The 72089-nt window shown below is 43.2% G+C and overlaps 1 protein-coding gene across 1 annotated transcript; it reads right to left on the reverse strand.

The window, feature by feature from the left end:
• Positions 1-30770: 30770 nt before the first annotated feature.
• MLYCD (malonyl-CoA decarboxylase) lies at positions 30771-46751 on the reverse strand. The gene is made up of 5 exons (XM_066194697.1): positions 46231-46751; positions 40725-40837; positions 39610-39766; positions 38988-39137; positions 30771-32071 (listed from the first exon to the last, which is right to left on the reverse strand). The coding sequence occupies exons 1-5, from the start codon at positions 46732-46734 to the stop codon at positions 31538-31540; spliced, it is 1458 nt and encodes a 485-aa protein (XP_066050794.1). The 5' UTR covers positions 46735-46751; the 3' UTR covers positions 30771-31537.
• Between the last annotated feature and the right edge of the window lie 25338 nt (positions 46752-72089).

Here is a 72089-nt window from a genome sequence, read left to right on the forward strand (position 1 = left end):
TGTGGCATAACCACAATTTGTCACAAGAGAGTTATCAAAGGCACTGCAGTGAATTTAACAGAGCCATCTTTACAGACAGGAGTTCTCCATGGTGGAGGCAAATGCTGAAAACACAAGATCTGAGTTCTGTCCTGTCCTGGGTTGTAATGCAAGATGTATTCTATTGCCATCTGTTAAAACTGTTTGGGGAAGTGTTTTCTTTGTCTCTTCTGTGATCCATTCCTCACAACTCCAGAGGGATCTTCTGTAAATGGGCCAGCTGTTAAAACCAGCTGAGGCAGTGTTCTTTATCTCTTGCAGGATCCATCCTCCCTCCAGGGGATATCTGCTGTTCATGGGCCATGGAGGCTCACTGCATGGCCGATACAATTACATCATCCCATTGGGAGATGCTCCACCCAGGGGGAGGAGCCCAGCATTCCTACCTGGATCAAACCTGAGATTCAGAACAGCAGCACAGCCTGTTTGCACTGGATTCCCAGAAGAAGACCAGTCCCACTGACTCTGATAGTGTTTTTCATTCCAGTAGGTTTTTTGGGGTTTTGGTTTGGGGTTTTTTTGGTATTGCAATATTTTTATTTTTAATATCCCTAGTAAAGAACTGTTATTCCTATTCCCGTATCTTCACCTGAAAGCCCCCTTAAGTGCAAAATTGTAATAATTCAGAATGAGGGGGTTTACCTTCCCCATTCCAAGGGAAGCTCTGTCTTTCCCTGGCAGACATCTGTCTTTTCCAAGCTACGACATGTTCTTTACAGACACAAGGGCTCTCCATGGTGGGAGCAAATGCTGAAAACACAAGATCTGAGTTCTGTTCGGACTCGTATGCGAGTCCACAAAGACCAGTTCAACCCCTTTGTGTGATGGCTGAGTTTGAGTGCCAGGTTTTGTCATATTTCCTTTAAAAACAGCTCAGGTGAGCCTGGGAGTGGAGGGGCACAGCAGGACACTGCTGGGAGCTGGGAATGCTCTGAGGGTTTAAGGATGGCAGGCAGCCAAAATCTGTGGTTCCTAAGGATGTGAAGAACAGATAGTGAGGCCACAGGCAAAAGGGAAAAAACATTTCTGGAGCCTTAGGAAACTGGGTTTCCAACTCAGGGTATGGACCAAAGCTAAGCTTGGAGGTGAGAACCCACCTGCCTGGACAGAGTGGAATCCTATTTTCCCTTCATTTTGAAAAAGGAGACAAACTGCGTTTAAATACATACGAGCTTGAAAGAGCTGCAATTTGTGAAGCACATCTACATGCTCAGAAGAGAAAAGTTACATCCTAGGGAGGAAGCAAAGCCACAAATGAAATTGAAATGGTAGGAATAAATGAACGAATGACACAACGTTCTCACACAGCTATTTCCTAAGAACACTCTCAGACAATACACAAGATGTGGTTAGTGAAAATCAAAATGATTTTCTCAGCCCAGGACATTTCCTTGTGCTTCATCTCCACCAACCTTTTTGCAACCAGAACCAAACATTCCCTTTAGTTTATGATGCACAGAGCAGAACCAGATGAGCAGAACAGAAACCCAAACTTCTGTCAATAAGGGAAGAAACTGAATTCCAAGTTTTCACTCGGACAGCCACAGCTTGGCCTGTCAGCAATTACCCAGCCTGGCCTCAAAGAACATTTATTTACTCCCCACTGTACCGTGCAGGGGGCCTCAAAAGGAAGAAAAAGGGTTTGGGGAGGCCTCTGCCGTGAGGGCTGGGAAAGGGAAAGAAAGCAAAAAGCAAAGGTGGAAAGCTCTGTGAGTTCCATCAGAGGTCTGCTGGGCACAGGGGCAGCTGGGAATGCAAAGAGAGAGTGGGAGAAGTGAGTTCTTCCTCCTTGTTTCTCCTATGCCAAGAAATAGGTTGTTTTTTGGCTGTAGAACTGCATGTTAAAGACATGTTAAAGGCTCTTAATTTTTAAACAGGAGGCATGATTTTTCCTTCTCATTTCTGTCCTATAATGAGGCCGAATTTTCGCAGAAATTTTCCTTTCTTCAGCAGGAAAATAAATAATTTCTTATGAAAGTTGCCATGGAATATAAAAAAATTATCCCTATTATTATGTAATCTTAGTTAATATTTTTTGCATTACTTTTATCCTGCCTTCCTCACAAAAGGCAGAACTCCACCGTTTATCTTGTTATATCTAAATTAGCAGCCTCCCCAAGCAGGTGTTACACTTGGAAGACAACACGTTGCAAGCAATTAGAGGATTGTATGTAAATACACAATTTGTCAGAGGAAAAGAATGCTCCTTGGTGTGATTAAGTATCATTTAAAAATTTTTGTGCTGAAGAAAAGCTAACAACTCCCCAAGTGGGTGATGCAGAGTTGGAAAATGTGGTTCTCCGGGAGAGCAGCCCGAGGAGCACGTGGCGTGAAAGGTCTGGGTGTGCTGCCTCATTTTGCAATCTTTGTGCCTAAGAGACTTTGCTCTTGGAGGAATTGATGATTCAGAATGTGATCTCTTCTCCATCGGCGACTCCTTCATAAAAGAATGGATTTGTGGTGCAAATCTTGGATGCTCTCACTGGCTGGGAGGGAATGCACAAGCAAAGGTGGACAGGGATGCTCTGAGAAAAGGCCACAGGGGTGAAAACCGAGCCCATGGGGAGGAGCTTTTCCAGCAGATTTTACCTGAAGTTTTGTCATCACCTTCACAGCAGCCCAAAGGGGAGGACAGCCAAACCCTGGTACAGAGCTGCAAGCACACAACCGCACCCATGGATCCATAGCTTGGCTTATAAACCGTGGAAAACTCTGCAGGAAATCTGTGAAGGGCCCTGGAAAGCTCCTGCACTCCACAGAACTCCCACGAGAATGCAGCTGGAATTATCTCTATTTTACTGCTGGATAAACCCTTGTGAAAGACAGAAAATGAGTGAGTGTTCTCTCTGCCCAGTTTTGGGTGTCCACTGCTTTCCAAATGAATGAAAATGCCCACCCTGATGCCTCTTCTCCTGTCTATGGACACATTTTAACAGGAAGACAATGAAAAGGGAGTGATTTTTATTCCTATTTCTGCCACTAAGTATTGCAACATCACAGGCTCTGTGGAGACTTGTCACTTTAATTAGACCCTTGAGGCTCTGAGTGGCTGAAATCACTTCTCAATAATCCCACAGCAATAAGTAGCAAAAGCGGAATTCTTTGTGTTTTCCACCCCAGTGTGTACTGGTATTGACTGTATTATTGTCTGTGTACTGGCATTGTCTATTAAGCACTCTGAGGTACTTGTAGAAATAGCACTTGTAGAAATACAAATAGCAGCAAATGTACTTCTTAATAGCAGAACAAAAAAATCCCACCAGACCTGACCTTTCCCTGCCCCTCAAGTCAGAGATCTGCAAACCCAGTGACCACAGCAAAACCCCAAAGAAGTGTGACCACAGCACAACCATAACCACAGCAGCAGAAAGCAGCTGTGCATTAAAATCCTCCCCACCCAACCAACGCTGCCCAGCACAGGAGAAAATCCCCCAAATCAGTTCCTTTCATTTGCAGGGTGTATGAAATAAATCACTTTTCCCTCCTGCACACCTGCCTTAGGTACCAATTGCCTCTCTCATAGGACAGGGAAGGGATGAAGGCCAAGGAGTGAAGTTTTCCTAGAGGGAAAGCACGAGGAAGCACCGCAGATCCATTTTAAATAGACCATTTCAGGAGTCAGTGTTAAATACTTGGTTTTTTGTGGTTTTTTTCATACAGTCTATGAGGCAGGGTTATTGTACAGAGCTGATAAATAAATATCACTAAATACCTTCAGTGTCTGACCTCCCTCAGCTGGGTTTAGCTGGGGCTAAATCTCCAATCTGGGGCACTTTGCAAACACACCCTGATCAGAGGAGCTGTTCTGCAGAGATATTCCCTGATCCCTCCTCCAACATGAGCTGCACTTCTTCCAAAAGTCAAAACTCCACCCCTGAGCATTTCTCTGGGAGTGCTGCAGTGATTCAGGAGCACAGGGATAAACCTTTGGGACATTCACACCTCCTGCTCCCACCTGCACCCCAGAAAGGGACATAAGGATGTCACCTCAGCCTTTCCAACCTCAGAAGGGGACACAGGGATGTCACCTCAGCCTTTCCCCTGCCAGCAAACAGGCTCTGGGAGCTGGGTCAGGTCCATGGATGGCAGGAACAGGGGCACATGCCAGCCCGAAGAATGACAAACTCTGCACCTTGGCTGAAAAGAAATCCTCTCTCTCCTTTTGGAGCCTTGATTTTGCCTTGCCTTCACTGTTGCACATGATGAATAGCATCCAGCAAATTAATATTTAAGAATTCATCACTGAGAGGTGATTACTCAGCTAGAGCAGACTCATGTTATTGATGCTTGGCTCCCTAAGTGGGGTTTTTGGTTTTGTTTTGGGTTTTGGTTTTTTGGGTTTTTTTGGATTTTTTGGGGGTTTTGGGGTTGTTTTGTTTCGTTTTGGTTTTTTTTGGAGTGCCTATAAACTAAATTAAGACATTTAAAGCATTGTAGCATTACACATCATTAGTTTTCCTGATCTGCATATTTTAGCAATTGTTCATGTTGTGCAGCCTTATGAAGAGGCATTTCTTACAAGTCGTTTCTGAGAAAAGCTGGGTGGTTTGGCTGCTCATGTGTAATCAGAGGTTTTAAAATCAGAATGATCAAAGAGCCTCAAAAATATCAGGGGCCAGAGTGGATAAATAGTGCCACACAATGACACTCAGGAATACAGAATTTTAAAGCATCGAACACAAAGGAGGAACTCCTGAAGAACTGGAGATGTGGCCAATTTTTGGGGAACGCCACTGGCACTGGAAAAAGGTTTGGATTTCCCTGCACATACCAGTCAACGCTGAACCAAAACCACACAGACACTGGTCAGAGTCAGTTGAATGAGAGAATTAGGATCCTGAGGGCCTGATGTGGAGTGCTCTTGGGTTAGAGCCAGGTGGAGCTGGAATCACATTTGGATCCCTGCCACAGGGCAAGAGGACTACACAAAAATAATTATACCAACAATATTTTGCACTGTTGAGCAACAAAGGCATGATTTTCAGTGTGTAATGCCTATTCACTTGTAATTGATCCAAATGGGACCTCATTCTTCACGAGAAGGGCTTGGAAAAGGGCCTGACAAATTGTCAGCTTTGTGCTGTACCTACATATGTTCCACAGCGTACAGGGGTATAATCTTGAATTAATGCATTTTATAACTCGAGCAAAACTCATCTGGTTCTGCGGCGTAGAACTGAATGGCTGCACTTGGCAGGCTTCTGTAAGCATTTAAGACCTCTCTTTATAGGCAAAATAACAAGAGTCATCAATCCCATATTGTCCTCTTTGTAAAAAAATAAAAAAATAAAAACCAAACAACAAAACAACAACAACAAAAAATTCTGAATCTGGGAATAGCATTGGTGAAGTGTCCTTGTGTAACTCTGAAGGACTGAATTGTTAAATTTAATCTGGTCAGAGGTGCAGCCAGTTATTGAGTAGGGATGAATCAGCTGTTGGTCCCCACTCAGCCCAGGGCTGGATCACTCCCTGCCCTGGGATTCCACCGTGGAAGTTGCTGGTGTTGTGATCAGAGGGAAAAGCAGTAATCATAAAAAAAAAAAAACCAACCCCAAAAAGACACCTCAGCGTGACACCGGTGCCTGACTGCAAAGGCAAAGCTTGGTGCATCTGTTTGGAGTTAAAGGTCTGATGGAGACCAAGCCAGGTCTGGAATACCACGGAGCCATCTACTGGGAAGTGCTGCTCTGTGCTCCTGCCTCCTCCTCCTGCTGCTTCTCTCAGCTCCCAAAATTAACCCCTCCTTCGTGCCTAGGATTTTAGCTTGTATAATTTTCATATTTGTAATCCTGCAGTTCTTTAGTGTGTAACTCTAAACTCCACACCCAGTGTGAGCTGCTGCTTTCCCATCTTGATCAGACACAGCAATTCCTCTCCAGGCCTGGGAACCTCACTGCCTCAGGCCCTGAGAGATGTAAAATGAGTTTGGGGGGAGAAAACTTGGGGTGAATGACTTCATTACCCGAAGCTGTAACTGGAAGATTGTACCCCAATATGCAAATGGACCAAACTGATCGAAGTGTGAAAACCCGTGACCCATCATCCATGTTTGGGTGTAGCCCCTGGGGGGACTTCATCTGCCCTAAATGTCCCTGAGGGCCCTTCAATAAATACAGCAGCTTTTTATCCCCGTAACTCTGTGTGGCCTCTGTTTTTAGGCAGCCCCAGAGAAGGCATCATCCTCATCTGCCTCCCCTGGCTGTCCCTCCTGGCGCTGCTGGTGAATTCTAAACCCTCCTTGGCCCTTCCCACCTTCCTGTTCCAGGGAAAAGGGAGAAATCCCTGTGTCCCAGCTGGATCCACAGAGGAATTAGACCCCCTGAACACCCCCGTGTTTTGTGAGCAGGGAGGTGAGGCCACTTTCCAGGGAGGTTTGAGGAAAATGAATCAGATCAGGAGGAATCTGCTCTGCGTTTCTGCAGGGAACTGGAAAAGTTGATCTGCTTTTCCAACACAGTAAAAACATCTTTTATGATGGTTTGAGTCAACAGTGCTGGGAATCATTCCTCCTGCTTTGTTGGAAGAAATATTGGGTAATATTTCTGAGGTGCCAGGATTTTTATAATTCTTCCTTTTTAGTGGAGTTTTTTTTTCTGGTTTTCTCCTCTTTTTTTCTGTTTTTGAAAGCTGTTTGTCTAACCAGGCAAACAGCTTTGTCCACGCAGCACATGCTGCTTTTTCCCCAGCAACTATTCCATTTCCTGTAGTCATTTGAAATGAGGCCTCAGATTAAAAGAATCATGATCAGCCACCATTTTAAACACAGCCAGAGCTGCATCTGCATCTCTCTTAATCAAGCTGCTTGCTGAGTGAAACTGCCCTCCTAAAACGAAGCTGATTGCTCTTCACGTCCTGCAAAACGACTTGGAGAGACAACAGCTGAGCAAATCCTCCCATTTCTGCTTGGATATTTAATTTAATAATCTATATTTGAGCTTAGCACTGCGTTGGAGTTTCCGTGCCACAGGATTTCATCCCTGGGAGAGGGGGAGTTGAAGAGTTCAGGTGGTGCCGCAGGGGATCAGTGTAAACACACAATTCCTAATGGTGCAGAAGGGCTCTGGGCTCCAGGAGGCTGAGGGGAAGAGCAAAACCCTCATTTAAACATGGCCAGTTCCACACAGCTCATAAAACTTTAATTTTACTAAATGTTATGTATAATTTACGTATGCGTAAATAATAAATATATTAACCTTTATCTTCAGTGCTCAGAGCCATTATTTTTTAAGAGTTTTATGGAGCCCAGTGGAACAAAGACCTTCTCTGTGCTCAGCCCAAACCCTCGTGGGCTGTAAGGGCAGCTGTGCCAGAATAAGGGCAAAGAACTTCAGGGTTTGGATCAATGCAAACAGAAAACAACATGGAAGTTTCTATGGATGCAACAAAAATCTTCTGCTGCTTGGACCCCACAGCAGGCACAGGGACTTTGTGGGAGTGCAGGAGCCTAAATGGCATGAGCTGAGACTGAACTGATGGTCCTGCTGCTCTCAGTTCTGCTGCCAGGGATAAGAAATAAGAAAATCAGAATAAGAAAACACACGCTACCAGTGAAATGTTGATTAGTTGTCCCTATTTTCGAACGTGTGGTCTTCGGCTGCCAGGTTTTGGGCAGGGTTTGTCTCTAAGTGCAGCAACAGATGGGTTGAAACCAAGGACAATGAGCAGCAAAGATTAATTGTAGGACAAACTGTAGGGCTGTGAGAAGTGGGAGCTGAGCCCTCACGGGAGTTTACATGGCTGGGTAGAGCTGACTGTCAAATTTAAGGAAATAGCAACTATAGATTACTGTCTTTTATAGATTACTGTCTTTCCTCTCCTCCACTGAAGCAATGTGTCTCCCCTGCCTTTTTTTTTTCCCATCCCAAGTTTGCTCTTCCCACAGATAACACAGTCAGAGCAAAGCTGTCAAATTAGGGGAAAAATTGTTTCCACCAAATCATTTCATCTTTACAAAAACCCCATCCTTACCTTCACTTCGTGGAAGGCTTTTCTTAGAACCATTTTACAACCACTAAGAAAAGGCATTTTATCTTTTTTTTTTTTCCTTCATCCCTTAAACATCTAAATCCTAATGCACTTCTAATTAACCACAGTGTGTAGGGGTTTTGTGAAGCCATTATGCTGTGCTAGGAGGACACACACTTTATCAAGGCTTGAGCAGGCTCTAATTAATAGAGATCACATGCAGCCTATTAATTAACTCAAACTGGTAATCAAACAGGCAGAAGTTCTGCTTAACCAACCCCTGGTGGCCCCAAGGGCAGTGCATTCCCCGAGAGGTGGTGTCACAGTGCCCCAGGAACACCAGTGGCACCCCAGGGTGGGCTGCAGGGGGGTTCATTTGACAGAAGACGCGAGAGCAGAGGATGTGTTTGCATGGGAATTCCTGTGCCTGTGATAAAAAGGATAAATCAGCCTCAATGGGAAGTTAAAGATCTCCTGAGCAGCAAGACCTGCCTGCTCACCTTGCTGTGATTACTGCCCACCCTCTGCTGAACTTCCATCCCAGCCCTGGAGCAGAGGTGAGGGCAGGGATTGTCCCACAGCTCCACAAAATGCTGGGTGGGAATGAGAACCCACAGGCAGAGGGACAGGGCTGCCCACACCAGCTCTGGACAGTTCTTCTGCCGGGGTCTCAGAGCCGGGCAGCAGAATGCACATCATTATTTGTAGCAGCACAGATATTTATTTCTAGGAGTTGTGTCAACCCACCTTCCTCAGGAACCCACGACAGCAGAATCACCTTTGGAGATGGTTCATTCCCTCCTCTGGACTCTCTGCAGAACCTGCATTCCTAAATCAGCCCAGTTTTTACCTCATACGTGGGAAAATTAGGTGACGTAAATTCCCACTTGAGTAATTAAACGTGACTCAACAGCGGCTACTAATCAAGAGTAGCTATTATCATCTTCATGGGAATCAGGAAAAGAACACATTCCATGTTCATATTTAGGTCATATTTAGATCCCTTAGACCTTCTCTGTCCCCTTGGCACATTGCTGTTCCACCAGTGTTATATTTGGGTGAATCATAACTCAAAAAACCCCACTATTCCTGTTTTCCAGGAGCCCGTACAGTCTGATGAAGGTCACAATAAAGACAGAACAAAACAAAAATAACCCAGCTAACGAAAAAACGACTTCTCAAGCACTTTCCCCTGCTTTGATTCAGTGTGCTTAAATTGCTAAGTAAATCAAACTCTAATAAAGCATTGTCCTCTGACATGAAATCACCAGGCTATAATTCTGCTTCTAATAATTGGTGGTGCTAGGAGACAGTGAGCACTGTCATTACAGGCTGTGATCTCATTCTACCTCAAGGAATTTTTATACCAGAAGGAAAAACTACTTTAATCTATGTGACTTCCAGTAGAATCCAGGTCAAAATGCATCACTTGGTGAGTCCTGCATCCTGAGCATGTTTTGTGGTAGGAGCTAGGACAGGTTTTAAGATTATAAAATGAAGTCATGAAAACTCTTCTATCGGTCTGTGTGTGAAATTTTAGCACCTGAAGCCAGACTGGAATTTCTGCTGGCTCCAGTTTTCTGCCACAGGTCCCATCCTGCCCTCAGTCCCTGAGTTACTGTTTTGGCTCAGAGTCAACACAGGGAAGTTATTTTTCCACTGACCTCCAGGCCCATAACTTTAATTGGAATGAGTCATTATGGTTTAAGCAAAATTAACTGGATCTCATCCTGCCTTGGCTTGTTAAATTAGGGAAATGTCTGCTGTGCCTCACACAAGTTGTTCCCTCACATGGGCTTTAGTCAAAGCGCATCAGGACCTTCATTCCAACTGGATAACACCGTGATTACCCCGAGTTTTCCACATCAGCAGGTTGTTGTGAAGATTTTCAGAAAGGAAGTAGTGGAGGGTTGGCCTTGAGCCACTCCCTCAGTGTTCTGCCTCAGCAGGACTGGGGGAGAAAAGGAGATGGAAAAAGTTCCTGGGTCAAGATGAAGAGAGATAAAAACTTCAATAATTGAAACAAAGCAAAGCGTGCTCCCACTACTGATTACATTGTCGTAAAAAGGTGAGGGAGAAAGAGAGATAAGCCCCTACAAAACCAAGTGATGCCCAGTAGAGTTGACCACAAACCTCTGAGCGATGCCCAGCCTGTCCTAGAACCAGTTCCCGTACTGGTCAGGACATTCTGTGGTGTGGGATGTCCCCTTTTGGCCCTGCTGTCCCAGAACAATTCCCCCAGTTCCCGTACTGGTCAGGATGTTCTATGGTGTGTGATGTCCCCTTTTGGCCCAGCTGTCCCAGAACAATTCCCCCAGTTCCCATACTGGTCAGGATGTTCTACGGTGTGGGACGTCCCCTTTTGGCCCAGCTGTCCCAGAACAATTCCCCCAGTTCCCATACTGGTCAGGATGTCCTGTGCTGTGGGATGGCCCAGTCTGGCCCAGCTGTCCCAGCCATGCTCCCTCCTGGCCCCCCCTGCACCTCCTCCCTGCAGAGCCTCAGGGAATTTAGGATGCTGGATTTAGGGTCAGCACCAACCAACCCCCTCAGCGTGCTGCCCCCACCATCCTCACACTGAATTCCAAACAGGAAAACAAGCTCCATCCCAGCCCAACCCAGAACAGCAAAACTTCACTGGAGTTCCTGTGCCCAACGCTCTGAGACCCCAGAGGGAACTGGAAACCTCCCCCGACTGCTGATTCCAGACCTGGAGCTCCCCTCTGCCAGCTGCCACGCAGGCACATTGGGAGTGTTTAATTCCATACGAGCCACGCCGATTCTGTGCGGCGATAATTGTTTTTAATCAGAATGTTGTGCAGAGCTGAGTCAAACACATTACACAAGTCTAAATATATTGTGTCAACACGGCTCCCTTGCACAGAGCAGAGGTAGGCCCAGCTCACGAGCTCCGTGGAATACTGGGGTTTATTAGGAAGAAATGTTGATTTAGAGGTGCCTTGTCCCAGAAGAACCATTATCCTAATAAGGGTTCTTGGAATGGAAATGGTGGAAGGGAAAGAGAGGAGGTTTAGGGGCTGTGGTTCCTCTGTTCCCTGAGTGATGTGGGCTCTGTTCTGTCTGATCCCATGTGGGATGGGGCAGGATGGGGATGAATCTCAGCTCCTGCCCTGGCCCTGCTCTCACTGCCATCTCTGCACTGCCGTCAGCCCAGGAGTCTGCAGGAATTAAACATCAAGGCACCTTTTCTAAATTTAACAATGATATTGGGGGCTGAGGGACAGTCTTAAGAGCCGTCCAGGCATTAGTTGTGTACATATATTGCCTTCCAAACAAAAAAAAAATAAAAATAAAAATAAAAAAAAAAAATTCAAAGATGTTGGAACCCTGGTCACTGAGAATTTCAGACTCTCTGTGCTGAGAGGCACTGATCCCCAAGCAAACACTGCATTGGACCTGTGGCCATGGAAAAGGCTTCCAAAATTGAGTGACAGCACTGGGATTGTGGGTGTGTGGTTTGAATAGAAGTGTGTGATATCACAGGGTGCAAAACTTAGAGTATAAGGGTTTAGAACGTAGTAATATATATATATAAAGCGAGATGGAGGATTTAGGGCAGAGGCTGAGTCCTTCTTTTTCACCTTCTTCTTCATGGATCTGGGTGGGATTTTGTAATTGGATAGAAAAGTCCACATTGTGGGGTACGGATGGTTGGTTATTGGGTTGGAAGTAAAAATAATTTAGGTGTGATCTCTTAATTGGACAGTATATCCTTAAAAGGCCTTGGAAAGAGAGATGGGGCTCCATTTTTGGTTTGTTAGCTAGAAGTGCTGTGGAACTCACAGCTTGTGAGACTGTAACATCCATAAGAATTAAAAAACATCTGAGTCCAAACACGAAATACCATCTCAAGCATTTAATCCTAACTCTGACAGAAAAGAAGATAAAAAGCAACACAAAGAAACATTTCATATAGACAATAATGGTCATTTCATACAGACAACACAGACAATTTGTGGAAGGTGCTGGGCAATGGGGGGATCCCCAGAGCAGGAGAAACTCAGCAACAAAAGGAAAGGGCAACCAAGCCCTCATCGCAGAACAGAGCTCACGGCTCGTGCATTCCTCTGGCACTGGTTTGAAATCAGTTTAAATGGGCAGTGAGAAGCTCTGGGCAGAAAACAGCCGGGGATGATGGAAAGGGGATCTGGCTGAGGAGCCAGGCTCCTGTCTCCGGCCATTCCCTCTCAGAACGCCTCCTGTGGCCTCGTCCAGGGGGAAAAAAAAAAGGAAAAGAAAACCATTTGCTTCAGCTGGCAGGGGGAATCAGGAACAAATCGTCCTTAAGCACCGCTCTAAGTGGATTAAAGTAACAAACTCACCTTAATGATCCCCTTGGAACAGACAGAGCCTCTCGGTATTTTACTGCTCCTTCAATTCTCCACGGAGGAACAAGCAGCTCCTGCTTTTCCCCGGCTCCATCCTGTTCATTCTTTAGACCACAACTCTCACAAGGCTTTATTTTAGCCCTCAGCTCCCATTGGCGCTCAGAGTCCATCACAGTCTCCTCATATTAAAGGCACCATTTTCATTCCTGAGTATCTTAAGAGCTTTATAATTTTTTTTCCCCTTTACAAAACCACCTTCCCCCCAGCAAAATATACAGTGTATTGTTCGACAAAATGGAGCAAATACAGGCATTTTTCAGACCGTTCGGAATAATGGAAAAGAACAAAAGGAAACATGAAAAAAAGGGCAGCTTAAAAGCAATTCCCAGAAATTTTTTTTATGCATTCAATAAAAAACTTCTCTTAGGCTGGGGAGCCTGATGATATGGGAAATAAATAGATTTGTTAGGGTGAAAAAATGTGCAGCTTGGCTCTAGAACAGAATATTCACTTGTCATTATCATCGATCTTCCTGAGCCAGCATCCCAGGAAGGAGCAGGAGCTCTCCCTTCCCACAGCGACCCTGGTGGCCCAAGAAGCCAAATGCAGAATTTGGTAAATAAATGTAAATTTATTTAAATGTAAATAAATGTAAATAAGTAAATTCCATGCTATCCTGCACATAATTCCCTCTTTCACAAGCCCATGCCCACATGGCACTGCTGGGCAATGAAGGACAGGAGTAGCCTATCAGGGGCTGCCACACAAAGAAATGATCCACCCCATCGTGGAAATGATCTTTCCTTTAAGCCCAAGAGAAATTCTCCTTGCAGAACAATCTGCAACAAAACCACTTAACAGCACTGTGGTTATGGGTTTCATTGACATAATTGTATTTCTTTTATTCAGAAAAAACCTCCACATTTTTCTCTGTGCTGGGCCTTCCAGATCAGTGAATAAAAGAGAAGAACAGGGTTTTCCTGCTCTGCACACCAAGTGAGGCTTCAGCTGGAGCCACTGAAGGAACTCACCATCACATCCTCCCCACCCTCTGTTACCTTTTCCAGCCTTTTCCTCTCCCAGCCTCCTGTTTTTGGACACCACCCAAGGTGCACCATGTGTGCAGCACCAGGCTCAGGCTATTTTCAACAGCGAAGTAGAACCACCCACCACCCTGGCTAAAATTCAGATTAATTAGGACCCCTCCAGTCTCTGCTTTGTGATGATTAAAGGCTTGAAGGAGCCTGCAGAGATGACACCTGTCAGCGTGAGTGATCAAAAGACATTAACCACACATTTAGGAGGGGGTTGGCTTGGTTTTTAACTAAAGGAAGCATTCTGATTAGTTCAAGCAGTGCTCAGTGCCACCAGCATAGTTCCTCAGCATAAAAAGTTCTTACAAAGCCACAACCCATTTTGAAAAGGGGAGAGAGCAAAGCCGAATTAACCTGGCAGATCTGGAAATTTAAACTCAGTGGCAGTTCAAGTTATACACTGCATACTGCATTCGGGTAAAAAAAAAAAAAAAAAAAAAAAAAAAACAAAAAAAAAACACAACAACAACAAAAAAACAACCCCAAACTGAAACCCCTAATTCTATTTGAAGGGCTCATTTCCCACAAATGGCTGAGCTGTTTAAGTTAAAGTGAATAAATACCTAATGAGCCATAAAAGTCTATAAGGTTCTATGGCCTCCAGGCTCTGGTACCTGGATTCAGCCAATTATAATTCCATAAGATAAGATGAAGACATCAGGCTGTTACTGGAATATATAAAGGTTGAAGGCAGTGTTAATAAGTCACTGAAGGATGTGATAAAATTGTTTAAACTGGTTAAAAACTCTCAGTGTGCTTTGCCAGACACATTTTTAATGCCCCTTTTCTCCCCCCCACCGTAAAGTCTCATCCCTTCTTTGTACGATATTGCATTAACACCAAAAGGTGATTTGTTTCTGCATTTCTGTGTTTTTAGCACATACTCTGGTGGTTATGAAATATTAATGGTGGCAATTCCTCAGCCATGGCATAGAGACAATGGGAAGGAAAGGAAAGAAATTAGGAAACACTGTTTAAAAAAACCAACAAAGAAAAAAAGAAATCCAAAAAAACCAAAGCAACCATCTGAGAGAAGAGTCATAAACAGTGAAAGTTATATTTGCCTTTAAGCAATACCAGTCTTATGGAAATTATTCTCACATTGTCTTATATATGTGTCCTTAACATTTTTCTAAGCTGAAGAACTCAGCCTATTCATAATTAGAATTATCTTGTGCTGAACATATCCATTAATCTTTAATTATTTCCCCATACTCAAGCATACAGGATTGGACTGTACAACCCAAACACATGAGGAGAAACACATGAAAAATCACCCTGAACACCTGGGCAGCAGTCTTGCAAGGATTTGTGGATGTGCATCCCTTTCACCCCACTGGTTCAAGATTTCCAGGGGCAGCCTGTGTTTGTCTTCACCCTTAAGCCATCCACCCTTCTTATTCCTCTCCTTTTGAACCCTCCTGTAAGCTGAGGCTTGCCAAAGCCAGGCCTGGGTAGACTTTTGACTCTCAGACTGCTCATAACATTTTGGCACTTCCTCTGAGGCTGCTTCCTGTACCCATCTGTTTTCTCTTGGCTTTACCTGGAAGATTTTGGGGCAGAGTCTGTCTTTTTTTTTTTATTGTGTGTCTGGTGCAGCATTTTGTGCAGCAGCATCCTGATCTCTCTCCAGGGTTTCTTGCTGCTCCTCAGCTTAACTCACTGATATTAAAGCAGGGCACCAGGGGGGCTCTCAGTGGGACGATTCAGAGCCCAAGGTTAAGCAGATGAATAAATATGGACAGAATCAGAGGCTGCCTGATGGAGGCTGAAACATTTCATCTGTTCAAGTCCTTTCAGCAGGAGAAAATTATCTCCATGCAATTTTCTTTATGACCTGCTCTCCTCCGACTTAAGGATCAGTTATTTAAATAATTGTGCCTCTGTCCTAAGAGCTGCCACATAAAGCCATGGCCCACAGTGTGTTTCTGCAAGCACATTAGAAACCTCACAGACTGACCAACAGGCACACTTCCATATTTTCATTCCCCCTGCTTTCTCATATCAATGTACTGAGGGTTAAAAGTGACGCTGTTTTACACCATGATGACACAGACTCCGAGATTCAGAAGGCTGAAAATGATTCCTTTATTTCTGGGATGTGTCTCCCTTATATACTATTTTACACAGACCAGTCTGATTGGTGACACAAAGACAAACCTCTTCACAAAGTCCCTCCTAGGAAAAGGAATGAAAAACAAAGTTACAGCTACAAAAACATCTCTCCTGTTTACAGAAAATTCCCTGGGAAAAGAATTTCAGAAAACCAAAACACCTCAGGCACAAAACCAGGGCTACATAAAACCACACAGCACCCCCAGCACAGCTTCATTTCCAGCAGCAAAACTTGCAGAAAGGTTTGTGTGATGCCCTGGAGCAGAGAGTTTCTTCCCTAATCCCCCGGCAGAGCTTCAGGCCAGCACTCCTGACTTATCACCTCTGACTAATTCAGCTTCACACTGCCACAGCTCTGATCTGGTTTGGCTCTAAGCCACCAAAGGGGAATAATCTTCCCTCCAGGTTCCAGGATCAGATCCTCAGCTGGAGAAATCCGTGGTAATTCAGGTGACATCCACAGCAGTGAGGCACACGCTGTCAGCTCAGGGGCCAGCCTGGATGCTCACCACAAACAGGCACAAAATCACAAAACTCTGCACCAAATCACTGAACTCTGCCTGTTCCTGCTGCAGCAGGAAATTCTTTATTTACATTCCTGGTCACTGCTACAAAGGGTTCTCCACTTCACGTTTACCCAAGCTTGTAAAATCTGGAATATTGCAGCACAATGGGAATTGCAGGTTCCCGTGAGAACATTTCGCTGTCCTGATCTGCAGTAGGTGTTCACTGATGCCACAGGTGGGAATTTAATGAAGCACTCCAGCCTGCACCAGCTCCTCATGGCTGTGCACAGGAGAGGCTGGGTGGAAAGCCCTGTCCCACGTTCACCTGCCAAGAGGAGTTCATGGATTTGGATCTCCTGATTTCATACCCAACCCTGGCATTAATGCCTGCCCTCAAATCCCTCACCTCTGGTGAGCAAGCAGCTGTGTATTTTCAAAAACCCAGAGGAGCAGAATAGAAAATGACAACAGATATACCCTCTTCACATCTAAAGAGATACTGGAAAGACTATTTAAACCAACACTTTAATGTTTTTTGTTTTTGTTTTGGTTTTTTTTGCCTTCGAGAGCTCTCAAAGGGCGATTTGTATTCCTGCAAACCTGTTCTTTTCTAACACACATAAAAAATCTGCTGTGTTTTGATGTTTTCTGAGCAACAGGTGCCAGCAGCATGGCTGGGTTGGGGTGTCCAGCTGGAGTCAAAGGGCACTGAGGGGTGTCCTGTGCCACTGGCACAGAGCAGGGATCAGTGTCACACCCCAGCGCCACACTCCACCCTTGGATGAGGGTGGCTGGAGCTCTGCCACTGCCCCACACTCCTGGATTCACTCCATCCCCCAAGTTCCAGCCCAGGCAGACACCAATAATCAGCACAGACCAGGGCCAGCCAGCCTGACCCAGACAGGGCAGGTTTAATACTCCCCAATCTCCATTTTCCCATCCTTAATTAGTGAGACTCCTCACCTGTCAAAATAAATTGGACCCATAAACCAAAAAGGTGAGCAGGAGGTTGTTCTCCACACCCTGTGCTCTCACAAATGTCTCCTCTTCTGAGTAATGAAGAAAACAGAGTCACGAAGATGTAACCCAGGAGATGCTTTTGTCTTCAGATTTGCTAAAATTGGTCAGATGTGACCAAAGACTCTGCCCAGCCAGGGGTTTTCTCCAAATGTGTTTTGAGCAGAACCATCTCAAGAGACGTCACCACTGAACTCAGAACACATCGAGTGCAACCCTCTCAGAGCTGGGGGAGGTTTTGCAGCCTTTAAATAGACTGAACATTCCTTCCCAAGGAATCAGGAATTCCAGAGAGGTAAATTGAGACATAAAGAGCAACAAACACTGAATTTCTGTGGCCCAGCTTTTTGGGAGCACCAAGAAAACTCCTCTCTTCTCGTGCCAGTTTAAGCTGTAGCCTCTGATTGATTTTGCTTTTCAATCCAGGCAGGAAGTGGGAGACTTGAGACTTAACTACAAAACAGATCTGGCTCCTAAAATATTGTTGCAAAAAAAAAAAAAAAAAAAAAAAGGTTTGGAAGAGCCTTTGAACTTAAAATGTAATAGATAAGCCAAGGAGAAAAATTATTACACTTAAATTAAATATGGCAACAACAAATAAACCAGACAATTTGTTGCACAGTATGGATTCTGAAGGAAAACATTGCATCCATTATTTCTTATCATTGCTCCAGGATAGAAATTCACAGTGAAGGCAAAAAATGAAGTTAGCAATGATTTTTCACTCATGAACCTTTCTCCAGGGATGAGTTATAAAGGAAAAATATGTAGCCTGGAAGAAGAGAGAAAGCAAGGATTATTTATGTTTATATATTTAGCAGCACACTCGTACCCATACTTACTCTGCTATAGGAGGACCATTCAACAGCACATTTATACTTTTTCTAATTTTGCCCAAACACATGAAAGAACTCTTTATTCAAGGAGTCGTAAAATATCCATGGAAGCTGATTCCTGCTTTTATCTGCACATGAAGGCTTTTGAAATATCAGCTGGGTCACAGGGGGGCAATAACACTCAGCCAGATTATTTGTATCCAAAAGTGCATGGGACAGGATGGGCCATATTTAATTTCAAAGGGCCGGGATATTAGGCACTTCTTGTTAACTGAGTGATTCATTCCCATGACTCCAATGTGTGTGTGTGGCTTCTCACACCCTCACAGGACCAGGCAGATGAGCAGGAAATCTGAAATGGAAGCACTGGGATGCCAGGTGAGGATGGCATCTTCCACTGGGGTGAAAAATGTTACCTTCAACCTTGATGAGGTTTCCTGGGAACTGGATGCCACATTCCCTAAGGGCTGCCCTGCCCACCCTATTTCCCTCGAGGTGCCACCTACCTCTTGAATCTCTCAACACTCCTGAGGGTGTCCAGCACCTCACAGAAAATGGCTTAAATCAATAGTGAGATGGCGTGGTTGACTATGTCTTGTAAAAGCAAAAAGGTTTTAATAAAGAAACAAAATAATACAAAAAACCACCAAAGAACAAAGCTGAACACAGTGCAGGGACAGGTCCCACAAACCTGCTACAACACCTCAAAAATGCACTGAGGAGCCTCGTGCTCTCCCTTAAGTATTGCATTATTTGGGTGGGTTTTTGGCAAACAGCCCAACAGAGAGTAGCTGCTTTTCTGAGGAACAGGTAAACAGACCTAGCAGTGGTTTTGTCCTGGCACTGAACCAAATTCTGTCAGGAGAGCAAAGAAACTCCCAGTGTTCTTTCCTTAAAAGGTTCTGGCATGAATCTGAGAGCCTTCCCTACACGGAGACACCTGCTTGGCTGTGGGCTGCATCCCTACATCCACCCACATTCCTCCTCAGCACTTCCAGCACTTCCTTCCCCTGGGGCTCTCCAGGGATATTCACACACACATTTCAGGCCTCTCAGCACCTCTCTGACATTAAACTCCCAGCCAAGCCAGTTCATGGAGGGGAAATATCTCAGCTGACCCGCCAGGTGGGGACCAAGCTTCAGCACCAGAGTGAGGGAAGGGTTCAGGTCACCACTGGAATGGGAAAAGCTGGGGTGAAGAAGCCCCTGTGATTGTCCCCTGAAAATCCTGAGCCCCTGGATCAAATCCTGGCATCACTCAGAGCAAAGGAGATGGTCCATGTCTGCAAAGACGCTTTGGAAATGAAGCTGAGCTTTGGGGGCAGATATTTGGAGGCATGTTTGGGACCTCAAAGGAAAGTGAGCAGAGAAGAAAACAGGCTGCCAGAATCAGAACAGAAGATTTCCAGAGCAGAGGGCCAGGGGAGGGAGTGCAATTAAGGAAAGGTGTTGATTTTAAAAGTAGTTCAGGAATATCAAAGAGTGGGGAGCCGAGAATGACGAAGGCATTAGATCAAAGGTAATCTTACATGAAGCAGGGCATCAAACACCTCGCCAAACAGGAGGCACTGAAGTGTAAATAATGAGTAAACAGAGGAAAGGCCGCTGGAAACAGGGAAAACGTGGAGTGAGCAGAAGTGTGCAGGGAGCAGGACAGCCACAAACACAACACAGCCAGGGCACAGTGACGCTGCCACTTCATAAATCTGCTGCAGCTGCTCGGTGGAGGATGGAGGGATTGTGTTTGTTGGTTTGTAAGTTCATGGCCAAACCAAACCTTGGGATCTTGGGCCATGTTTGTCTACTACAAACAAGACCAAAACAAACTTTTGCAGAGGCGTTGAAAAGAAGCAAAAAATGTGTTTTCTGCTTCTGAAGGGGGTTTAACCAGGCTTGGATCAGCAACCTTAGTGCTGACCAGTCTGGAAATCTCCCAGTTTGCCAAGAGTATTGGGGTGATCCCTGTCAGTTTATGGCCAGGCTGACACAGCCTGTGGCCATAATTCACCAGGGGACATCAGTAATTACGTCCAAGGAATTGGATCACTCCCAAGATTCAGACTCTGCACACACCCATGTGGTTTGTGGTACTGCAGCTGAGGAAAGGAAGGTTCTGAGAGATCCCCTGGCAGTGTGGTGAGTCCCACCTGGACCTCTCACAGGGGTTCCCTTGGGAAATATCTCCTGTTGAATTATTGATCATGTAAACAAACAGAGATGAAGAGAACAGGGAAGGGAAAACAAAGAGCAGAAAGGCAGGAAGTGGTGAAGTATAGAATGGAAGCACAGACATCACCCATGTTGAAGGACATTCCTGCTATTCCATGACAGAATAACAGCATTATGCTCATGGTGGCACTTTGATAAATCCCTTAAGTAGATTAGAAAGAATTACAGACACTACTGGACAAGTAAAACCCCTGCAAACAGGTAATGTGCATTTTTAGTGTGCACAGGTCCCAACAAAACCCTGGTGCAGAAATGAGTGGAGAGGCAGAATTCCTTGGGTTCCTGCTGGGGAAGCTGGTGAGGAAAATGGAGGTCAGGAATTTTAATCCTTACTTGTTCCCTTCTGATGATTTCCATGCTCAGCTGCTCCCCATCCCTTTGGGCAAGGCTCAAGATAAACTCCTGCTCTCTCATAAAACTGTAACCCCCAGTCACTTACAGAGGGATTGCAGAAACCGTCTTTGTGCTGCTTCATTTCATATCTCCACGTGTTGTGATGTGGCTTTTGCACTCAGGGAATTATATTCTACATCCAGGGTAAGCTGGAAAAGTCCCACTGAACCTAAAAGGTGATAATTCCTCTAAAGGCTCTGCTGATTTTCACTCCACAGCTGGTATTTTTACAAACTGAACCCGTTGTGTTCCTCTGCACTCCTCTGTTCACAAGAAAGGCTTCAAAACACAACCCAGATCACTCCTTTAACGAGCTGCACAAAGACAGAAACCCTGAGCATGTATTCATGTCCTCTGCAGCATCTCGGCTATATGGATGGCTTTACCATAAAGCATTAAATGTCTTTTTCTGTTAGCATTCAAAAGGAGGCCTGGTTGGTGCTTCCAGACATTTTTCATTTCCCACTTCAGGCAGGATTCAGTGTTTATCAGACCTCCTCGTGCTTCTCTAATTGGATTCTCTGCCCACTGGAAATGCACAGCAATATTCTCCTCAGAACAATGTGCCCAGACAGAACACACCTTGTTTAAAAATACATAAAGTGCGTTTCTTGTTTGAGCACAGAAGAAAAAAAAACCACAACATTTCTAATTCCTCAAGAAAAACTTCAAGGGCATCAGAAGATCCAGGGCAGGCTGGTACTGACCCGGCAGAAGTGAGACCTGTGATAATTTCACTTTAATCCAGTTTTCTCCTACAATCACCTACTGCTTATTATTCCTTGTCAATAACTTGGTTGGTATTTTGAACTGTTTCTCTTTGCCATGCCCTGAAGTTCCTGTGCTCTCCAAGAAGCAGCAAAGGCGCCAAACACCACTGAAAACACAGAAACCACAGCCTTGTTATTCAGGGGGGTACCTACATCCCACAAAACTAAAATACAGCCAATAATTTTCCAGAGTGTGGCACTGCATTGCTATTACACAGAAAGATTTACTGAATTTACAGAAGGATTTACTGCCTGAAGTACTGTACAAAACAACGACTAAAGAGCAGCAAAGCTTTATTTTACAGTGCACAGCAAAAATCTACAGATCTGAGAGAATTTTAAGGGCTACCACGGACTGCAAACCCTGTAATGATCTGTAGGCATCATCTGGGGCCTTCAGCTAAGGAGCCCATGTGAGATTTAGGGTAGAACCAGGGAGTTCTGCAAAGGAAAGGTGAATGTTGGTGTGAATGGAGAACAGATGGGGATTTCTGGATGCGGAGGCACCACGAGGAGCACACAGCAGGGCTCAGAACAGCCTCTGTTCATGGTACTCAGGTTTGCAGCTCGTCAGGGCTCCAAAAATGCCAAAAATGAACTTTCAAAACCTGCACGTGGGTCACCAGGCTAAGAAAACCCCAGGAGACATGAAAGGGCTTGACAGCTGATATTTTCACATAGCTTAAAAAACTTAAAATAAAAATAAAATTGACTTAAAATGTTGTTATTATTTACAGTAATTCAGCTACTCTTGATTCAGACTTGGAGATTTGCCATACTGATGCAGCAGCTTCGCCCACAGAAATTAGGAAAGAAGATCTGGATCAGGACTTTAATCCTATTATTGATCATGACTATTTTCTAATTTACTTGGATTAGTTTCTGTGAAGATTTTCCCCTCAGGAAGCCTTAATGCCTCTCATTGCCAGAACACTGTGACCACTCCAGGATGGTCACTCACAGAACAAATGTGCTGGCTGTGTACACACAGACCCTGCTGAGAGAAGGCAACCATCATTTCTCCTCTCTTTTTTCTCCTTAAAAAGGGCAGTGCCCTGGAAGTTTACAGAAATGTGCCATAATTGCATGTGAAGGGCTCAGCTGAGACTGTGAGACGTGTCAGTCACTTGATTGGCAGCATGTGGGAAGGGTGAGGTCTTTCTCCATCACCCCAATGAAATGCTGATGGCAAATATCTCTTTGAAAAGAAACCTTTTTGGTTTCGTTGCTGAAGGTTTGGGTTTGGGGTTTTTTCAAGAGTAAATGTCAGAATTCTGGCCTTTTGGGGATTCACCAAAAAACACTGAAGAATATCTGCCCCCAAAGCTCAGCTTCATTTCCAAAGCGTCTTTGCAGACATGGACCATCTCCTTTGCTCTGAGTGATGCCAGGATTTGATCCAGGGGCTCAGGATTTTCAGGGGACAATCACAGGGGCTTCGTCACCCCAGCTTTTCCCATTCCAGTGGTGACCTGAACCCTTCCCTCACTCTGGTGCTGAAGCTTGGTCCCCACCTGGCGGGTCAGCTGAGATATTTCCCCTCCATGAACTGGCTTGGCTGGGAGTTTAATGTCAGAGAGGTGCTGAGAGGCCTGAAATGTGTGTGTGAATATCCCTGGAGAGCCCCAGGGGAAGGAAGTGCTGGAAGTGCTGAGGAGGAATGTGGGTGGATGTAGGGATGCAGCCCACAGCCAAGCAGGTGTCTCCGTGTAGGGAAGGCTCTCAGATTCATGCCAGAACCTTTTAAGGAAAGAACACTGGGAGTTTCTTTGCTCTCCTGACAGAATTTGGTTCAGTGCCAAGACAAAACCACTGCTAGGTCTGTTTACCTGTTCCTCAGAAAAGCAGCTACTCTCTGTTGGGCTGTTTGCCAAAAACCCACCCAAATAATGCAACACTTAAAGGAGAGCACGAGGCTCCTCAGTGCATTTTTCAGGTGTTGTAGCAGGTTTGTGGGACCTGTCCCTACACTGTGTTCAGCTTTGTTCTTTGGTGGTTTTTTGTATTATTTTGTTTCTTTATTAAAACCGTTTTGCTTTTACAAGACATAGTCAACCACGCCATCTCACTATTGATTTAGGCCATTTTCTGTGAGGTGCTGGACACCCTCAGGAGTGTTGAGAGATTCAAGAGGTAGGTGGCACCTCGAGGGAAATAGGGTGGGCAGGGCAGCCCTTAGGGAATGTGGCATCCAGTTCCCAGGAAACCTCATCAAGGTTGAAGGTAACATTTTTCACCCCAGTGGAAGATGCCGTCCTCACCTGGCATCCCAGTGCTTCCATTTCAGATTTCCTGCTCATCTGCCTGGTCCTGTGAGGGTGTGAGAAGCCACACACACACATTGGAGTCATGGGAATGAATCACTCAGTTAACAAGAAGTGCCTAAAATCCCAGCCCTTTGAAATTAATATGCAAGCACTCTCACCAAGGGCAGGACTTCACTTACTGGATGTACTCTGGCACAGGGCCAGTGGCACTAGATCAGTGTCAGGGTGGCTCCAAGTGACTGCTCTGGCAGTGTGATGGAGCACAGGCACTTCCTCTTTTCTCATTCCCTCGCTCCCATTAACACATGCAAATGATGTGCCTCGCTGTGTCTCTTGTTTTAGCAACCTCAGTTAATTCCCTGTTAACACCGATTTTTTTTTATTATTATTTTTGGCATGCCCAGTAGATATTTAGGCAGTCTAATTTTTTTTTCCTTTGCAGGGAGAGGAAAGAGAAAGAGAAACAAGCCCTGATGTGGAGAGATGAAGAATGGCAGAGCACCAAAGCACAGGGATGAATGCTGAAGGACCTTCTCCTTCTATGAAGAACCTGCTGAGGAGTAAAGCGCTGAAATGCGCAGCACAGAGGCATTCAGGCAGCAGAGGTGTTCATAAACTCCTGAATGCACTTGTCAGCTAATTCTCCATTGTGCTGCATTTGTGGCTGGATCCCCAGAACAATGCTCTCTGCACATGCCGTTGTTTGGGACACATTTTCCAGACATATGCCACTCACTGGTGGTTGTTAAATGCTCCATCCATAAACCATTATGTGCTTCTGTATTGAGGTTTTTTTCTGCAACAGGCAGCTGTTTGACAGGGAATAAACGCCTGGGGACAGCAGCAAATCAAATTAAATATATCTCCACAGAGCTATCATAGGGGGCTGCATGGCTTGATAGGCTGCATCAACAGCAATAAACACACGCAGGAAGAGCAAACCTGAGATAAATCAAGATAGCGCAAATGAGCAAACAGGCAGACAAATCACCAGTGCCTCCCTGAAAGCCATTAGGGGCTTCAATGATGATTTCAACAGAGCCACTATTTCAGCTGTCTGTCTGTGGGCAGGAAGGTTTTAATCCTATAAAAGTCAGAGATTATCTAATTAGTGTTCTTTTCTCCCTCACTTTAGGAACTTGGTTATGGGGAATTATGCTCACTGATGTGCCAATAAATAAATTCACTGGTGGGGAAAAGAAAAAAAAAAAGAAGTGGAACATGTTAATAGTTCAGATTTCGTTCATTCTCTTTTCTAATATTTATCTTCCTAATATAAACTTGTGTCCTGGAGTTTAGTACAGGCTAAGGAAAGAAAAGGGCCAGATTGCTTCATGGAACAGAATCAAACAGGTATCTGCCTCAAGCACTGGCTTATTCTCACTGAGAATGTTTTTATAAACATGACAACATGAATGTTTTCTTACCTCCTACTTCTATGTTTGCATCAAAGCCTGTGGAATACAGGCTGGGACAGACACACTCTGTACCAGGGAGGAAGAGAAACAGCAAAAGACATGCCAACATAGTGAATAAATCCCTCTTAATTAATAAATTTCATCACATTAACAATGGCCCAAGTGTAGGAGTGAGCACTTCAGGGAAAAAAAATTGCTCACATATCTCACTTCAATATATTTTATACCAAACCCTTGCTCTTTCAATACTCCCCTTCTCAGCCACTTGTGTCAGAGTGAATAGACTCAAATCCTCAGAATTATTTCCTTCAGGAAAAGAAATGATGAATCTGTGTAGCGGCGAGAAGAGCCTTGTTCTGTTTTAAAAGCTTTCACTCCTACATCATTCATTCTGTTAAGGCTCCCTCGCCCAGCACTGCACGGGCTGCTGATCCAGCTGGGCAGCTGGAGTTTACAACACCACGTTTTACTGGCTTTTTGGTTTCTCTGAGTGATCTCATCTGAATCAGCTGCATATTAAGAAACAGAGAAATACACCTTTGCTGCTCTGCCTCACGGAATCGCTCCTTATCGTCAATTATTATAACCTGTGTTCTTCTGCTGGAATTCTGGAGACTTGGATTTGGGGATTTTAGTAAATAGCAAAACATGTGAGTCAAGATGGAGGATGTGGGGTGGTCTCTAAGTCCTTCTTCTTCGCCTTCTTCTTCTTGGTTTTGGGGTGTTTGTTTTCTTCATTCCTTAGGGTCTATATTCAGCTTATGTGGTTCAGACTACCACAGAAATATCAAATAACCACTCACTTTTTTCCCTGTGAAAGATTCCAATTTATGGACTCCACAAAATGATAGATGACTCTAAAAAAAATTCATACATTACCAGCACTTCAAACATTTAGCTGAGAAATTTCCCATATATTAAGAATGCCCCTCCCTGGGAAGTGTTGCTTTGGGAAGACAAGAACCATGATCTATGGATGTCCTTCCTTTCCTGGAAGCCAGGAGAGAAAATCCATCCTGGGGTGCTTCAAGCACAGAATGAACAGCTGGGCAAAACCCAGTGTTATTTATTGCCCAGAGAAGCTGTGGCTGCCCCTGGATCCCTGGAAGTGTCCCAGGACAGGGCTTGGAGCACCCTGGGATGGTGGAAGATGTCCCTGCCCATGGCAGGGGGTGAAACAAGGTGAGTTTTAAGGTCCCTTCAAGCCAAACAATTCTGTCATTCTGGAGCTGGTGATTTTTAAAGGTGCTCCCTACAAACCCACCCCTCTCCCATGGCAGGGCAGCTGTGCCACAAATGCAGCAGAGAGCTGCACATTTTGAGTATTTGACATCAAAGATCAACGGTGCGAAATGTGCTTCAAACACAATCTGAAGTTTGAGTAGGACTCAAATTATGATTATTCAAAAATCCAATTAAAACTTTATCCTTTGCCTAAAGGCATCTTCTTAACTCCAACCTAACTTGTTAGGAGAACTTTAGTTGCAGAAAAAATATGAAATTTCAAGGCCATCTCCTCAGGAGAATATTCTCTGAAAAATAAAAAGAAACACAAACAACATTTATTTTAAAAAATTTAGGCAAACATAATTTAAATATTTAAATTGCATTTTAAATACCGTTCTGGAACATGAAGTCTATCTAAGTATATTCTTAGATACAGACTGTAATAAGGTAATGATGTTTTTTTTTCCCTATCTAAAGTTCTGGCATCATTTCCTTTTCTTTTGTAATTAGACAGAAACAACATGTGTAATTTTAATTCTCAGTCTTTCCCTTTCTCCACCACTCCCCTCAACACTCACAAGTTCTGACTCTGGTTAAGATTCAGTAAATAATTCCAATCTAATCCCCAGTAGCTGCGTTAATGAGTTGTCTGGTTTAAAAGTCACATTTAGCAGAGAATTTCACAAATCTGTTTCAGTAAATGAGTTACTTTAATTTCCCTTCCTACTTTTCATTCTTTAAAAAGAAAAAGGGCCTATTAGCTCAAACAATTTAGTAAAAATGACTTTTTTTCTTTGCCATTTCTTAAAAATGGGAAAAGAATATCTTCTATTTCCTCACCATCTGACCAGGTACTGTTTAATTTATCTCTTTCAGCCACAGCTGCTGCCTCCCAGAGACTATCTTTGTTAATTCTGCCCACAATTAAGCGCTGATAAAGAGGAAGGGATGGATATTGATTAGTATTACACATAATATAAAAACGCCATACAACCTTGTGGATTTCAATACTGAGCTGTTGCAGTGAGCTAATGCATCCTGCAGGCAATTATGGCATCTCCAGGGAAAAAAAGCAAAACAAAACAAAACAAAAACCACGAGAAATCTGCATTTGCACGTGATCATTCCAGCCTGGACAGCAGAGAGATCTCGGGTTTGCTTTTGTCACCCAGATTGCGGCATTCAGCGAAGAGGGTGAGTGGAAATTGCTGGAATTGCAGGGCCAGCAGCATCTGGAGCTGAGAGCAGGGCGCTGACAGCAAGGCTGGGATGGCAGGAGCTGCCCTGGCAGCCCCGGAGGATCAGGAGAGCCTCGGGAAAAAGGAGGGGTGACGATGAGGAGGGTGGTGATGAGGAGGGGGATGATGAGGAGGGTGGTGGTGAGCCCAGTGCAGCCCAGGAACCCCGAGAGTTTCAGTGGGGCTGAGTTTGGGTGCTGCCATCCATCCCCTGCAGGGCTGAGTTTGGGAAGGCTGAGCTGGAGCAGAGACTGGACAGAGCCAGAGAATAAAGTAGAGATTTATTGAAAGGCCTTTAGGGTACACCTTGGGCAGGACAAGAGCCTGACCAGGGCTGCACCCAAGGTGGACCCAAAATGGTCACAAAATGGACAAACGGTCACGAGCTCTCACACTTTTATCAGTTTTGGTCCATTTGCATATTGGGGTTTAATTGCCCAATTACAGCTTCAGGTTGTGAGGTCCCATCCTTCTTGTTTTCTCCCTTCAGCCACCCTTGTTTGTGCTTTTGGGCTGAAAGTTGTCCTTGGTGTGCAGCAGGAAAAGGATTTGTTTTGTGTCCCTGCTCTGTGCAGAGCTGAGTGACACTGAATGTGAGCTCAGAACTGCACCCCTGGGCAGCACAGAACCTGAAATACATGAAAGATAAAACTGAAGGCATCAGGAGCAGGTGGGGAACAGCTCCCAGCACAGCCACAGCCACCACTGTGGCTGAAACCACTGGGACTGGGTGACAATCCAGCTGTTCTCTGGCTCTCAGCTGCAATCTCAGGGTGAGGTTTAGTAATTTATCCAGCATGTCAAGTTACATCTTGCTGTGCCTCAGCATTCCCCAGTCCTGCTACAGATTTATGAGTATACATTACTCATTCCTTATTTCCTAAAGAAAACAATGCTCAAAGTGTTTGAAATGCTCCTGGCATGCTGAGCATAACCCTGACCCTGCCTTCCTAGAGGACTTTCCTCACCAAGAGGCTGAAGAATCACACTGCCCTTACCTTACTCTGTCTTTACACCACCTTTGTAGCCCTTTCCCCAAGGAGGAATTCCCATGGGGAGCACATTTTGTTGCTCGTGACAGTCGATAACTAAAATAAACTCCAGAGACAGAAAGTTTGTCTGCTTCAAGCACTTCTAGCAGGACTCTGTGATGGCCGAGAACCTTAAAAAACCCTGAAAATTGACCATCCCCCAGCCAAGCACTGCTTCGCCTCTCATTGCTCAGGCAGGGAACATCTCAGAGCTCGGGTCCCACTCAACCCCACGCAAGTGGCACCGAGGGGGGCCCCGCTCCTGTGACAAGAAAAACGGCCCGAGTTGATGATAAACAAGCCTAAGTGACAAAGCAACGTAATTCCTATTGATTTGCTTTCAAAGGCAGGATGCAGCTGTGAAACTCAGATGCTTTTCTATGCGGCCCCTTCCAGCACAGCAGCTCCCAGTGCTCGCTGAGGAGAGCAGCCTCCCCTTTCTCCTCTGCACACTCCCTGACAGAGGGTGTTCTTTCACAGCAAGTGCTCCTCAGAAATGGCACTGCAGTGGCACTCAGTGACAGGGACAGGAAGGAGCTGAACACATCTCTTTTTTTAGTGTTGTGAAGACTCCCTGTGACAGAGTACAATCCTCTCCAGGGACAGTTATTGTCCTGGTAAGTAGCGCAGATGGTGAATATTTATTTTTTTTTTTTCTCCTCAGCATCTTGCATGCTAAAATCTCTCTTTAGTAGCAAGCTGGAAAATCCAACAGAAAGACAAAATCAATGGCCAGTGAAAGAAAACTAACAGCACTTAACAGCTGATGGCTTTTATGGGCAGCCTGTCCCACCTTCATCTCCAAATGATCCTTTTGCACTCGCACTGGTGCTGTGGCTCTGCCACAGAGCTCACTGCAGGAGCTTGGGACTCACGTCGCTAACTTCTCAGTGTAACAGATGATGTGACCTCAGAAAGCACAACACGACCAACAACCACAACCACCACAACTGCTGGGAAGGAAACAGCTCTGCAGGTGCTGGGATTCTGATGGAGACCAGATGTCACCTAACAAACTGTACCCATCCACAAGAGCCCCAGGCAGAGGCTGCTGCAGTTTTGCAATCTCAGCCCCACAGGACAACTCCTGGAATACCAGCAGATTAAACTGGCTGCTGGTGCAGGGTGACTGGTTGATTCATCATCCAGAGAAATGTGGCACCTGCACGAGGTGACGGGGACAGACCTGATTGTGACACACCCAAGTGTAGCCCTGGTTTCATGCCTGAGGTGTTTTGGTTTTCTGAAATCCTTTTCCCAGGGAATTTTCTGTAAACAGGAGAGATGTTTTTGTAACTGTACTATGTTATTCCTTTTCCTAGCAGGGACTTCGTGATATCCCTCTGGTCTGACCAATGTGATGGAAGAGGTTTGCCTTTGTGTCACCAATCAAATTGGTCTGTGTGGAATAGTATAAAAGGGAGACACATCCCAAAACTAAAGGAGTCATTTTCAGCCTCCTGAAGTTTGGAGTCTTGTGTCGTGGTGAAAAACAGCGTCACCCAAGCACATGGGTCAGCAGCTGAGAAACCACTCCTGGAACCACAGGAATGTTTTGAATTTGTTTGCCATGCCCAAATGCCAGCATCCATCCTCCTGATTGAACACTGGTAGGAATACAAATAGAGCTTCCCTTGAGCTGTGTTTGTGTGAGATCTTCGCAGGCAGGTCTGGGAAATAACTGAAGTGTTAACGAAGCATTAGCAGCTTTGCTTTTCCTCCCTCATAAGCTACTATCATTTCATGTCACTGAACCAATTCTCATACAATTGTCTGAGGCTCCAAGTGGAAAAAACTCATTATCCTTCGAGTCCAGCTGTTAAGAATATGGGATTATGTTGTATTTCCATCTGCAATACAGCAGAAGCATTAGCTCTTTTTGAACTATGGCCAGGAGAATGCAGATCTAATTGTCCTCACAGCTCCTCCTGCTTCAAAATAAAACCATCTTTCAAAACCACTGCATTTTCACAACTCTTTCACTTACAGGAAGTGAGTGACCTGGTTCTCTCAAACTTCAGAGTTTAAGAGAGAGTTCTCTTGCTCTATTACTGCCAGCCAAGAATGGTTTGTATGTATTTATACAAGCAGCTAAATTTCACCTTGAAACCTGAATTCTGAGGCAGTGGAGAAAGATGAGAAAGCCCAAGAGAACGGAGCCAGCCCCTGATCACAGTTAAAAACAGGAGTGTCCTGTAGTAACTGTGTGGTGAAACTTATCAAGGAGGGTCACAAAGTGAAGGAGGAGAGATGCTGAAATCCACAAACCAGGATTTATTGAGAAAGTTTGTTTTATTGGTTTATAAATCACGCCTACCACTTTATTAAAAAAGCTCTTTATGAACTTAAAACATTACCAGACCCAAAATATAATATACATACTTAGAAACTCCTCACCTGATTCCCAAGTAACAGTCTGGCTTGTTCTGCTCTCCTATTTGAACACTTCCTTATTGCTCATTAAATTTTAGCAGCCCAAACATGCAAATATAACATACCCGCTGTACTGAGATCCTGATTTTCCAACATTAGTGCAAGGCTTTTCCACACTCCAGCAAAGCAAGGATTCAGTGAGCTTTAGTTTGAAAAATGAAAATACCAGCAGGTTTTACATGAGATTTTTCTGAGGGTGCAAAAGACAGACATTGTAGAAATAGAACTGCAGATTGCTGTTTTGATAATATATTTGACCCCAAATTGATCTTTATTCCAGGTACTTTGGTTCTGAACAATCTATAGCAGCATTTCGACAGAGAAGTGCAAAGACGGCTTATACAATTTATTACCAACAGAATTACGTTGCCTCGGGTATTTTCCATTCAAGGGACCCGATGAAGAGAATTTTCCTCCCCATTACCACAACTCCAACCCCTCTGCACACACCAGAGGTGATTCAACCAGGCTGAGCACACATAAGCAAGAGGAACGCCGAGCACATTTGTCCTACAGGGTACATTCAGATTTCAGTGAAGACACTGCAGGTGATTCCAGCTCTTTCCGGCGAGGAACATTCACTGAATGTTCATGCTAATTGAGTCAATCACAGCTTGCTGTTCTGCTGGAACTGGTTGACCAAGGCCAGCACCTGCTCGGAGGCCCTGACCTGCTTGGAGCCCAGGTACAGGGCGCTGTTGGAGGCCGTCTCCTCCAGGAAATATCTGTAATTCACCATCATGCCGCAGGAGGCCCCGATGCCCCGCGGGCTCGTGTCCCCCATCCAGTTTATCCTCCAGAGCACCGAGCCGTTCTGCAGGTGGAAATTGGCCACCGGGTTGAGGGCGTAGCCTCGGTGCTTCTCCCCGTACAAGTACCAGGCGCAGAGCCTCAGCAGCGGGGCGCGCAGCACCGCGCTCAGCTTCTCTGACCGCACCCACTCGTTGGTGTTCAGCAGCTTCTTCAGGGTCTCGCTGCTGGAGTCTCCTGTGAGCTCAGAGATCTCCTGCCACTCGGATTCTGTGAAAAGTTCATTCTTGCCCTGCTCCTTTGACTGGGAGGAGAGCAGACCAACGAGCCATTTGGTGAATCCTGGGATAGGGGAAAGGGTGGAAAAAGTTTCTATCTGAGGAAGCTCTTTCTGCAGATGAAAGGAGAGAAAAAATACATCATGAGTTTGGTCATTGTTGGCACAGAGAAGTTTGGGTGAAAGGGCAGCTGATGGCCTTTGCTTCTTGGAAAGTGAAAACCAGGAAATGTGAGAAGGAACTGATACACACGGACACAAAAAAAAAAAAAAAAAAAAAAAAAAGAAAGGTAAAAAATCCCCCTGGCAGTAACAGGTTAGTGATGAGAAGACACTGGGAGCACACAGAAAACCTCAGCACTGACTGAAAGCGATTCCTCACACACCATCTCTACAAAAGGACTTTTGCAGTACGTACCACCACTGGGTTCTGCTGTTATCCTTTTCCAGGCACAAATGAACAAATAAAATCACAGGCATTTAAGTGATTCTGAAGAGAATATTTTTTTAAAACAGACATGCAAGTTTGGAAAGCCATTAAAATACTATTTATTTTTCGTATATAACTGCTTTTTTAAAATCAAGGGCAGTTTACTATTTTAGTCTATTGTAAAATCAAGAGGTACTATTTTTAAATTTTTATGGAAAGAAGTTTTCCCTGAAGTTTTGAATGAAGTTCTTCATAAATGCCAGTTACCTTTAATGACATTCCCTAAACCAGCACGAAATACAAAGTGTGTGAATATTTTTTTTTTACTGCAAGTATAGCAATTGTTTTAATCGCATAAAATTTCTTCTCTACTCCTACTAATTTCTGATTAAACCTTGCTAACTACGAAATCACGTAAAGCAAAACATACATAATGAAAACCGTGTTAGTTTTGGGGATCACCAGTGTGAAGAATAAACTCACTGTCCCTTGGAATGAACACAAAATCCATCAGGAAACCCTCCTGGAGGAGTGGGGGGCCAAGGAACAGAGGGGAGACAGAGCTGAGCTGAAACCACCCCAGCGTTGGTTTAATTACTGTTCCAACAGAAGAAATGGTAAAGAACCAAGACATTCATCAACATTACAGAAACATCTTAACATCAGCAGAAAACTGTCTTTAAACGACTCCAAACGGCGCTTTTCCTACCTCGAGGATTTCCGAGGTAACCATTAAAAAGCCATCAGGGCTCAGCTGGTGCTGCAGGTTGTGCGAGCTGCTGCAGAGCTCCACAGCTGCCATCTGCAGCCGGCTCCGGGAGGCTGCAGGCTGCCAGTGCTGGGGCCAAGCATCATCTCTGAGAGCCAAAAAACCTTCTCCCATCCCACAGCAGCTCCCCAAATCTGTCCCTGCTGTCCCCTCCAGCCCTGGGACACACAGGCAGCTCTGCAGTTCGGTGACACGGCTGGATTGCCTGCAGAAAATCACTGTCTGCCCTGCGCTGAAGCTCTTTGATTGTTATTTAGGTATGTCAGCCCAGGAATCTTTTTGGGACCAGGCAGGGACAGGAAAAGCAGATCAACTTACACCTTATCAAAGAAACACATCATTTCATCTCCTTAGATAACCAGATAAAGAAAACCAAGTAAATTATTTCCTAAAAACACTCATTGCTGAATCTTATAGAACAAACCATTTTAATCACCAGAGCTCCCCTGAGATGCTGACCTGTCATGTTCACAACTGCTACAACTAGCACACTCAGTGAAATTCTAGTAAAGAAAGTAGAAACTATTTCAAGCTTCCACTAAAGGACAGGATGCTACTTTATTTTGAAGAGTAATTCCCAAACTGATGTCTTCTGTGAAATCCAACTATCAGGTTTCCTTGCGTGTGCATTCCATAAAATAAAAAAGTTCCTTTACAGACACCTCTTACACCTTCTGTTTTGCTCCTGACCAGAGCTAACAAGGTTCTCTCTCAGGAGTTGAGCTGTGTCTGTTGCTTCCAAAAGGTAAAAATTCCATCTCTCTCCCAGCCTGCAGAGCCCCAGGGCACCTGTGCACCACCCACCATGACAAAAGGGAGAGTGAATTATTTCTTCCCCTCTGGATGTGGTAATAACCACTGTAAGTTCCTAATTAAATAACTGACAGGGATTCCTGGGGACATTGACTGCTCCTTGTTTATCACCCACTTTCAGGAGTGATCTGTTCACCAAATACTTCACAGGAGGTTAGTAGCTCTTACTCTGTTAAAAACCCAAAATGGGAAATCGTGGGTTTTTTACTTCTCAGCACAGATAAGACATGGGAAAGTGACCCCATTTTGAAGGTACAATACCAACTACACATATCTGATGAAAGTTTTATTTGGAAGCTTATCTGAGGCATCCATTTCTCATAGAAAAATAAATGAATGCGCTGGAGTGAGCACATTTATGTTTTGTTAAATTGATGCGCTGGTTTCTAAGGCTCTTGGTGGAGATCCATTAATGTTTACTTTCCTGTCAGAAACCCACACACCATTAAGAAACAGCTGCTAGTTTTGGTTCGGGGTAGATTTCTGTGTTTGATTGTTGCTTTTTGTTGTTGTTTTCTTTTTCCTTTCCTTGCAGAAGAGCACAGATTTCTCTCCCATTATCCATATCTCATCTGAAACTGTCTTGCACTCTGAAAGCTGCAGTCCAAGGTCACATTTTTCATCAATGAAATCAAAGCCTGTTTTGGAAATTATGATCTCCCCAGGTCACCTAGATCAAATTAAGGTAGCAATTATCAACAGCCCAAGCAGAAAGCTAAAATCTGCCACCAATTGTTGAGCATTCTATTAGCCACACAGCAGCTATCAGTCTTCTCCCTCAAATGCCACAGGCTATAAAATCCTAAGCAGTTTTCTCAAAGGCTTCAGCACAGTTATCTGTGTCTGTCATCTGCTGACTGAATTGCCATGATGCACCTTCTGCAGAGCCACGGAGTGCTTAGAGTGGCTGTAAACACACTGGGAATTAAATGTCTGCCTAATGAGAAATCCATCCACCTCCTCCTTCACCAGCACCTATCAGCTTGCCAGAAATGATCTGCCTGCACTCAGTTTGGTTTGGTTTTTTGTAGTTGTCTGAAATAGTTTCAAAATCCAATTCATTTCTTCGAACAACACAAGCTTCAATCTCAGAAATACAGGAGATCATTTTGGTTGCCTGCTCCCTGCTTCATATACATTAATATAAACAAGAGACTGCAGGGATTGCCTACACAGCCTGTTCTCAGATTTGTCCAGGGACAACTGGAATCAAAGTGGTATCAGTGGCCTAATGAATTCATCCCAGAACAATCCCAACAGGATATACTCAGAAACAACAGAAGCCTGAACACAAACCCCTTCTGGATTATCTGTGTAGCAAACTTTTGTCAAGAAGCTGCCAAAACCCGAACAGTCTGCTCCTGAGGGCAGCACAGCTTCTCCCAGGATGCCCCTTCTGGGAGACACCAGGTCCAGCTCTGATCTCCAGAATATCCCCCCCTTTACACAATTATGCAGAACAATTCCTGTGGCAAATGCCAAATCTTAATGTCCAGGGAAAGGGTAAGGATTCCAACTGCCAAATGTGCACGTACAAAGAGAGGGAACTGAGGACCCCATTTTGTTCCTCAGCTTCATCCATCCTCCATCTGCTTAAATTAAATCTGCTTAAATTAGTGAGATCCAAAAGCTGAGGCCATCAGTTTGTACACAGTGCCTCACACTATCAGTGCTCAGCACTGGGGGTGTGAAATCCTCACCAGTTTCCCCAACAATCCCAAGAAAAAGCCATTTACAAAGAATGCTTTCACTGCTTGGCATCCTCTGAAGGTGAGAAGCGTTGCCCCACACATGCTCATGTTTAGCACAGTACCCAGTTCAGGCAAGAAGATTTCTTTTAATTTAAAAAATTAAATTCTATTTTCATTATGTATTAATGAGACATTAAGGAGTGTGGTACTAACTGAATTTACTGGATTTATATCAATCATTTTCTAGTTTAGATCCAGGTTTCAGTAGAGTTTTTGAAATCCTGTCAGATGAAGGCTTTGATGCAGAGGGGTTCTCAGCACACTCCTGACTTTGTGCATGTCTTTTCCTGACCTAATGATCCACATCCATGACAGGTCCAAATTGGGCTTTTCCTCATGAGGAATGACAGCTGAGATTTCAGTTTGGAGGTAGAAATGTCAGAGCAGGTTACACTAAGGTAGAAGTCACGTCAAGGATTTTTACTGGAGGATAAAAGAAGTTTTGCAGCACCTTGGGACAACACAACTCAAACAGAATTCTGCAGATCAAACAGATGTCCACAAAAATGAACTCAAATGGCAACTTATAAAAGTGTCTTAATCATCAATTTAAATAAATTTAAAAAAAACCCCCAAACAACCTCGACCCTTTCAAATGGTCTCCTCAATGCATTTTATTACCAGTTAAATTAAAGAGAGTCTCAACTTCTGTAACCTGGAACACTTGGTGATTTAGCAGCCCTTAAAAAAAAAAAAAAGATTTGTTTATTGCAAAGCCATGCAAGGGTGATATAAAAAACCCTCTTCCTATCAGAGACCTCACCCATCTATTTCTACAAAGGCTGCTGGACTCTGGCTTAATGAGATGTAATTTTTGAGCCAGGACTTTTTGCTGAGGCTGGATTGTTTCAGCTGCTGTCACCAAGTCCACTCAGCACTCCTGCACACCATTTGTCCCTCCTGAAGGGACTGTAAGGCTGCTCCCAAGAATTATGTCCAACCTGAACAGAGACAACCTTGGCAAGTCCTCTGCTTCACCTGAGCAGAGAGGGAGAGAGCACATGTGTGCAATTAATCCACAGAAAAAGGATTTCCAGAATTTTGGGAGCCAGGCAAAACAGGCTGCCAAGAGTATTTACTCGTTGCATGTCCTGCCTTTGCCCTGAAAACCCTGTGGTAGAAATTCCACAGTGGGAGTATTTGGAAGCTGAAAAACAGCGGGCTTCTCTCCTCTGAGGGGTGAAGTCCACCAAGATGGGAGGCACAAGGCTGAGGGACTATAGAAGAGCATCTAATAATTGTGGGAACACAAGGACAGTGATTTAGGGTCACCTCACAGATGTAAAACATGCAGTGGGAGATGGTTCTTCCACCATTCAAGACAAATTCAAGGACAACACTTTGGAATGAAGGAGGAGAAATCATGAAGGAGTGGGAAGAAGAGGAAAGAGAAAAATATTAACATCCAAGAGTGAAGAAAAAGCTAAAATATTAACATCCAAGAGTGAAGAAAAAGCTATCAGAGAGCCACATCCACAATGGATAAATATTCCTGGGTTATCCTTTCTGTCTTCTTTAGCCCCAGAGTGGTTCCCATCCAAACAGGAATGGTGCAGGGGCAATACATGGAGGTTGTTGTACCTTTAATCTGTGCATACAGAAAATATATCAACACGTCAGTCCATGTCCAATTTGTCACACAAGTGTTTCCTACCAGCACCTTTCTCACAACACCTTTAAGCAGTGTGGGAAATTTGAGTAGGGAGGAAGGTCTCCACCTCTGGCATTGCATGGAAAGCACTCAAGTTTTCAATGTTAAAGAAGTTGTTTCGGATTGAGGGATTAATTTCATGATTCAAATGTATTTAAAGGCATCTCAGCAAAGGGTTTCCTATGATAAACACTGAAGAGGGGCTGGGTTTTAAACACTGGAATGTAAAAACTTTGCCATAAGGTTAAATACAGAACACACCCTTCTCTTGGGCACACTGAATTTTAAAACTTGCATTAGGTTATCTAAGCATGACGTGTCTGTTTGCCTTTATCACTCACAACCTTGCTGGTGTTGCAAGCAATTAGTGATGGACAGATACAATGTCAATAGGGTTATTTTATGAGAGCAACTCAATTATGCAGAAATTATTTTTCAGATATGAAAGCAGATAACTGCATGAATTTATTCCAATTTCCCCTCAGTCAAGATCAGACAGATGGCATGGCCTAATTATACCTGGACTACTGCACTTTCAACAATTAGTCTAAAAGCCACTCCAAAAGAAAGAAGCAACAAAATTCAGCCAAAATATCCATTAAAAATAAACCAAAATTTTTTAAAAAAACACTTCAGGGCAGCCAGCTATGATTCAGCAATTAAATAATGGCAGTAGAAGTTTGGAGCATCCAAATGTAACATCTTTTTTTAAGCGGAACTGAAGTTCTAAATCACAGCCAGTTTTCCATATAATCCAGATGTGAAACAATGAATATAAACACAAGTAGTGATCATTACTTTTAAGTGGTAGCTTTGTCAGCAATTTAAGTAGTGCAGACTATTAAATAAAATAATGTGCTCAGCACAGGAATGTGACTGTCTCTTTCACACAGCTCTGTAAATGAATTTTCATTCCTTTCTCCAGTTGCTTGGAAGGTTCTCCAAGTAGTAAAGCTATTAACAATAATCCCTTAGCATGCAATGATGTTATCTAAATTCAGAGAACTGACTGGCAGAAAGTAAAAGATTCTTTTGACTTCTAAGACTTTTTTTTTACTATATTGCAAGACATACCTGGGCAAAGAGACCTCTCTCTTTTTTATTTTTCACCAGAGATGCATTCAGGGCATGCATGCACACTGCATAAATAACCAGTGGCAATTCAATAGAACAAACAAAACAAAGAACTCATTCATGAACAGGAAGTGTTTCTGCTCCTGGAGCAGCTGTAAGATTTTGGAAAAGGCACTGTCAGGTACTCTGAAGAGAGAATATCTTGATCAGGCTCTTCCCACTCAGCTGAGAGGCAACAGTGAATTTATCAGAGCAGAACACGGCTGTGGCAAAGCCACCTCCTACAGAAATGTTCTCACTTGACTTCAGGCAACCACACAAGGAATTCACACAGAACTTGTCCACTGTGGAACAGCAGCCACATCGGGCAGACATCCACCAAGAGCAGGAAATGCTCTTCCAGCTCTCCACATCTCCAAAGGCTGCTCTGGGGAGAAATTCCAAGTGTAGGAGAAGTCCCAGCAGCTCGTGGCAGTGCCATGAACTGGGAACTAAACCCTGCTGGGAGAAGACAGACCCTGAGGCCCCCCTGGCACACCCACCTGCAGCTCTTTGACAACTCTTTTGATGAGGTGAGTCCCGAGTTCCACCCCCTGCAGGCCCTGCTGAGTCAAGCTGATGGAGTAGAAAATTGCTGTTGTGATTTTGTCTGCCTCTTCTGTCTCTAAAGGCGGCACTTCTTTCACTATGGCCTAGGAAAATAAGGATTAAAAATAAACAAAAAATGTTTTTAATAGTTATTATCATCGTTATGGGGAGGTTTTTCTTTTTTAACTTTTAAGTGCATTAACATTTTTCCCCACTGTTTTATTCATTGGCAACAAAAATCTAATGAAAAAGTAGGAAGAGCTGCTTATTCACTAGTACTTGCAGGAAAAAAACTGTCACATGGTTTAAAGTTTTCAGAAGTCATTGCAACCACTTTGAAATTTTAGTCTCATTTTCTCTACATTATTTCTTATCTTTTCTCGTTCTTCTTGCCCTTGAGCAAACCCTCCAAATTTCAATAAAACACCAGACAGACAAAACATCCCTGGAATTTTTATGTGCCAATTCTCTCACCTCTTAAAAGAGGAAACAAAAGCAAATATTGCCAAAATTAGAGGGGACAGCACAGTGCAATCTGAGCACTTTGCTGTGTGCTCAGTGCCTCAGTGGCTGTACCTGGATGTTGCTGGAGATGTCACTGGTCAGTGCCACGTGCAGGACAATCAGTGGCTCTCCTGGGATGGCACAGTGAGAAAAGAAGTAGCACCTTCTGTAGGCTCCAACTCGACGCTTCATATCAACCCAGTTCCTCACAGGGTGCACAGCTTCAGAACTCAAGGAGAAAAATTAAAAATAAAATTATTATTATCATCATTGTAATTATCATTATTATCACTATTGTTATTATCATTGTTATTGTTATTATTATTTCATTTAAAATGGAGCTCAGCTGCCCCACAAGCTCAGGGCTCTTCCCATTGATGTCAGTGACAGAACTTTCCAATCAAAAACCAAGAATCAGCCTGTGAATAATGTAAAATTGTCAGCAAGCTGGGACAAAGTGGATTGTGAAGGGGTATTGCACACCCACTCACTAGTGTGTTTGCCAAATTGCAATTTAATTAGTATTAAATATTAATAATTACTTTTATTTGGGAAATTTGGTTTGTTCAAGATGTCTTTGCCTCATCAACACTTGAACAACGCATTTTCAGAACATTCTAGGGATTATTTTTTCTTCAACATTTCATACAAGGTGGCTCACCACAAAATTTAGTAATATTCAACTTCATCACAACCTTGGCTATTTGACAGAAATTCAGAAATCAATATTGTAGCTTCAGAAATCCATGTTGTAGATTCAGAAATCAATGTTATAGATTCACCAATCAATGTTGTAGATTCAGAAATCCATGTTGTAGAGCACACTGTATAAAAACCAAGGTGTTGTCTTCACATGTGGTTTACAAATGATCTTGTGCACTTCATCAGTTACAGCCAAAACCACTGCAGCACCTCTGGGAATGTGGGAAGAGTACCTGAGGAAGTCGGAAGGAAATGCAGCACTCTACCAGCGCAGTGTGGGAGCTACAGGATCAAATGATGGGACAAATTATGCCCTTTACTCTTTAATTCAATCTGTTTTAAAAACTGGGCTCCACAGCGTGTTAATGCAAATATTTCATTATTATACTTTGCCTTCAGCTCAGAAAAGCAGGACACAGTGAATCTCTGCAGTGCCAAGATTCCATCCCCTCGCCACCAAGGTTCTTCCAGCCTCCAGCACTTACTCACTGATTTTCTGGAGGACTTCACAGGGTGATTGCCACGTCACCCGCTCCAGGCTGAGGAACCCTGTGCAGAACCACTCTGAGAGCATGTTCTTGAGAACCCCATTCATCTCCTGAAAACACAACACAGATGGAATGAGATGCTGAAAAACCAACAGAACATGGAAATGTGAGTAAAGATAATCTTGACTGACTCGAACTACAACGCTGGGAACTTAAAGGAAAGTCATGGATCTGTTTGTGGAGATTAATCATGAAACAGTCCAGGACTGAACCAAGGAAAATCCTTGAAGGACTGTCAGTAGTGCACGCAGGGACAGGGAAGATAAGGCAAAGAAACCCCACTGTGGACAGAAAGCAGACATTGGGTAGGAGGTTTTGAGCAGACCTGACCACCAGGCTGCAATTGCACACTAGCTCAGATTTCAATACCATGGAAATATCTTTCAACAGGATGCAGACAGATTTTTTTCTTCTCTAAAAAAACATGAAAATATTTGAGCAAGAGAAATAAAACCCAGCAGCATAAGACAATAGAATTAAAAAATCAAACCAGCTTTGGAACAGTGTGAGAGATGAAACCCAACTGTAATGTCAAACCCTTTCAGAAACATTCATTTTAATAGTGATTTTTACATTCCCTACCAGTTTCCTGCTGCCTGTATTATTAAAGATTTCCTGTCTAAATTTATTTGAGTTTAACAAGTATTCTTGAACTCAGCACAGCATGAATATCCCTAAAAGAGATCCCAGAGTTTATTTTTCTTTCTTCCATTTGCCTTGTACACAAGACACAGTGTGATGCCAGCACCAGCTTACCAAGAGCCTGATCAGAAATGTGGGCTTACCCAAAATTAACTTAATAACCATTTACTTCAAAACAAAAACTCTTTATCTCCTATTGAAACCTTTATTAAATACCTACTGCTGCACATCAAAGAGATAAAAATTAAGATCCAATGTAATTTAGCTTGCTATATTAAACAACTGGAAAAATATCTAAATCTACTCAGAAAACCTAAAACATTTTTCCTAAGTTCAGATGTAGTCCCAGGACTGTCATAAAAAGCAAAAATATTTCCTATCACGACCTAATTAAGATGAAAGTTGCAGAGACACTTGTCAAAAGACACACATCAAAGAAGGTTTCTGCTGGCCAAAGCAACTGTTACAAGTATTCCAAGACTGAATAAAAGGACAGGTTTAATCCTTAAGATACTAGAAAAAATAAGTTTTCAAACCTATAAGAAACAGCCATTCATCTGCACACAACAGTTCTGTCCTCCATGATAGTTTTTTTTTAATGTCTTTTTCCTAAACAAATATATTCTGATTGGTTTGTTCATTCTGACTTTAGGGTACCTTCCTTGTGAATCCTTCTTTCTGCACACCTCTGGAGTTTTTAGGTAATAACCATAAATCACTTGGGTCAAATATCCCTTGGTGTAGGGGAAGTCTCCAGGCATTCCAGGAGTGTTTGGTTTATTTGTAGGGGCATGTAGCCCTGGTTTTGTGCCTGAGATGTTTTGGTTTTCTGAAATTCTTTTCCCAGGGAATTTTCTGTAAACAAGAGAAGTGTTTTTTAGCTGTAACTTTGTTTTCATTCCTTTCCCTAGGAGGGACTTCTTCTTGATGTCCCTCTGCTCTGACCAATGTGATTGAAGAGGTTGTGCCTTTGTGTCAACAATCAAATTGGTCTGTGTAAAATAGTATAAAAGGGAGACACATCCCAAAACTAAAGGAGTCATTTTCAGCCTTCTGAAGTTTGGAGTCTGTGTTGTTGTGGTGTAAAACAGCATCAGGGGCACACTGTGAACCAGAAGAAGGAGCTGGAGCTGTCAGATGTGAGGGCAAAGAACAGATTCTCACGGCTCCCCTGCCATCCATGAGGTTTTGGAACAGCATTTCAGCTGCAGTGCAGCAGGCACAGGGGGACTGGGTGGCAGCACTACTGCTGGCAGCACTGTGACATTGTGCTCTGCATCCCTGCAGTAACAAGGCTCAGGCAGCACAGACTGACAGCAGCACAGGTATCCTGCAAGGAAAATGACAGTGGGAAGCTCTGGAGTCATGAGTTTTTCTCCTCTGAAGGTTTAGCAAGGGATGCCAATGGAACCCAGGGCCGTTTTAATTCCCGAGCTACTGCAGCTCCAAGGTACAGCTGGAGAAAAGGAATACAGCTGTAACCAAAGAAGAAAGTGGAGCAGATGTGCTCTCAGTAATGATTTGGGGAGCAAGAAATATTATTTATGGGGAGTTACAACTCAACCAACCTGTCAGTTGTGAATAATAAAGTTTTATAAAACAACAGGGCACTGTGCAGGAGTTTGAAGAGCTCCGGGTGGAAGGGACCTGCCATGGAGGTCCAACCCCAGCTGGGCATGGAACAACAGGACACAGGGGAATGGCTTCAGATGGAAAGAGAGCAGGTTTGGATGGGATATCAGGAATAAATTGTACCCTGTAGGGTGGGGAACAGGTTCCCCAGAGAGGCTGTGGGCTCCCCATCCCTGAGGAATCCAAGATCAGTCAGGGCTTGGAGCACCCTGGGACAGGGAACGGTGTCACTGCCCAGGGCAGGGGGTGGAACTGGATGGGAATTAAGGTCCTTTCCAACCCAAACCATTCCAGGATTCTGTGCTGACAAAACTTCTCAGTGCAGAAAGACCTAAAAGTTTTCACTATCCAAAACTGTTTAATTCAAGTCATCTAAACGAGATCCTGACTTGTGTTTAGTATCTCAGTGTACAGGACATTTCCAAAAAGCTTCACTCCAACATGGGCAGGCTCAAGTCTGGGTCTCTTGTTTGGGAGATTTAGTGGCAGGTTCTCTTATTTCGTAAATTTAGTGGTAAGTCAATTCTTCTTTTCATTTCATAGCCTTTTTTAGTCATAAAAATTACATCTGCAACACTTCATTAAAAAGGAAAGCAAGCACATTCATTATTCAGCATCCCAGTGCTAAATTTGAGCAACAAGACATACTCAGATTAGTATTTCAAATTACCAGCTATACTTCAATTTCTATTAGCCAAGTCTAATAAATTGTGGTGATTTTTTTTCCTCATTCCGTGTTCCTGCCACAAGACAGCAAATTACAGCCTTTTTAATCTTCACATCAAGTACCTATTCCTTGGGCAACAAATGGGAAAACTCTCGTGAAAACCCCCAATTAATTAGTTTTTATTAAGAAGAAATGCCTCTCTGATGAGGGAACTATTTCACTTTTCCTTCTCAAACTACTAAATATAACACCCCTCACAAGAGTTGAGTTTTCCTGTGTTTTTGGAATGTTTGAAGTTTTCAACCTGATTTATTTCATTTGGAACTTCAAGATCTACTCTGATATTGCCAAATATTTGAAGGTCTCTGTGCTGGGGGGATTGATTTGGATTGTTTTGGGTGGGGTTTCAGGGATTTTCTTTTCTGCTGGGCTTTTTTTTTTTCCTCCACAAATTACCTTCAGAATCTACATAGAGAATATCCCTGGTGAGACACTGGAAAAAATATCCCCACCAGCAAAAAAGGATTCAACAGTGACACAAATTAAAGGGGAATGGTTTCTGCTCTTTTATTGCTAATAATAATTACTGCAGTGATAATGGCAGTGCTGAAAACTCTCCTGGCTCTTGTGGTTTATATTATTGGACATCTTATCCTTAAAATTAAAATCATTATTTCTTTTTTTCCCCCCCATTTCTGCTCATTTGGACCATGAGTAAATTGAGCTCAAGCACTTTCAAGTGTCTTAATTACTTAAATGTGATATTTTACTGCAATCTGTTGAACAAACACAAAATAGAAATCCTTCATCACCCAATATCTGAGCAGTCCAAGCTGCTTTTATGCTGATAGTGTGAATGAAAATGGAAAAAATATTTCATATTTACAACACAGTAATGGGCAATCCCGGTTTTAATAGGTCTTTCAAATTACAAAGTAAAAACTAAGGACTGTCTTAAGAAATATTTCAGACAGTTTGAGCACAAACCAAAATCCCAGGAGGCCACATAATGCATTCTGTAATTCTCCATGAGCATCGAGGAGATCCATTTAATTTTATTCCCACATTTCCTTGTCAGTGCAGACACAAATATACAGAGGTTATAAAACTCTCGTTGCACATTTGTCTTTATGTTAGGACTGAAATCAACTCTGCACTAATGAAATGGCTACACAGGACTTTTGATAGGCAAACACCAAACACTTTCATAGAAAAAACTTTTAACAAGGATGGCGCGTCTTTTTTTTTCCAACACAAGACCAAGATTACAAATGCACTCCAACTACTGCTTAATTATGGAAGCAGGTTTATAGATCAATCAATGTGACCAAAAAATGCTCTCTTTTTCATTATCTTTTGTCAGCAACTTGAACTTTTCACTGACTTTTTCTAAATCATATGGAGAGATGAAGAATATTTTAAAAGCAATCGCTGGATGATTTGCTACCTGAGATGATGATGCTGTGAATTTTTCCACCAGAGTCGTATTTCAAGGGCTGAAATATAAGCAAGCAAGTAAAATGTAACAAATCTCAAGAGGAAAATGCTGGCACAGAAAAAGTGTTGCAGGTGAGAAGGTTCTGAAGAGCAAGAGGAAGAACCGCACCCACGGAACAGATTTTCAGCCAATTTCACTCTGTGCATGGCAAGAGCTCATCAGAAATTCAACTGTTTGTAAGGACAGTGGAAAATCAGTGTCCTGCGGTGAAAAGAAGGAACAGAACACATGAAAAGAACACAAGAGAGAGAGGACAAAAATTGAAACAGCACCATGAGGAATAACCAAGCTCAGCTCTGCTGCGAATTAACTTTTAAAACAATGTTGTTATTATTATGCACTCTGGAAAGGGCATTGCTTCATAGCAGGGGCCACTTCCTTCCTGGCTGTCAGCACGGGCAGCCTCACTGGGGGAAAGGGCTCACTCTGGAGAAACACGGAATCATTTATGTTGGAAAAGACATCTGGGATCACCGAGTCCAACCTTTGACCCATCACCACCTCGTCATCGAGTCCACGGCACTAAGTGCCATAAGCAGTGGTTTCTTGAGCATCTCCAAGGATGGGGATTCCAGCACCTCTCTGGGTCTGTTCCAATGTGTAATCAGCCTTTATGCGGAGAAGTTCTTACTGCTGTCCACCCTGAGCCTCCTCCTGTCCCTGTTCCCTGGGAGCAGAGCCCGGCCCCCCGGTTGTCCCCTCCTGTCAGGGACTTCTGCAGAGCCACAAGGTTCCCCCTGAGCCTCCTTTGCTCCAGGCTGAGCCCCCCTCCCAGCTCCCTCAGCCGCTCTCCATCGGACTTGGCCTTTAGATCCTTCCTCTTCCCTGAGCCCACTCCAGCACTCCAGTGTCCTTCCTGAACCGAGGCACCCATAAAGGCCCCGACAGCGATCTGGGCTCAGGGCACCGCTTCCCAGCCTAACGAGGAGCAGCACCACGAGCCGCGAGCCCCAAACCACATCCCCCGCAGCCCCTCAGAGCCCCGCGCCCAGGCCAGCCCTCACCTTGACGTGGGGCCCGTCCACCGCCTTGCTGGCCAGCCCCTCCATCAGGTCGGCCCTGAGCTCCACCAGGAAGCGCAGCCCGCCATCCAGGCGGCCCAGGTGCTGGAAGAGCCCGCGGTACTGCGGGTTCAGGTAGTAGCGGAGCCGGTCCTCGGCCTGCAGCAGCGCCCCGGGCTCCCTGCGCTGCTCGCGGGCCTGCAGCACCTTGGCGGCGGCCTCGGCCACCCGCCCGTGCTCCACGCCGAAATCGCGGGCCAGGCGGCTCAGCAGCTCGGCGCGGGCCGGCCCGGGCTGCAGCGCGCGGTAGAAGCGCACGAACTCGGCGCCGCGCAGCTCGGCGGGCGGCGGGGCTTTCTCCTTGGTCTCGTAAGGCGGCAGCGGCGGCACCGAGCGGCGCAGCAGCTCCTCCATGCCCGGGGAAGAGCCCGAGGAGAGGCGGCGCGGGCCCCGCGCGGCCCAGAGCAGCGGGCGCGGCGGGCCCCGGAGCGGGCACAGCCGCCTCATCCCGCACACCGCCGCAGGCCGCGGCGCCGCCCGCCGGGCCGCTCCGCGCGCGCTGATTGGCTGTGATCGCAGATTGACAGCGCGTCCCGCCAATGGGAAGTGAGGAAAGAGGGGCGGGGATGGGGGTGTGTGAGGGGTGTGTCGGCCGCCATGTTGAGTGTGGCGCTCAGCGGTCACGGGCTGCCGCTCCTCACGGCCCGGAGGTCCCCCGGCACCGCCCTGCCCTCAGAATTAACTCCCCGTGCTGCACTTTGGAACCATAAAGTCATATCGGACACGGTGCCGGGCTGCGCCATGGGAAGGTCGGGTCGGACTGAGGAGGAATTTCCTGATTGTGGTTAGGCACTGGGCTGCCCAGGTGGAGTCACCTCCCCGGAGGTGGCACTTGGTGCCACGGGCTGGTCCAGGAGTTGGTGTTCGGTCACAAATTGAACTTGATGATCTCAAAGGTCTTTTCCAGCCTAATTGATTTTGTGATTCCGTGAATCATCAAGATTGGAAGAGACCTTTAGGATCACCCAGCCCAAGTGTAACCCCTAAACCACAGCAAGAAATGCCAGATGCAGACACCGAAGCATCTCCACCACCTCCCTGGGCAGCCTATTCCAGTGCCCGACCTCCCAGCCAACGAATAAATTTTTCTCAAATACCTAACTGGAATCTCCCTTGTCTCAGTTTATGACCTTACACTGTCCACTGTATCTTTCTCCCCTGTGGCTCCCATATTTCCTGCTGGGCTGTGCTGGCTTTGTGGAACGCCGCTGAGCACCCAGGCTTGCACAAATCTGAAATAAATAATTCATGTGTGTCTCACGTGTGTCATTATTGGCTTGGTGCATGTAGCCCTGGTTCCGTGCCTGAGGTGAAATTCCTTTTCCCAGGGAATTTTCTGCAAACAGGAGAGAGGTTTTTGTAACTGTAACTTTATTATTCATTTCTTTTCCTAGGAGGGACTTCTTCTTGATGTCCCTCTGCTCTGACCAATGTGATGGAAGAGGTTTTGCCTTTGTGTCACCAATCAAATTGGTCTGTGTAAAATAGTATAAAAGGGAGGCACATCCCAAAAATAAAGGAGTCATTTTCAGCCTTCTGAAGTTTGGAGTCTGTGTCGTTGTGGTGTAAAACAGCATCAGGGCACATCAGGGAACAAATCCAGTTTCCTGGGCAGCTTCCCCATGTCCTGAGGAGGCTCCTGTAAATCTGCTGATACTTTCAGGGGCAGGGATCCCAGCCCCTGGGAGCCCAGGCCAGCCCTGCTACAGGAAACAACACAAATTTGCTCTGAAACAGCTGCAGGAAACAAATTTGGTTATGCAGTTTTGAGGTCACAGACTTGAGTGTAAGCCTGTTCTCCAGGTCCCGTGGCAAAAAACTGATCATGAGCCCAAAGTCCTCTCAAGTGTGTCAGGACCTTTCGTGAATGAAGTTAAACATCTCCATCCTGCTCCCAGCTCAGGCTTACAAAGGTAACACTCCTTTGGGCATTGAGGATTTGCCTCCTTTAGACATTAAACCAGCAGAACACGTAGGTCACATTGATGTCAGTGAGATTAGAATTGAGCAGCAATTGTCCTTAAAAGCACAGGGAATTGTGATTCTCAGCCTTTGAAATAAGAATTGAGGAGAGAATCAAGCCCTCTTTGTCAGTGAAGAGACAAAAAAAGAGAGTGCTGTCTAATTACAAATTTTAGAACAAAATGTTTAGAGATTCCCAAGGAAGGGGACAAAAGAAATAAAAACAAAATGGGAGCATTAGAGTCCTAGAGAGCTGAGGGTCATAAGATAAACTATTATACCATTAAGGGAGGGAAAACATGACTCAGAAGCATTGTAATATATAAAAAGACTTTTAAAAAACATTTGAATCTCACTGGCAATGAATTAAGCTTCAGAAAAATCCCTTGCCACCTTTAAAACTTAATTTTCAGCTAAAAAAAAGAAGCCTTCAAAGTTGACTGGTCAGTTCTCCTTGGCCTCCGGAGGAAAGGGGCTGCCAAAAGAGCCTCTGCCTATGTCAGATTCCCAGGATAATGTCTGCGGAGACAGAGAAGAAGTAAGAAGTAAGAACTTCCACCAAAAATCATGATGCTATTGCTGTATGCACTCTTTATAGCAATTCTGCAGTTTTAAATAGGGATCCATCAGACAAGTACAACTTTTTCCATTTGAAAACTGAAATAAAACGTTTTTAGCCATGCTTCATAAAAAAAGCTGGACAGACTTTTTTTTTTTTTTTTTTTTTTTTTTTTTTTTTTGCAAAGGAGAGCTAGAATATGAACTTTTTCTTCTGTATGTTTAATAATGATCTTAAATCCACTGTGTTTGTTCAATGTATGATTATATAGTAAACTTCTTCACAATCTGGTGCATATTTGGTTGACATACACCCTAAAATTGTGCTAAAATGAGTCTAGTTTGTGTTTCTATTCATTGAAAGCCTTATGGACCGGCTCAGATTCTGATTCAGAAATTTCAAGAAGCCCGAGATAGAGATGTTAGCACAGGGGGAGTGTGGTGATGAAAGATGAAGGCTCCAACCTGCCAGAAAATGGTCAGCATTTCTCAGGATCAATTCCTTTTAAAAAATCCTATCCAGAAATGCTTCTGTTCTTTCTACTTCGACAGCACTCTCAGCTTGGCCTTGGGTAGGATTCCTGCAAGAACAGAGCTCTCCTGCATGACCCACGGCCATCAAAACCAGCTACCAGCCTTGTTCATCCCCAGAGACCTCAGTGGTACAGCTTGTAAGGCTTTGTCAAGACATTTCTTTTGAAACGTTCTACTACTCATTTTTATTTTATTTTATTTTATTTTATTTTATTTTATTTTATTTTATTTTATTTTATTTTATTTTATTTTATTTTATTTTATTTTATTTTATTTTATTTTATTTTCCCCCAGGGAAAACTTAACTATCTGCTTCAGCTGCTGCTTGGAAAATGAAAGCACATCTCTGTCTGGCAGGACCTGAGGGCACCACGAGATGTCTGACCCTGCCCAGCCTCACCTGGGAATTTCTCCGTGGGTTCAGGAGCCCCACTTCAGCTCAGCCTGAGGGTTTGAGATCCTCCTGCACATCCCAAATTCCATCCCGAATTCCCTGGGATTGCCTTGCCTCCTGCCTTGCCACCGTGGATGTTTATTCTTGAAAACGTTTATTACTGCAAACTGAATGTTATTATTAGAAAACTGGAGATTGAAAGAGCCTTAATTGCACTTCAGTAATTGTAAATTTTGTCTCCGAGCAAAAAGAGAAGCTAATAAAAGATGGAAAGTCAATTTGATCCAAGTCAGTCTGATCCTCTTTTTATTTTTTTTTTCTCTTTAATCTGTTCAAATGTTAGGTAAAAATAAAGTGCATGCCCTGGTTTCTCTGCTCAATAAATCCAGTATGGCAAAGACAAACTGATTTCTGATGGAAATGAAGGTAGTCCCGTGGCTTGGGGTTTGTTTTGTTTCTTTTCTGTATTTACTCTTGCATGCAGAGTGCCACGAAAATGTATTTAGGACAAGAGTCTGAGCTGAGAAACTGACTGTGCTATTATTCAAGAGAGTAGCAGAGCTTCAGTTCACTTCAAAAGAAACAAGATGGAGCCAATGATTTCCAATAAATCTGTTTGTGCCTGCAAAGTGTTCATCCAAGGGAGATTTGTCAGGAAACATCACTCCCCACCCATCCTACAGGTGGCTTATTCTTGTAATTACGGAGTTTATACACAAATCTCGCCTTCTGAGTTCTCAAACTAAAGATTTTTTTAAAAATATTTACCAGAAAATATTGAAAATATCTATGTGATCAAGAGAAAACCAACCCTTATCAGGCTGGTAAAGGGGAAATAAAAGGTCTCTTCCTCTGTTTTCCTTTCACCACAGTGCATGTGGTGGGAGAGCAGAGTGGGAAGCTGTGCTGCAAGCTCTGAACATGTTTTGTAATAGCTCGGAACAGAGTCTGTAAAATTACTTTAAATGAGCAAGTATCCCATTTTGAAGAGTTCATAAATCTCATAAGGTACTGGAAAAAGCAAACTTGCTGTAGTTACTGAGTAAAAACCAGGATCATTTCAGCTTTTTGCACTGCTCTTCAATTACCCAGCCCCTCCAAACAGGCAGTTCTGAGGGTGGTTTTGTTCCAGCTCCCCAAGCTGGGTGAGATAATTTAAAATGAGATAGCAACGTTCCACTGTCAGAGCTGTAGCCAGTGCTTAGCTTTAGTCATGATCTTAGATAAATACAACATTGTTTTATGGAATTGCCTGGCTTTAAGCACAGGAGGCTTGTACTGAGAGCCTGCAGGATCAGCTCTGTGCTCACAACTGCACACTTCAGGATTTCCTTCCTGATTCTTCATCTCTCTGAGTTTTTCTTGTTTAATTTGCCTGCAGTGAGTTGTGCCCCAGGTAAGGACACAAAGTACTGAACAGCAGAGGTGTCTGCCTCTGAAATCAGATCGTGGGAATCTTTGTTTCAAGTGATTAATCTCTTTCTATCGAGGAGTTCTCTGAAATAATTGCCAACCTGAGGATTTTTATTTAGGGCGCTGTAGAACCAGAACTTTTATCGTAAAACTCTGGTTTCTAGGTCTTTTTTTCTACCCAATTTAGGAATATTTATAACTGACAGTGGACTGAGACCATTTCTAATGTTTTACTAAATATTTTATCTCTTTTTTGTAATTTTTTTTTTAATAAAGGAAAACCAAAGCTCTCGTAGATGTTAAGAAATGTCCCTGATATCTCAAGGCGTAGTAAAACTGATTGTAATACTTATTTTAGTTTCAGCCACGGGTCCTAAATACAATGTTGAAAGATGCCAATATTCATATGAACATTGAATTTATTTGCTTTATTATCTGATACTCAATTTTGTGTTACAGGGTTGATGGTAAATAAAAGCAGAATATAGTACATGAATTTATAAGTCAGTGTACTTCGCTCTTGTTCCCACAGAATCCTTATCATTATCACAGAGATTGTTCCCACAGGGGCTTCCAGCCACTCTTTCCCCTCCTATTTATGTTGGTATCATGAAAAAGAGCAAAGAACCCCTGATTTCTCTTTTAGTATGAAAAATAAAAGGTAAATGTTAGCCAGAGTTGTTTCCCCACCACCTCTTTACAAATATACCTTTCCTTTTTTTTTTTTTCCTTATTTTGTATCTTCCTCACTTTGAAAAGTCTTCATTGGTGATTCAATTCCTAGATAAATCTTCTATTAGCATTTACCAGCTCGTTCAGCTCCTTGATATTAATTCTTGTTCAGGCTTAGATGGCACATTAGAGGAAAATGAGGCTAAAGATTTAAGCAGATACTTTTAATTATGTCTGGCTCTAATAGAAGATGGACAGAATCTTACAGGGCAGGATATTAAGCTACTTTTCCCTGCATGAAACTTTTATGTTTATAGCACAAACCATTTAGTGTAGTAGCAAATTCTTCCTTCTAACAGTTATTTCAAACTGATGTTTGTAGTTTTTCTCCTTCATTGCTGAGACAGATTTGTACACTTGTGTGAATTTGGACATCTAAGTACTAAATTAAATTCCCTCCCAGCCTGCAGAAACAGGAAGAAGAAGGCTGGGTGTAAAAGGGAGTTGTCTCCCTGGTTCTCCAGCTTGCAGTAAAAATTTGATTTTTAAACACCCTGGAACAGAGAGCGAGGAGGAGGAGGAACAGAGGACACCAGGAAGAGGAAGCTGCAGGATTCAAGTATGGAGGGAGTCTCACTGAAGTAGATGAGAAATTCAACCGAACATTTGTGATTCTTTGGGGAAGGACAAAATCTTCATGTGTTGTGGGGCTGAACTCCCTGGGGCTGTGCCTCAGGCTGTGAGCAGTACAGAACCCCAGGGAACTTTGCACTTTGCATTGCTCTCCCTTTTTTACCTTCTCCGGCATAAAGGTGTGGATGAACAGTTTGGAACGGAGCGATGAGTCTGAGTTGGGCAGGGCTGAGGGAAATAACTCACCCGAAGCTCTGACAATCCAGGTGTTTTATTGAAGTCAAGGCCAGATTTCTGGAAACTGCAGCACATGGAAAGTGTTGGGTGGTCCCTGAGTGACCTTGGCACTGCCCTGGATAACCAGTCTCTCTGTGCTCAGCGTACTTTCGCAGCCCACTCCAATTCAACTCCAGGCATGGACTGAGTTATAGGAGGAGGAGTTCAGTTTTCAGCTTGTTTATTTACTGGGTAAATGTTTCTTTTACAGTTGGTGTTTAAGCCTACAGGGATGAGTACAGGCTGCCTGTTCTAATCCTATGCAAATTTATTTAGTCTCCTGTATGCTAAAAGCGTTCATTAGTTTTAATAAACACAAAGATTGGGAAATTGAGAGCTGTAATAATTGCTTTACACAGCATGGAGCTTAATAATCAGGAAACAAACTCCTTTAAGATCTCTCGTGTTTATACTACTGGCAGTGAAAGTACTGCTTTTACACTGTTGCCTTCAACAGACATGACTTTTAGTGTTGCCAGAGTTTTCTTGGAGCAATTACTTTGGAAAATTATCTGTTGGGATCGTTGTGGTGCCTGGACTCAGTTTAATTGCTGAATGCTGACTCGCTTTGTGACATGGTGTTGTTTTCTAAAGTTGCCAGTGGCCTTAACAGATGTGTAATGCTGCAGCTGAGGCACTGAAGTGTTTACAGTGCTCAGTTTGTGTGTAAATCCAGGAATACAGAAATTGCAAGGATGTCAGAATTTATGATAGCAACCTATTAATCTGTCACCAACTCTAAAGGCCTCTAAAAGCTCAATTACCACGACAGTGTCTCCACGTTGTTCCCACAGTTCTGCAGGAGTGAATCACAGGGAGGAAAAGTTGATGCTTATTTTTGTCATTTCCATTGTTTCTGTGCATTTCTGACGCCCTGTTTGTTTTGTTCCTTAACATTTCTACTAGCGTGGAACAACAAAAAGACAAAAAACAAAAAACAACAAGAAACAAACCCAAAGCATTAAATCAGTGCTCTGTCAGGCAGTTAATCTAACCTTTTAAAATGATGTTTGCAGAGGAGCTGTTCCTGGTGAATGGGAAATGCATTCAGCTGATATCTCTGGGTTTATTTCTGCAGTCAGTGGTAGGAAAGAGGTTCTTCCAGAAGGTCACTAAATGTGTTCCCCTCTCCCCACTGACTGTAGGAAGGTCCTGCTGGCTCAGTCAGTGTTCTCCGAGCAAACCAGGCACACCTGCAGATCAGGGCAGGAAATCCTTATCAAATCCACGATTATCATGGACAGGGCACAGTCAGGGCTGCTGGACAGTGGACAGAGCTTTCCCTGAGCTCCAGAGGAGGAAGCCTGGGAAGGAAAGCTGATGAACTTGAGCATCACTGGAGGTGTGGAGCCATCAGTGGCTGCTGAGGTCATTATTAACAAACCTTTCCATCTTCCTGAATTAGTGGATTTGTTCTTCCTGCCAGCAACAGATCTCATCCTAGTTTATGTACTAATAAAATGCATCTGAGATGAGAAGAGCTGGGATGTGCCAGCCTGCAAGAGTTGTGAAAGATTTACTGCCAGCCTGGAGCCAGTTTTGTCCTCATCTCAGGAGCTCCTCCAGCAGCTCAGAGCAGCACATGCCTGGGGCTTGGCCCCGCTTTCCAGAGCACTTTTCCCCCTTAAGCCCTTTTCACAGAGAGCAGAGGTCAGGAGCAGCCTGGCATCCAGCAGCACTGGGATGGGGGGAAAGAAGGAATATTTTCTGAATTTTAAATTCAGGAGGAGTATTTTCTGAATTATAAAGTAAGAAGAAATATTTTCTGAATTTTAAATTGATATCTATGAAAGTGCTGCTCTGCCGTTGCTTAGAGATCTAAATACTGCTGGAGTAGAGTTCATTGTTTTCATTTAAGCTTTTATTGATTATTGGCCCCAAAGAAATTACCCACAGACTGGAACATGAGAATCTCTACTGTGCAGATTTGTATTTCTTTAATTGTGATAGGAAATACAGTTATATCAGAGGGGAGAAGCATCTTCAGAAGACTTCTCTGAACTGCAGATGGATTTCTGCAAATACTCTACTGATGGCTGCAGAAATCTCTAAAGGATGGAGTAAAATAAGTGAGGGCCACAACCTCAACTTACAGCACACAAAATCAGAAATGCAAAGGATTTTTGGGAAGGGACTGATTTTGTGAGCCTTGTTGTGTGTGTCTGTGTCTCTGCCCTTGGAACTGAATGTGTAAATCCCTGAGGATGGGCAGTGCTCCTGCCCTTCCTTTTTCCAGAAGTCAGAGATTGGGGCTGATTTGGATTTTGGGGTTTCCCTGCAGCCACAGTGCAGGATTTTAACTTTCCATTTTTCCAGAGGTCGCTGCCCCTGATGAAGCCATGGTAACAGGATGTGTCCACAGGGCTCAGGGATTTCCATGGATAACCAAGTGATCTCCTTCCTGCCTATGGAATATTTACATCACTTTTGATGTGTGTGGATCAATGTGCTCTGGTTAGGAGTGATTTATGGGATAGGATCTGGAGGCTGATCCACTGAAATAATCTTGTTGTACATACTAATTGCTTTACTGTTTGATGTTCCCTTCAAAGTAGAAGCTTTTTATCAGCAGTTTCAGTTTGGATGGATTAACAAAGATTAGAATGGAAGTTGGAAGAAAATATGAAGTGTAGTACATTGTATAATGTTCGTTCAGAACAAGAAAACACTTCAAAGATTAAGTAGGAGAATAACAATGAATTATATGATCTTTTTAAAATTAATAGAATTGAATTTTTATCTTCAAAATACTCAATAAGCCAATGTCTGCATTATAGATGGGTTGTGGGAAGAACTGCTGATTCTGGTACCTTCATGATATTCTGGCTGGGATCAGCACATGGAAATTTGAGGCCCTTGTGTCTCTGGGATTGCTGAAGCTCTCTGGAAGTGGCATTCAGAGTGTGCAATTATTTGTGTGACACAAAGGGAGGAAGAAGGCTCAGAGCTGTGACTCTCTGGTGGATGTTTTGTTACTGCTCATTGGAAGTGTTTGTTCTATTCTGCTCTGCTTCCCTCTCTCTGGCTGTGAATTCATCACCTGCAATTGAAGTGCAATTTATTCCGTGGTCGCTGCGTTTCCTCATGGATGAGGAGGGAGAGAGGTGTGGGAGCAGACAAATCAACTTAATGTCACCTGCCTGGGTCAGCTGTGTCACTGAACAGCAACAATGTGGGCAGTAACTTCCCTTTTTTTTCTAAATGCAGGACTGGCTCTGTGTGCAGACCACCTCCCTTGACTACTGCTGTGCTCTCCTTAATGAAATATTTATTTGAAACCCCTTTCCCATTTGGTTTTTTTTTTGCTTGCATCCTAATGAGACGTGACAGGGGGATAGCAGACTGCTAAGGCATGGAGACCTGTAAATAAAGGAACTGTTCCATCTTATTAAATTTGTGAGGGGGGAAAAAAACAGAGAGAGACCTGTTTCATATGCTGTTAGATTATTTCTTCACAGTCACAGGTATTTTGGTGACACTGGTTCAGATTTAAACGTTTCAAACTTAATTTTCTCGCTGCGGCTCTCTGTCAGTCACGAACTAAAATTTTCTCCTCTGCTTTTTAATTATTCCACAGATTAATATATTGAAAATGGGCTCATTTCTATGCCTCAAATTAAGCTAGCTCTGTTTCAGTTTTTCCTCAATTACTCCTGTAATTAAGACCCATTAACCCATGGCAGAGAATAAAATAAGAAAGCAGAAACAAAAATTAAAAAGCAGGAGGGGAGAAGCCCCTATTTGGCTTCCTTAATCATAAATAGCTTCAAATTCTTTCTGGAACAGCCACTAGAAGGGAATTTATTAAGGAACTTGACAGCCTCTATGTAGTTTTGAGAAGAACATAAAGTTTTCAGACAATAGTCCCATCAGGGATCCCAGTTGTAAACAGTCTGGATGTACCCACTTAATTACACGAAAACCTGGCACGGTGCTCTGGGGAGGAATTAAAAACTGCTAAACCTGCATCCCACTCTGGAAGTGGGATATTTAATCAAGTCAAAAGCTTCATTGCACCCCATAGCCAGCCAAGTGAAAATCTAGGCTGTTAAATATTTTATGGGTGGTGGTGTTGTCTCCAGCCATATATCAGGGCATGGTAACAACAGCAGGAGGAGTTTTTTCTCTCAGGGAGGATGGGACTCTGCTGGGTGGTTTTCCTTGGCACTTAGGGTGGTTTCTATGGAAAGGAGAGCCCTGCTTGAGCTCTGAAGTGGCCCTGGCTGAAGTGTGTGAAGATGGTGTGGATGCTGCACGGGAAAGAGCAATTCCTAAACGTGCACCATTTTTTATTCTTTTTACACTGCCAGGCACCATTAACTGCATTAATGTAAAAAAATGAGGGCATTGTAGTAACTCACTGACACACAGACTATTTTTGCTCAAGCCCAACAACACAGCTTAAAAAAAAAAAAAAAAAAAAATAGGAATAAACATGGGGTTTGCTTCAAAGCAAGCTCATATAACTGAAAAATATAGAGTCCCTCCTATGATGCTTGTGAAACCAGCTGCATTATTTATTTTTTAAAATTTTTTGACCATTTTTAGCACTCTTTCAGTGCTTTGGCAAGCAAGCTTGGACACTGTGTAAGGTTGTGCTGCATTTCAGGTCAACACAGCTCTTTATTGGCTATAAATTATTTGTGTGGTTTATGACGCCTGCACTCGAGGGCCATCATAAAAGCAGTTATGCACATAGGATGTCAAAAATACATTTTTCATACTTTGGAGATCTTCTAGGCCCTTGCTTAGGGATTATTGCACGCCTGTGTGCTGTAAAGTTAAATGATAGTCCTCTTCCTTAAATGTTTATCTCAAAATGCACTAAATTCAGGTAGAAACCTTTCCAGACATTAATGATCATTACCAAGTGTCATTGTCTTCAGCAGCTTAGCACAGATAAGCTTTGAATGGAAACTTAATGGCTCTTCTGTAAGCAGAGACCTCGGTTTCAGCAGCTTGCAGGAGGCCACATGCACTGATGGCACACAGAGATTCCCAGTTTTGCTACCACCCACCCCAGGTGACAGCAGAGCTTTAGAAATGCCAGTTGGTGAAAGCACCAGTGAGCTGTGGAGGGTGAACACCCCTAAATCCCAGCTCAGCCTTTCCCTCATTGTCTGAGCCCTCTCCCCATGTCGGGTTGGGGTCAAGAATTAGCACAGGATGTGCCCACAGTCAGTTAATTACTGGAGCAGGGTCCAGTTTGCTCCCTGAAGGAGCAAGTCAATAATGCTTTATCTTCCTCTCACTTGGTGTCCTTTGAGACCGCCACCTTCCTCCAAGACTCAGCAGTAACCAGGTCTCCAGTGTTGCTCTTTGTATGTGTTTGTGACCTGTTTGAGCTTCAAATGGCCTCTTGTTTCTTCTGTTCTACAAAATACAAATACAGAGGAGGGGGAAATAGACTGATTACCTCAGCTGGGCAATTATGAATCCCACACTAAATATCCCTCGGACTTTTCACCTTCCAGGGATGAATTGTTCCAGTTCTTGCTGCCCTAAAGGTGTGTCCACATGAAAAGTGTGGCTGAGTCACATCACTGCAAAAACGTTGGAGTTTGCAGTCCAAAGGATAAATACAGAGCTGGTGTGTCTGTTAGCCCCCAAAATTTTAAACTTGGAACCTTAATGTGTAATTATTGTATTGGTCTTCTGTAACTTTATATTTGCTAATATCATAACTTTAAAACGACACTGCACTTCTTCTTTCTGTCGCTATTAAAAGTGAACAGCAGCTGGTTGAAATAGAAAATAGGGTTTTTTTTATTTCAAGAGAAGAAAAGTCAGGTTTATTATGATAGAGGGCAGTGACTCAAGGACTTGTATCAGCAGATGTGGGGAGAAAGTGACACTTGGCAGGAAGGGACAGGGAGAGAGGAAGGGAAGGAGGGAGGGAGTGATGCTGAGGTCAGTACATTTGTCAGTAAACTCAGCTCAGGGGCAGCCAGAAGAGCAGTTCTGGTGCTGGCTCTGCCCTGTTCCCTTGAGACACTGTTGCTTGAGATTTTAAAACACTTTCGAGCAGAATCTGAAGCTGCAAAAGATTTTGGCGCCGTGTTCAGTTTTCCCCAAGGGCTTGTACAGAAAAGATCAGGTTAAAGGACTTTCAAAGAAAAGCTGTATTAATTTAGGGACTGAGGAGATCTTGCTCAGTCACTGTGGTAGTTTTCAGACCTTTTGATGCAGTTGTTGTGAAGCCTGATGCTTGAAGCTCTTCACCTTACAGATGTTTTTATCCTGTCCCTCAGTGAGCTCTCCCAGCTGTACCCGCGTGTGTTCAGAGTGCTCTGCCATGGATAAACCATCCTTGAATTTTGAGAACAGATGTCAAAATAGAGCCAGTGAGAATGGAGTGTGGCTATGAGACGGTTCTTTAGTGAAAGGACAGTTCCTGGATTACCAGGGCTGGGATCTCTGGCAGTGCTGCATGCTGAGGTGTGATCAAACCCTTTGGTTCATGATCCATAACCCACATGTGCAGGGGATTTGGGGTTGGTTTTCAGGTATTTATGGCAGCTTTCTTAGTTAGAAACAAACCATATCTGAGCAGAAGGTGATCACCCTAAAGTCATGAAAATTCCTGCAGAGCCCTGTGTGGGAATGGGCATTATTCCCCTTGGACAGGTTCTGGAATCCTTTGGAACAGTTTTTCTCTGCCCATTCCAATGACTGAGATGTAGTGATTTCCCTGCCGTGGGTCACTGTGATTCTCCTGTGTTCATTTATGCAGAGGAAATCAGCTCCTGATAAGCAGGTTTGTAACTTCTGTAAGCAACCACGGCCTTGGCTGAATTGGGGGTTTCCTGGAAAAGTGTCATTTTGATCTGTGAATCTTCTCTGTAATGAGAGCAGAGAATAAAGGCACCACAAGAAAGAAACTAATGAAAACAAAATCCAGCTGTAATGAGACCAGTAGGAAGAACAGGCTTTAGATAATTCTGCCTTCAAAAAGCTGACAGTTTAATTAAAATTCTTATTGGGAACGCTAGGTAATATAGCTTTGCATTTAATAGGGATATTTTGCAAAACAAGTGTGTGACTGTGTTTCAAAACAGAAATTAATTGGTTGCTGGCTAGAAAAATGACTGAGATGAGTGGGTGTTTGAGCCATCCTCCTGCACCAGTTGGTGTCCTGCCATGCTACAGGTGCTCACTTTGCATGGCCAGTTTTGCAAAATTGAGCTATTTCCATGTTTTCTTACTTCCAGTGAAGTCTGAAGCCTTATATCATGAGAGGAAGGAAAAAAAATATGAAAAAAAAAAAAAGTAATTGGTTTGTTCATTCCTATTCACACAAATCAAAGGTGTACATACTGTCTTAAATTTTAATCAAAGTGGGGTGAGTTCCAGGTAGGATTCATTGGGAATGAAAAATGCCAACCTTTTTAAAAGAGAATGTTGGTATTTTCCCTTAAAACCTCACAGACAGAAGTGTCTCAGCTTATCTTTGCAAAGTCCATGCAAAGCCCGGTGTCTGTCCTGCTTATCTCTTGCATGTTGTGGTGCTGCAGAATTCCTGCCAATCTTTATTTTACACCACCACGAGTGGGTGAGAATTAATCCAGAGTGGTGAGAATTAATCCAGCTTTGCAGCCCGGCTGAAAGAACAGAGGCAAAGTGATTTTGCTCAAGGTCGTTCAGAAGATTATTGGCAGAGCCAGGATTAAAACTTACTTTTTAAATCCTAAAAGATGAGCGTTTTTAAGAGGTCTGGGAGTGTGGGGGTATCTCACATGAATTGTAGCAAAACTGAAACTTTTTTAAGCTTGTCTTGTCCACAGCAAACCACGTGGGCACACGAGGAAAGAAATGGCATTTTTTGTTCTCTTTTGGTTTTCCTCTTTAAATTGTGGGGCTTCAAATCAGCTGTTGGGGCAAACTCCTCAAAGCTTCCTTTCTCACACTCCACTTGGAATTCATGTTTGCCTAAAAGGGGAATGTAAAACCATGAGCCTGCCTCGTAATTCATAGTTCTGGTTGCTTTTTTTTTTTTTTTTTTTTTTTTTTTTTTTTTTTTTTTTTTTTTTTTTAACTCCCTATAAATTGTTGCTGTGAGGAGATTAGAGGAGATGTGGAAATCTGAGAGGTTTGGGAAATGCCTGTCTGTAAAGTCTGCTCTGATAATTTCAGCTGGCTCTCTGCCAAGTGCGGTTTGATTCTGCTGGTCAACTGCTCCCCATAAAAAACCCGAGTACTCCTAAAAAAAATCCAAGGGATGTGTGTCATTAGTGAGATGATTGTTGTTGTTGAACTGCAGGGGTTAAATCCCCGCGGTTCTCTGGGTGATTCCTGCAGGGGTTGGTGTCTGTTTTCCCAGTGAAAAACCTGAAGGATCAGGAAGCCAAACGAGGGGAGAGGGTTGATTAGCTCGCGGTGCTGCTGGTTTGCCCCTGTTTTTCTGTGCAGGAACGAGAGTCTATATTCTGGTTCAGAGTTCAAGCAAACCTCCCGATAAAAAAGGAACATAAAAGCTAAAAAGATTATAGAGATGGTTGTTAAACAGCTGAGCCTGCCAAATGTCTATGGAGTATCTGTGAGAGCATTAACAGAATAACAGCACTTGGGCTGCTTTGTTTTAAAATTTTATTGCACTTATTTCATGCTAAAACCACATTTAAGGTTCCAGTTCTAAAATGTTTCATAATGAATACTTCTTGAGTGAACCTTCAGAGCAGAGTTCTTTATAGGTTCATTTAAAGGCTTCAAACCAGGCTCCCTTCTCACCCTCCGGTGTTTAATCCCTCTGAACTCCACGATGCATTTTTGCTCTTCCTTGCACAAGGAGCTCTGGAGCCCAGTTCCTTCATCCTGGTGCTGAAAGCTCCAATTTTATGTTGTGTTACCTAGGGAATTCCTCAGTTTTCTCTGCTGTGCCACAGAATTTCCCTTCTTAGGAAAACCAGAAGCAGCATAAAGAGTTCCAAGTGTCACCAAGAAATCAAAGGAGCAGCTGACAACTCTTGTTGCTCAGGAATTCCAGTGCTGTCACATTTTTTGAGAATACGTGGCTGTTTCCAGGACTAGAAACTCTTGGTAGCGTAGAATGCCTTGAGATTGTTATTGCGTGTTGGAGCAGAGTGCAGCCCAGACATTAAAACATCTCTTTATTCATGGCATCTTCAAATCACTGTTTCCCTCAGGCTATGCAATAGCTCATGGAAAGTCCAAGATGAATAAATATTTCTGTGCAAATGAAGAAAGGGCTGCATGAAATATCTGTTTGTTAATTCCTGGGATGGAATACTTAGGACTTTTGATAAAGAGAGCTCCAGGAAGAACTGTTCATCTCCAAGCTGATCTTCTGGTTATAATTTTGTGTCTGTAGAAACTCTACTAGTTTTCAGATATAATAACATCAGCAAAGCTTGGTTATGTCAATAACTTCCTGGGGATTCCACAGCAACAATTTAATTAAAGGGGAGGTGATCTGAAGATTTGGCATGAAAACACAGGAGTGCAGAGTGAACTGAATCTGTAAATTTTTTAAACAATCAGCTTTTCTAATCTGCTGAACTTGAGCAAGCTGCTTATTAGAACCAGGATCAGACCTGGAGCAAGTGGGACTTGCATGGCGGAACTTTGGAACTCTGGATCTTGGAGGAACTGTCTGCTCTAACTTTTCAGCTGCTCATGATCTTCAGAAGTGGTTTCTTAGCAGAGAGGGTTGATTTCCTGAGAGGTCTGGAAACAAAACCAAATTGAGGAGCCAACAGTAAAGCTTAAACCTCAACAGGTCTTTAACTGTATCAGGTGTCTGGTTCCTACTTGGGACAGAAACACTCCTTGGGCTTAGGAAAGTTTTGGACAAAAAGTAAGAGAATAAGGGCACTAAAACATGGAAGTGCACTGAGAGCTGCATTTATTGGCCTGCGTGCTTTTGTCATATTTATTTAATTTTATAGAATGGTTTGCGTTGAAGGGACATTAAATCTTCCACTATACCAGGTTGCTCCAAGCCCTCAATGTCCAACCCGGGCTTGGACACTGCCAGGAATGGGGAGTCCTAAAATTCCCAGGGCTTAAATATTTTCTCCCAAGCCTTCATTTCCCCATCTCTCTAAGAGAAGCACAGCCTTTCTGTCCTTGTAACTCTGTGACATACTTTAAAAACTTTTGCTGGGTTCTTCCAAACTGTGATGGAGAATTTGACAAAGTAGAAAAGAAGAGAAGGTGAAAAAAAAATACTAAAAAGAAAAAAAATGTTCTTAAATCAGAGACCTGTCAATAGCATCATGCAAACTAAATTTAACAGCTAATTTACTGGTGACAGAAATATAATCCATATAATTTATGCATCTAATATAATCTGTCATTTGTGTTTAAGGAGGAGAGCAAGGCAGCATCTAATAAAATGTAGAAGAAAAATGAGTTTGTGAGGTGAGTGACAGAAATGTTCATTACCTCAGTTCTTTCCTGCGGTGTTCCTCTCTTTCAAGGCAGGAATCTTAAGAATTTGATCCTTATGAAGTAGAAAATTACTACTTGAAATGACATTTTTTTTCTTCCCCTTTCTTGTCAAAACCTAAAATTGTTCCAGTTCAAAACCAATCAAAGAAGAAAGAGAAGTTTCTGACTTCATCCCTGTCCAAAGAGAGCAAAGAGAAAAGAGGCCAAGGGCTCTCTCAGAGATGAAAGACCCGTGGAAGGTAATTTGAAATCGCCATCAGTTATTCAGGCTGTGCATTCACAGGTGAGGGAAGGAGCTTTGGACATTCTGCAGCCTGTGCTGGGCGAGAGGAAACCCAAATGCTCTGAAAGAGCCCTGAGTATGTGGTGCTGTAACATCCCCCTAAAAATAAGTTCATGTTGGAGCTGCAGCTGGAATCACAAAGCAGCAGTGCAGAGACTGTGGGATGTTGAGAAACACTTGGAGGAAAAGCTGAGGGAGATTCTGGATGGATGTTCCCATTGCTTTTGTGCATGGAATGGCATGATGAATGATGTAAAAGTCCTAAAAAGCAACACCTCGTGGTTGTAGCAGCACAAACTGCTGAAGGCTCTTCACCCTAACCCCAGGGCAGGTCAGAGATTTTGCTAATCAAGGCTTTGGCTGCAGAGAAGTCAGAGAAAATGTAAAAGTACTGCTGGGGCTCTCACTGGGACTGACGTGTTCCCTGTTGCACCCTGATTTGGGGTTTTGGCTCTCTGTAGGTCCAGCAGCCTCACAAGCTGCTCTCCGTGGTGACACAAGAATTTTAACCCTGTTAAAATTGTCATGTTCCCTTCAAATGGCCTCTTGTTTCTTCTGTTCTACAAAATACAAATACAGAGGAGGGGGAAATAGACTGATTACCTCAGCTGGGCAATTATGAATCCCACACTAAATATCCCTCGGACTTTTCACCTTCCAGGGATGAATTGTTCCAGTTCTTGCTGCCCTAAAGGTGTGTCCACATGAAAAGTGTGGCTGAGTCACATCACTGCAAAAACGTTGGAGTTTGCAGTCCAAAGGATAAATACAGAGCTGGTGTGTCTGTTAGCCCCCAAAACTTTAAACTTGGAACCTTAATGTGTAATTATTGTATTGTTCCTCTGTAACTTTATATTTGCTAATGCCATAATTTTAAAACGACACTGCACTTCTTCTTTCTGTCGCTATTAAAAGTGAACAGCAGCTGGTTGAAATAGAAAATAGTTTTTTTTTTTTATTTCAAGAGAAGAAAAATCAGGTTTATTATGATAGAGGGCAATGACTCAAGGACTTGTATCAGCAGATGTGAGAAGAAAGTGACACTTGGCAGGAAGGGACAGGGAGAGACGAAGGGAGGGATTGCACCCTGATTTGGGTTTTTTTGCTCTCTGTGGGCTCAGCAGCCTCACAAGCTGCTCTCTGTGGTGACACAAGAATTTTAACCCTGTTAAAATTGACACATTCCCTGTTGCACCCTGATTTGGGGTTTTTTGGTCGCTGTAGGCTCAGCAGCCTCACAATCTGCTCTCTGTGATGACACAAGAATTTTAACCCCGTTAATCTCATATTTGAGGGAAGACACAGCTCCTCCAGTCAAGAGCATCTTACAGCAGCATAAAATAAGAAGCTTCTCTGCACAATTGCATGAGAACAACTTTCTGAAAAGGATAAATCTGGTATAAAATCCTCCTGGCTGTGACAGACATTAATTCCTGGAACAATGTTTGCTGTTTATTGCATGTTGGCATTTGGGAGTTCAGAGATCCTGCAGTACATTGCAGACAATGTGATATTTATGTGATGTGATAAACACATTTATCCATAGGCATTTCTCTATTAGATTAAGACAAACTGTTGATTTATAAAAGGGGAAAATCATGTGTTTGCGGAATAGACAATGAAGCACACAACCTCTGGCTTTTTGTTTATTTCTCTTGTAATCCTATGATATAATTCCTTTAAAGCAGAAGGCCAGCTCCCTTGCTAATTGTATTTATGATATTTATCATGAGCATGGAACAAATATAGCAGATTTGCCATAGGTTATGCTTCTACAGACACAAAAACTCAGAGCTCCTGTGGGAGTTTTTAAAACTAATACTTCTGGTTAAGTAATTTTTTTAAAAAATTAAATGCCTCAAACACTGGAATATTTAAGCTTGAATAAGCACCAACTTTAATCACTTTTATTTGAAATAAAAGGATGAAGCTGGGGATGCAGTGTGTTCAACAAAATTATGGCTGGATGTGTCCCTTCAAGCAGTTTTATTTCAGATGTTACTTTGGGGAAAGAACTTACTGCTCTAAATTTGCACAATGACTGTTTTTCTACCCCAATAATCTGATCTTCTGTAGGGCCTTTTAAAATAATTTCCACTAAAATCATCACTTTCGAGCTGGTTTCACACCCATCTCATTGGTCATTTATTATTATTAAATGGCCATTTGTTTATCCAACATGGTTTTTAGGATCCTCAGTGAGGTTTGGGGTTATTCAGCTACAAAAGCAAGTGATTTTGGAGCTGGGAATCCAAATAGGAACCTGGAGGAGCAGAAAAAAAAAATGTGACAAGTACAGTGCAATTATCAGTACCTGAAACCTTTCCAAGAACATTTTCTCACAAAATAAAAACCCAGCTTTGCCAAAATAGAAACTTTCCACGAGTCCATACCGACTTCAGGAAAACGTAATTGTGAAAGAAAAGTCAAAATGAGTCATTTCAAGAAATGTCAAAACATTTCTGAAGGAGAACTTGTGGGGTTTTTTTTGTTTTGTTTTGTTTTGTTTTTTAAGTGTGTTAATTTTGATACTATATTTTTTAAAAATACAGTACTGAAATCAAATATTTCACTTGACTCAAAATGCTCAGTGGGGCAGCTCAAAGCTTCCAGGAGAAAACTAGAGCTGAGTGAGCCCCTTTAAACAGAATTATCCCATGGATGCTGTTTAAACAGAATTATCCCATGGATGCTGTTTAAACAGAATCAACTCACGGATTGTCTTTAAACAGAATTATCTCATGGATGGTCTTTAAACAGAATCATCTCATGGATGACCTGCTGGGGCTCAGGGCAGGACGGACAAGGTGTTGAGCCCCTGTGAGTACATGATGAGCTTTTCCAGGTGAAGCTCAGCTGACCTCTGCTGGGAAAAGTGGAATTTTCTAAAAACACGTCTTATGTAGTTGTAAAATCGTGTCTCCACAGCCAGTATCATAAAGCTTTAAAATTCAGAAGGAGCAGGTGCTGGAAATGCAGATACAGTTAATTTTCTTATGGAGGTGTGGTTTTGGTGGGAATAATCCATCCCTCTTTAACATCATTTGCAACATTCACAAGACCTTTCTCCAGAAGGGCTTAGAGGTTTGAGAGCAGTTGCCTCCATGGGCATGGAGTTTAAAAAAGAAATAAAAATAATAATATTCCTGAGAGAGCCAGGAAGTGAAGCCAAGTGAGTTATGAAAGGCTTTGCCTCATGATTGCTCTAATTTTGTAGAAAGTGCTATACCTTATAAAAAAGCTGCCTTGTGTTCAATTTACATAAAGTGTTTTAGTACCAGAGCAAGAGAGTTATAATTTGTCTCCCCAGAGGACAGTAATCTCACAACAGAAGAAGATATAATGGGCAGAAATAGTGGCACTAAGCTAGCAAAAAAACCCTCAAAACCCTCAATAATCCACTTTTGTCACCTGAGCATAAAAAAGAAAAAAAAAAAAAAAAAGAACAAAAAAAAGAAGAAACAACTGTTGCAGTAATTGTATTTATATGAAAAATAGAGCTACCACTCTTACAGATTTCCATACTTCCCAGCCAGTGGGAAGTCCAAGAGGCAATATTGCCTTGAGCACAGCTTTTCGTCTGAACAAATATTCAGAACTCTTAAAAAAATAAAGTTATTCCTTTTACAGATAGATTGAAGCCAGTCTTGTTTGAAATGGAAACCTCCTGTCACCAGGAAAACCCTTCTAACAAAACAGAGAGAGAAGAGGAGCAGTTTTGAGTTTCTGCTCAGTCTGATGGGTTTGTACTTTCTCCTTTATCTGTCTGTAAATCAGACAATTCCTGGCTGGAGACAGAGCAGCTCCCCAGGGCAGGAATTCTGCCCTCTCACTGCCCCCCAATCCTTGGGATCAGCGCTAAAATCCACTTCTGCCCTCTCAGTGGGATTTTTACAGCTCTGGAGTAGCCCTGGGAGCCGGGGGCTGGAGCTGGGTACCACAACGTCTCTGCAATTGCAAATTCTGGTTCTGCATCCCCAAACCCGAGCTGAGGAACTCAGCATTTCCACTTCTGCGAAAGCTCTCCTGCACCGGGAAGATTTCCGTGTCTCGGGGAGCAGGTGATCATTCCTACCTTTGATTTGTCCTATTTTTCATCAAGGCAAGGCCCTTTCCCTGTTTTACACAGCAAACATCTCATGTTTGAGAATTCAGTGATAAAGCAGCATCTCTAAATTTGTCTTAATGCATCAAGGCTGCAAGGACAGCAAGGCACCGAGGATTCCACTCTTTTACAGTTCCCGGTTTTGTCCCTGCTGTTACTTTGTAAAACAAAGCGGCATTTATTGCCTTTCAGAGCAATAGGTTTTATGGGGTTCGTGTGATGGATGGCTTCAGGCAGCACAACATGTTTTCCTTTCCTGAGGTTTTTCTCAGGTGTGTGTGTGTCTGTGCTCGAAGGGAGAGTGGAATTATCCAAACAGGGAAAAAAAATTAAGCAAAAGGATGAGCAGGGAATGGTTCTGGGTGGAAAGTGAAGCAACAAAAGCAGTGGTAAGTACATGTTAGAATTTACATTCTGCTTGAACAGTAAAGCACCCAAACGAGGAGAACCCAGCTTCGGATCCTGCAGCACTCAAGGTAAACATATGCAAACTGCCACTTAAAACATTCACTTGTCTTTTGTTGACAATGTAATCTCTTCTTTAATTGACAATCACACTTACACTTAAAAACCCCGTTTGAGCACACTTACCTCTCCGCAAATTTATCACTGTGATAAAAGCTATCAAAACAATAGGAGCAGTTATAGATGCTTTGTAGCTAATTATTTCCACAGATTTCAATTGCTTTCCCTAACTGAAAGTAGCAGGTTTATGCCTTTTTTTTCCTCCCAAACAATCCCAAATGTCCCCATAACTGTAGATTTCTACCACTTTGCTTTGTAAGCAGAATCAAAACACAGAATCCTGAAAGTTTCATAACAAAGTGAGATGTCTTGTTCTTCTGATGCTCTTTCTTTCCACATGTTTATAGTTTCTTGTAAGGAAATGTAAGGAGGACATTCACATGCACTTTCCTTACACTGTTCCATCTAAAGAAATAGGAGCAGAAGCATCAATACCTTGAAGAAGCAGAATTATTGGAGAGAGAATTTATAATCCTCATGGGTTTGTAGATGTCACTTTTCAGATCTGCTTGTAACTGACAATTTGAACTAAAGGTTTAAATACGTACTAGAGAACACTGAATTTTTATTTATTAAGGGAGGAAGGTTCAAGAGTGATCTTGACTCAACATTATTCTTTAGACATTAAAGGATGGGCAGACGGAATTGTTGCACTCAAATTCACGTGAGTGTTGATCCAAATGCATAATGAATATAAAGATAAATGATTACTAAAATATAAATGCTTACTAATTTAAAAAAAATTATGTGTATGTGGCTATAATTTTTGTGAGTAAGGCACATAGGGTGCCTCTTCTCCCAGGTAACAAGGGACTGGATGAGAGGAAACGCCCTCAAAGTTGTGCTGGGAAGGTTTAGTTTAGACAACAGGAAAAGAGTCTAAATATTCTTAGATTCTCAGAATATTTTTAGAATATTTCTAGATATTTTCATGGAAAGAGTTGACAAGCATTGGAACGGTCTGCATGGGGATGAAGTGGAGTCACCAGACCTGGAAATGTTCAAAAGACCTTGTGGGGGTGGCACTTGAGGGCAGGGTTTGATGGTGAGCCTGGTGCTGGATGCTGCTGCTGCTGGTTGGATTTGATGATCCTTTCCAGCCTTACCAATCCAGTGATTCTCTGCCTGTTACTTGATTGTTTTTACATTCTTGTAAATCCTCTCCTGTCCATGACAGATCAGACTGGACAGTGCTGAGGAACCAGGAAACCACACCTTAAAAATATTTTTGCTACCTTTCAACTAATTTTTTGCACTTCGGATTAGAGATTTCTTAATCACTGTCAGTGTGAATTTTACCAATAAATGATTCCCTTCCCGTATCAGCCCTCAGCTGGTGGGTCAAGGCTGAAAAGGCAATCACAGTTACAAAATTGCAAGGTAGCTTTAATGGCCACTCTGTAGGAGCAAATTTTTTGTGACTCACATAAAAATCAAAAGATTAAGGCAAATGAATTCTTTTACTTCTGAATTTGCAGTTGCAAGATCAGTGCTTAGCACATAGCGGGAGATGATAGTCTTTACATGTAATGGTGTTTCATTAGCTTGCCTATTTATTCAAATTATGCTTTTACTGTTATAGAACTGTTCTGTTTATGTTTACATTTTATAGTCCTATGTTTACTTAAGAGAATAACTTGAAACCATTCCACAGATGTAGCAGCACTGAAAACCTGCCACGATCCAGTGAGAAAGTGCTTTGTTAGGAAATGTCATTTAATCAAAACCATTCAGACTGTTGGGGAGAAAAAAACCCACACGCTTTTATGGAAATGGCACCAAATAAAGGGTGTGCTGCTGTTTCTTGGCTGGGGTGCAGTTGAAGAGTCAGTGTTCATGTTCTCAGTGGCCTTAATGGCTCAGTGTCTGCAAGTGGCTGAGGCCTCTGAAAGGATGTTTTTAGGGAATATAAATTATTATGATGACTGTTGTTACCATCAGCTGCGACAGCAGGCAGCTGACATGGTGAATATTCCACCCGGCTTCTGGAGAAACACTTGGTTGGTGCTAACATCAGAGGGCTTCAGGATGGGGGGAAATTATAAATAATGTGCAATCCTTCTCCAGAGTAGCAGCAAACTCCAAACTAAGGAGCACAAGGCGGAGGAAATCCCTGTCTCCCAATTTTAGATTGCTCCGTGGCTCGCCAGCATTTGCAAATAAAGCTGGATTTTGAGGCTGTGAATCAGAATCTTGAACACACCCACATCAGACTGTGCTGGAGGTGCTAGGGCAAGCTTTGGGAATGTTTTTTTCCCAGAAAACCCAAAACTCCAGTTTTCCTCCTGCTGGTCTGAACCCCTCTGTGTGAGGGGACAGGGATTGTAATGGTTTGTGCAGCAGGGAAATGGATTGTGGCAACCTCACCAGCTGGGTTTGGAATTAGGAATTATTCCCAGTTTGGCGACCAGAGTGTCCATGTTGGAATTCTGGAAACTTGGATTTGGGGATTTTAGTATATAGTAATACATGTGGGGTCAAGATGGAGGATTTGGGGTGTTGTCTAAGTCCTCCTTCTTCACTTTCTTCGCCTTCTTCTTCTTCTTCATGGGTTTGGGTGGTTTTCCGTAATTGGGTGAAAAAGGTCCACATTACAGGCCTTGGGTGGTCATTACTGGGTCAGAAATATAAATAATAGAGGTGTCACCTCGTTATTGGGTAATTAGCACTTGAATAACCTTGTAAAGAGTCAGAGGCATCCATTTTACCTCTGTTCTCTGACTTGCTAGTTACAGCTCACGGCTCGTCAGTCTCTAAATAGATAAACAATAAACATCCAAGTCTGAACTCAAAATCTACATTTCCTGTGCATTATTCATCCTGACATTGGCAGAGAAAAAGAAGCCAGAACCATCACAATTAAATAATTCCAACCAACGGGACGGGGCTGCTGGGAGACGTTTCCATGAGCTTTTATTGCCACATCAGCCTCAGTGCAGGGTGAGACAATTGAAAGATGGCAACAGCTCATGTCCTGCCAACAGCAGCCAGAATTCTCTGCGTTACAAGAGAGAATTCTCTGTGTTACAAGGCCTTTGAAAAGTTGTCTAACCAATAGCAAATTGTTCAGGGCTCACAGGTGTGGCTGGGGCTGCAGCTGGTCTGTAAGCCCAAAGTGTAAGTGAGCTGGAGAAGAAACCGGTAAGAGCCGTGTTTACCCCGAAAGGAATTTCACCAAGGTCGTTGGCATGGAAACCGAGGAGGGAAGAAGGAGAGGGAGATAAACAACCTGCAGCTGGAAAGGAAGGTGCCGGGAAGTTTTGTGAGTGTTGGTTGAAAGCAGCGGTGGAGACTTTTTGTGCCAATGAACGTTGTGTTGATTTTTTTGTGACCAATGAGTATAAACCTTGTTGAGTTTATAAACCACAGCATGCTGTGAGAATAAACAGAATCCTTCTGAAGATTTTGCTGTGTCACTCGGTGTGTCGTAACTGTCCCAACAAACGACACACAGACATCTGCATAAAGCAGTCATGAAATATGTATTCCTTATATCTAACACATTCATACCTTATATCTAACAATAGGTGCTTGTTTCATATTTTTTGCTCTTCAGGAACTTTTTACACTCTTCTATAAACAAAGCACAAAGCCTCATCATTAAAGTTTTCTATTATCTTGCTTAGCATTTTTCTACTTGCTACTACTTTTCTACTTGCTAAGGCCTACCTCTACTCAGCACAAAAACACAGTCTTTATTGTTCTGTGTCCTTATTCTTGTGTCCTTTTAACTTCAGGCCTTACATCTGCATTGCTATGAAAGCTTTCTGCTTTTTCTGTTTCCCACATGTCCACGGTCATCTCAGGTCAAGCTGCTGTAATTCCATAAATTGTCTCCTTGGCTCTGTTCCTGCTGCCCAAAGGGTTTTTCTCCAACCACTGAGAGGGTTATGCAATGTTTTCTGTATAAGGACCTTGAGCACTTTACCTGTTTCCGAGCAAGATGTGTAAAGATCATGATGCTTAATAAAATAATTATGAATTTAGTCATTTATCTTGCAAGGCTGCCATGTTTTCATTTGTAAGGAGGGGGAAAT

This window comes from Chamaea fasciata, unplaced genomic scaffold, assembly GCF_029207755.1.
Source record: "Chamaea fasciata isolate MVZ Bird 193981 ecotype frontalis unplaced genomic scaffold, bChaFas1.0.hap1 SCAF_12, whole genome shotgun sequence".
Classification (NCBI taxonomy): domain Eukaryota; kingdom Metazoa; phylum Chordata; class Aves; order Passeriformes; family Sylviidae; genus Chamaea; species Chamaea fasciata.

Coding starts and splice junctions, on each gene's coding strand:
- MLYCD (XM_066194697.1), bottom strand. CDS start 46,734: ATGAGGCGGCTGTGCCCGCTCCGGGGCCCGCCGCGCCCGCTGCTCTGG. Junction 39,767..40,724: donor GTCCTCCAGAAAATCAGTGA/GTAAGTGCTGGA, acceptor TTTCTCCTTGAG/TTCTGAAGCTGTGCACCCTG. Junction 39,138..39,609: donor ACATCTCCAGCAACATCCAG/GTACAGCCACTG, acceptor TTATTTTCCTAG/GCCATAGTGAAAGAAGTGCC.